Below are 72,089 nucleotides of genomic sequence, written 5' to 3' on the forward strand. Positions count from 1 at the left end.
TAGAGAATAGCAAGTAAATAACAATATGTACATTACTCATAGTGGGGTTTGAGCAGAGAGTTTGCTCGGAATGAAGTGCAGATGCCTCGTCGTTAAAGTCGTCGTGCATCCCGGAGCTGATGGAGGGTGCCCCTCTGATAGGCATCGGAACGAGTGCCTCCTCGCGGAGGTGTAGTACGTCGAGCTGGTCGGCGATGAAGTCTAGGCTTCCAAAGAGGAAGGCCTAGGATGGCTCAGAGACAGGTGAAACCCACATCCCAACAGGTGGGAGTGTGTGGCAAAACCTCCTAAATTATAGGACCCACATGCACCTGTCACTGTCCAACAACCTCTAATGACTATGCATATGTTCCTAGTAACTTAAGAAGACTGTCGGGTGTCCTCGTGGAACCCCGAATCATCCACGATTTCCGAGTAGGATCACGTTATAGAGTCATTGCAGTATTACAACATTTATTCAAATATATACATCAGAGTAAAATAGCGGAAGTCTTACGATAACTTAGTTTACAAACCAGTTGTTTCAAACCTTACAACTAAGTTCAATAATTATTACAAACCATAGTAGTAGTGGAGTGGCATAATTAACATATACTTAACACACAAAATAAATATCCTGCCCATGGATCACACATTTACTTCTCGTCATCAGAATGAACGATAGTCATGCAGCATGATCCAAAACAGATCTGCTCATGAGGCTCACCTACAACAAGAGGTCAACGAACCCTGAGTACAAAAGTACTCAACAAGACTTATCCGAGATATTAACTGATAAACTCAGTAATGCAGGCTCAGGGATTCAAGGTATAGCTTTAACAATGATCAAAGTTCTTTTGCGTAAAAGCTCTTTTAACAACATTCTTTATATAGAAAACTTCTCGAGAATTATATACAAAGCTGACATGATCCGCACGAAGATCATGAAACTTCATATCTAACACCTTCACAAGCCTTATTCAAGTTCCGGTTATTAATACTACGATGATGAACAGTGAGTTGAGTCTCCATAACCAAGGAGCAATGACGATTCGAACCGATTAAGCAACCTAGCTGGGGATTCCAGACCACACAACATATGTAGGTCCCCGACCTACATATACCAACCTACCCTTGGATCCTCTAAACAAGAATAGGTCCGCGCCACCCGAGAATATAGTACTCCACCATTCCAGCCCATGGCCACGTGGGTACACGCTATTCCCGCCATCTCTCCACTCCCAGTGCACGAGTAGCCATTCTCATAATAGAATAGCCGAGTAAAGGCTTACTGGAGTATGTGGTTAGTACTACAAATTCTCACCTCATGCAATTCAACAACGGACGTGCCTTAATCGACACAGGCGGAAAGACCCCGCTCACAAGACCTCCATGTCTTGTGGCTCACACTCACCGAGTCCGCCCGGTCTAGATTTATTACTCCACATTCCCATATCACATGCTAACAATATTGACCAATGTTTCATTTAAAACTTGCAGGTGGTAGGTAGTCATCCGACTTTCATCGTTCTACGCATAGCTAAACAAAACTAGGCATATACGAGTTTAAAACTAGTAATATGGTAAATATGGAATAACAAGGGTGGTAATGCACCAATTAGACTCTTACTTAACTCCTAATCACTTAATGCAGTAACGGAAAGCAAAAGCGAAATTAATTTATAAAACACAAGATAGAGTTGTATGCATCCGGGGCTTGCCTTCGTTGACGGAAAAGTTCGGTTCCTGCGACGTTACACAAGGATTCGATCCGACCTCAATAGACGGATTAACCTCCTCAATAGCATGATTAACTACCACGTTTTCACCTTCATTCACTACACGTAATAACAATGTCATGTTTAACATGATGTGGAATACGAAACATGATGCTCGATGATGGATGCAAAATTAACAATTTAAATACAACTTTCCTTCGTGGTATAGTTGCAAGTCAAACAACTAAATCTTTTTCATAACACATACATCAATTGCCAAGGATCATCATCAACTAATGACCCAAGGTCATCACTCAATCCAAAATTTCAAACAAAACCTAAATCATTAAAGGTTACTATTTGCTTTTATGAATTAATTATTTAATTCAAAATTATGAAATAAATCAATTTATTCTGATTGAGCTAAAATTTTTTGTAAATGTTCATTACATGATAACTAAGTGGCAAAACAATTTTCATAATTTTTGGATAATTAATTAAGCCTAGAAAAATCATGGAAAGTCATTTATTAATTAATTGAGCAATTTTTATCATACCCCAAAAATATTGAAAATCAATATTTCAAATTTTTTTATATACTATACATCATAGAGAATGCACACAAAAATTTTCATAATTTTTGGAGCTCTAAATAATTCTACACAAAAATAACAAATTACAGCACTATTCATTTAATTCTGAAAAATAGAAAATCCACTTAGAACGCTGAGTCACTGACACCCGGGTCCCACATGTCATCTTCAACCTCCGACGTTGACCACAGCAGCGACAGCTCTGACCGGCGAATTCTCGCCGCCGGTGAGACTAACGGTGATGGTGAAAGCACTACCACGTTCCCTACACCACTACGCTCCGATTGGTGGCACAAACGAGCCTTGACACTAACTGGACCAAGCACCACGGCGGCCATGGCGGACACGACGGCACGGCCATGCTACGCCAGTGACACTAGTGCGGTAGTGATTAAACAAAGGACACAGGAAGCATCAGGAGCTCACCCCGAACGCGTTGGAGCCAAAGACCGAGCCGGAGGAGCAACAGCAAGGGGGTTCGACGATCAGCGCGAGCACGGCGGAGCAAAAACGTCGTCGGCGATGGTGTACCAGCGATTGCAGTGGTCAAAATGAACAACCAACTATGGAGTAAGCACCACAGTATCGAGACGAAGCCATAGGTACATAGAGCAAGGACAGCAGCTCACCGGAGGGCGCTGGCCACGGAGATGCGCTTGTGACGGGAAGGTCGCCGGCCGCGAAGAAGAAAGACGTGGACAGCGAGTTTCTGGTGGAGATCATCTGAATTGGTGGGTCGGTTGGACGTGTAAGGTTAAGGCGGAGCTGGGACTAGCTTATCAGCGACGGTGGAGCACGACAACGACGGCACGGGCTCACCAGAGTGGAGCAGCGGCGACGGGAAAACAGAGCAAGGGAGAAGGGCAACGACGATGGCGGCTCAGGCTAAAAAGGATGGCCAAGAAACTCAAGGAAGCTGCATTGTGGCCTTCACCGCGCCAGCGCGACGCCTAGACGGCCACGCACGCGACTGGAAGCCAACCGAAGCTCGCCGGCAATGTAGCTTCGGCGGTGAACACTGTTCATCGAAATTACAGAATTGCCATTCGCCAAATTTCACAAATTACTCTCAAATTTTCATAACAACTCAAAAATCTTCAAAAATAAAAGTTGTTCAAAATCAAAAGTTCTACAACTTTGCTTTTATAACTATCTCCTAATTCAGTCTAGATTTTGAAATGATCTTTTAAATTCAAATAGGGGATATTTAACGAATTACGCCTTTTCAAATTACTCCTAGTTTTTCCAAAAAACTTGAAAAACTCCAAAGATAAACTTTGCTTAACTAGTCAAGCACTACACTTTTGCTTTAAGGCTCAACCCCAAAATATGCTTAGATTTTGAAATGGATTTTTAGGGTAGGGTTTACATGTTGAAAAGCGGGGTTTTCTCGAAAAATTCAAAACCCAGACAAACTTTGAACTTGAGTCAAACAATGCAATTCAACACTCATTACACAAATGTAAACTTGTTTTAGTAAATACATATCAAAGTTTTCACCAAATGCCAAATGCTTTGCAATGCATATGATGACATGTCAGATTTTAATATTTAAACACCCGAGGTGTTACAATCCTTCCCCCTAAAAGAAATCTCGCCCCAAGATTCAAAGCCATAGGGTAAGTAATGGAAAAGGAAATGTGTCGCGAGAACACATACAAAATCTGTCCATAAAACAGCTGAGATCCCTTTTACAAAACACAACTTGTATTACCGAGCTCAACTAACATTACTCTATTTTATATAGACACTAGAAACTCTAGAAACTTTTCTAACAAGTAATCTTCTGATTCCCAAGTAGCTTCCTCTTCTGAATGTTGATTCCATTGTAATTTATAGAACTTGATTGTTCATCTTCGAGTAACATGTTCTTTCTGATATAACACTCGGATAGGATATTCAGAATAAGTTAAATCCAGTTCTAGTTCCACTCCTTCAACTTCAACATTCTGTTCAGGCACTCGAAGACACTTCTTCAATTGAGAAACATAGAACACATCATGCACAGCTGCGAGATGTTCAGGTAATTTCAAGCGATATGCTACTTTTCCATACCTTTCCAAAATTTGATATGGTCCAATATATCGAGGCGCCAACTTTCCTTTAACACCAAAACGGGTAACTCCCTTCATTGGTGATACTTTCAGATATACAAAATCTCCTTTGTTAAATACCAATGGCCTCCGCCTTCTATCCGCATAACTCTTTTGGCGGGATTAGCTATCTTCAAATTATTCTGTATTTGCCTAACCTTGTCTTCTGTTTCTTTCACAAGGTCAACTCCAAAGAACCTTCTTTCTCCAGGCTCAGACCAACTTAATGATGTTCTGCACCTACGACCATAGAGTGCTTCAAATGGAGCCATTCTAATACTTTCCTGATAACTATTGTTGTATGAGAACTCAGCCAAAGGTAAGCATTCATCCCACTTATTAGAATAGTTAAGGACACAACACCTTAACATATCTTCAAGTACTTGATTAACTCTTTCAGTCTGTCCATCAGTCTACGGATGATAAGCTGTACTATACAGAAGTTTGGTACCCAATGAAGAATGCAATTATTTCCAAAAGTTGGAGACAAACTGTGTACCCCTATCTGACACAATAGTCTTGGGTACTCCATGGAGACTCATAATTCTTGCTAAATACATCTTGGCATATTGGATCGTAGGATATATTGTCTTGACTAGAAGAAAATGCGCTGACTTAGTGAGTCGATCTACAATAACCCATACTGAGTCAAATCCCTTTGATGTCTTGGGTAGACCAACAATAAAGTCCATACTTATGTCCTCCCACTTCCAAGATGGAATAGGTAATGGTTGTAATTCACCAGCAGACCTCAAATGTATAGCTTTCACCTTTTGACAAGTATCACACTTTGCTATGTATCTAGCAATCTCTATTTTCATTTTAGTCCACCAGAATCTTTGCTTCAAGTCATGGTACATCTTGTTACTTCCCGGATGGATTGATAACCTAGTAGCATGTGCCTCATCTAGAATTGACTGCCGCAACTCAGGAACTTTTGGTACCACCAGGTGATCCTTGAACCACAACACATCTTCATTGTCAATACTAAAGCATTCCACTTTTCCATTCTTGACTCTTTCCTTGATATGGGCTATACCCTTGTTTTCCTTCTAAGCAGCAATAACTTGATCTCGAATAGTGGCTTCAACAATTATGTTGGTCAAACTTCCTTGTTGAATTACTTCTACATTCAACTTTTCCATTTCTTGACATAAATTCAAACCCATTGTTCTCACAGTTAGACAATTGCAATAACTTTTGCGACTGAGGGCATCTGCAACTATATTTGCTTTACCAGGGTGATAATATACTTCCAAATCATAATCCTTAATCAGTTCTAACCATCTTCTTTGTCGCATGTTTAACTCTGACTGAGTGAAGATATACTTTAAGCTTTTGTGGTCTGTATACATATGACACGTATTACCAAGCAGGTAATGCCACCAAATCTTCAGAGCATGAACCACAGCTGCTAACTCCAAGTCATGAGTCGGATAGTGTTCTTCATGTTGCTTAAGTTGCCTGGATGCATAGGCAATGACTCGGCCTTCTTGCATCAACACACATCCAATACCAATACCTGAAGCATCACAATAAACATTAAACGGCTTCTCGATGTCAGGTTGGGCTAATACTGGTGCAGTGGTTAACAGTCTTTTCAAAGTCTGGAAAGCCTCCTCACAATCTAATGACCAGACAAACTTAACTTGGTTCTTCAATAATTCAGTTATGGACTTTGATATTTTTGAGAAATCTGGAATAAACCAACGGTAATACCTCGCTAGACCCAAAAAACTCCGAACTTGATGAACTGTGGCTGGCGGTTTCCAATCAAGCACATCTTTCACTTTGCTGGGATCAACTGCAACTCCTTCAGCTGACAAGACATGTCCAAGAAATTACACTTCCTTAAGCCAAAAATCACACTTGCTGAACTTGACATATAGTTGATGTTCTCTCAAGCGGGTCAGAACAATTCTGAGATGTTCTGCATGTTCTTTCTTAGTCTTGGAATATACTAAAATGTCATCAATAAACACCACTACAAACTTATCTAGCTCAGGCATGAATACTGAGTTCATTAGATACATGAAATGAGCTGGAGCATTTGTCAAACCAAAAGACATTACCAAGTATTCATATAATCCATATCTTGTGGTAAATGCCGTTTTGGGAATATCTTCAGGCTTTATCTTGATTTGGTGATATCCTGATCTCAAATCTATCTTGGAGAAAACTTTAGCTCTGGCCAATTGATCAAAAAGCAGATCTATCCGAGGTAATGGATACTTATTCTTGATGGTCACTTCATTCAATGGACGATAGTCGACACATAACCTCAAAGTCTCATCTTTCTTTTTCACAAAAATTGCCGGACATCCCCAAGGTGAAGAACTAGGTTGGATAAACCCTTTCTCAATCAATTCTTGTAACTGAGTTTTCAACTCGGCCAATTCTTTAGGTGGCATCCTATAAGCTCTCCGAGAAATCGAAGCTGTTCCAGGTTGTAACTCTATATTGAACTATACATCCCTATCGGGTGGTAGACCAGGTAAATCTTTAGGAAACACATCCGGAAATTCACACACTACCGGAATATCTCTAATCTCTTTGATAGCAGTTGCACAAATCTTGCCCACTGATCTTCTTAGGGTTGGAAGTTGGATAAGAAGTTGAGAATTACTATCAGGCAAACTCACTCTTAAGGTCCTATTCAAAACATCTATAATAGTCTTATGCTGATACATCCAATTCATTCCTAAGATTACATCTATATCCTGATCCTTAAGGATAATCATGGTAGTGGGAAAAATATGCCCACCCAGGTTTATGGGTACCTAGTATACCATTTCCTTAGTACACAGACGTCCCCCGGGCGACTGTATAAAGAAACTTTCCTTTGTTGCCCCAATTGAAATTTCATGCTTCACAACAAATGTTCTATTGATGAATGAATGCGATGCGCCAGAATCAAAAAGTATAACTGTAGGGTGATTGGCAACAGGAAACATACCCATCATCACTGGCTCCCCTTCCAGAATTTCTCCAGCTTGAATATAGAACACCCGTCCTGTCTTTCTCTCATCTTTGCCCTTCTGAGCATTCTGATTGTGGTTCTTGTTTGGTGCCTAACCCTGTTGTTGATTGGCAGGAGCCTTCTGATAATTTTGATTAGCCTGCCTAGGATATGGACATTCCCTGGAGAAATGACCAGTCCTTCCACAATTGTAGCACGGATAGTTGTGACCCTGGGATGTTGGAGCATTGCCACCAGGAGCATTGGTTGACTGTGAGTTCAGATAGGTTATAGCAGGACGGACATTTGACTGTTGCCCGGCTTGGAACTACGGCAGATGATAAGGAGGACGATTATGATGTACTAGATGATAAATCACCCTCTGCCTCTTTTGATTTCCCCCAAAAAATCCAGACGGCACACTCTTTTTCTTTTTGAGCTCCTTATGCTGTCGATACTTTGACTCTGAAGCAATTACAATATTTACTACCTCATGATAAGTAACATTGGTGCAAGTGGTCATCATAGTCTACAACTTGGTATTCAGGCCTCTCATAAACCACCTCTTCTTCTTGGCATCGGTATTGACATGTTCGGATACATATTGGGACAGATGATTAAATCTTCCCACATACTGCATCACGCTTTGATCTCCTTGTTTCAAAGCAAGGAATTCATCTAGCTTCATAGCCATCACTCCTTCGGGAATATAATGGGCTCTGAAGGCTGTATGAAACTCAGCCCAAGTTATTGGAATGCCAGCTGGTTGCATAGCCACTAAGTTTGCCCACCAAGGACTTGCTGCTCCTCTAAGTTGTTGGGCAGCAAACGTAGGTTTCTGATACTCCGTGCATGGGATAAGGTCAAATTTCTGTTCCATGGTTTGAAGCCAGTCATCAGCCTCCAGTGGTTCATCTGCCTTGGTGAACACCGAGGGTCTTGTGTTTGTAAAATCAACATATGTAGCCTCCTGTCGGTTATGGTGGCATCCACGGTTTCCATACATCTGATTCTGATTACTCTAAGCCATCTCATGAAGTAAACGAGAATTTTTAGCCATCACATTGACAAGTGCGGTTATAGCATCAACTAAATTTGTTGGAACTGGGGGCGGATCTGGAATACCGTCCTCATCTTGTGAAGTTCTCGGAATAAATGAACCCTGCGTACGACGCATCTGCTCATAACAAACCAAACTTTATTCACATGTCTTTATTGAATTGTACCAAAGCTTACTCCAGACATATAACATAGGGTTTACTACTATAAACAAACCCACGAGTACGAAAACAAAACTACATAACTTAACTAGAGCTACTATTATACAACTCTACTCTTTTCCTCAATTTCTTCAAACTTTAGGCTCGGTATCCATTCTGGAATTATTACCGCCTTCATCATCACTTTCATCGATCATTACTAATTCTTCACGATCTTCTTCTTCTTCCTCTCTCGATTCATCATCATCGGCAAGGATGACACCGGGATCCATGGCATCAGCTTGAGGCTCATGATTCGGATTTAGTAGATTGCTAAGCCTATGAACTTCCTCATGTAGATATGTATTACGTTCTTCTAAATCTTCTACATAGAATTCTAACTCATGAGTTCTAGCTCTAGCTACATTTTCCCTGTGCCAAGCTTCATTTCTTCCCTCCACCGTACAAACCAACATGCTTTCGCAGTTCCTATGTGCGGTAGTGAGATGCCTCAATTGACCCTATAATTCTCCTATTTGTATAACATCCAAAGCCCTATCTCTAGTAGATTGTGCTAACTCCATAGAAACCCTCAGTATCTCTGCCTAGGGATCAGGCCTAGTACTGCTACTGCTAGCACCATCATTTCTAGGGGCAAGTTGGTGACGAGGAACTCCTTTGGGTCCGGTGGACTTACGGGGCGTCATCTTGGCACGAGCCATACTGTAGGAAACCAATTTAATCCAAGTAAGACCATTTGATCAAAATCCAAAAAATAGCTAAGATGGATTACATTCCTCAAACCAGACTCACTACTTAACTCCAGACTAAGAGGTGAAGGAAGTAACGAGTGAATTATTCATGATGCATGAATCGTTCTTACAAACAAAAACATCAAAGTTTATAATGCACATAAACAACATTTATTTTTATATAGGGCATAGTAATATTACTACTCCACCACACAAAACCTTTTTAATCAAATATGGAATGGTAAGAGAGAAATAAGATAAGTCAGAAGCAATTTGGACCAAATTATCAAGTTAGATTTAGTCATCCCAAATCATTTTGAAGTTTTTGTAAAATAATACAACAAAAACCTTGTAACGATCGCTCTGATACCATTCTATGGTAGAACCTCCTAAATTATAGGACCCACATGCACCTGTCACTGTCCAACGACCTCTGACGACTATGCATATGTTCCTAGTAACTTAAAAAGACTATCGGGTGTCCCTGTGGAACCCTCAATCATCCATGATTTCCGAGCAGGATCACGTTACAGAGTCATTGCAGTATTACAACATTTATTCAAATATATACATCAGAGTAAAATAGCAGAAGTCTTACGATAACTTAGTTTACAAACCAGTTGTTTCAAACCTTACAACTAAGTTCGATAATTATTACAAACCATAGTAGTAGTGGAGTGGCATAATTAACATATACTTAACACACAAAATAAACATCCTGCCCAAGGATCACACATTTACTTCTCATCGTCAGAACGAATGATAGTCATGCAGCACGATCCAAAACAGATCTGCTCATGAGGCTCACCTGCAACGAGGGGTCAATGAACCCTGAGTACAAAAGTACTCAACAAGACTTATTCGAGATATTAACTGATAAACTCAGTAATGCAGGCTCAGGGATTCAAGGTATAACTTTAACAATGATCAAAGTTCTTTTGCGTAAAAGCTCTTTTAACAACATTCTTTATATAGAAAACTTCTCGAGAATTATATACAAAGCTGACATGATCCGCACGAAGATCATGAAACTTCATATCTAACACCTTCACAAGCCTTATTCAAGTTCTGGTTATTAATACTACGATGATAAACAATGAGTTGAGTCTCCATAACCAAGGAGCAACGACGATTCGAACCGATTAAGCAACCCAGCTGGGGATTCCAGACCACACGACATATGCAGGTCCCCGACCTACATATACCAACCTACCCTCAGATCCTCTAAACAAGAATGGGTCCGCGCCACCTGAGAATACAGTACTCCACCATTCCAGCCCATGGCCACGTGGGTACACGCTATTCCCGCCATCTCTCCACTCCCAGTGCACGAGTAGCCATTCTCATAATAGAATAGCCAAGTAAAGGCTTACCGGAGTATGTGGTTAGTACTACAAATTCTCACCTCATGCAATTCAACAACGGACGTGCCTTAATCGACACAGGCGGAAAGACCCCGCTCACAAGACCTCCATGTCTTGTGGCTCACACTCACCGAGTCCGCCCGGTCTAGATTTATTACTCCACATTCCCATATCACATGCTAACAATATTGACCAATATTCCATTTAAAACTTGCAGGTGGCAGGTAGTCACCCGACTTTCATCGTTCTACGCATAGCTAAGCAAAACTAGGCATATACGAGTTTAAAACTGGTAATATGGTAAATATGGAATAACAAGGGTGGTAATGCACCAATTAGACTCTTACTTAACTCCTAATCACTTAATGCAGTAACGGAAAGCAAAAGCGAAATTAATTTATAAAACACAAGGTAGGGTTGTATGCATCCGGGGCTTGCCTTCGTTGACAGAAAACTCCGGTTCCTACGACATTACACAAGGATTCGATCCGACCTCAACAGACAGATTAACCTCCTCAACAGCTTGATTAACTACCATGTTTTCACCTTCGTTCACTACACGTAATAACAATGCCATGTTTAACATGATGTGGAATACGAAACATGATACTCGATGATGGATGCAAAATTAACAATTTGAATACAACTTTCCTTCGTGGTACAGTTGCAAGTCAAACAACTAAATCTTTTTCATAACACATACATCAATTGCCAAGGATCATCATCAACTAATGACCCAAGGTCATCACTCAATCCAAAATTTCAAACAAAACCTAAATCATTAAAGGTTACTATTTGCTTTTATGAATTAATTATTTAATTCAAAATTATGAAATAAATCAACTTATTCTGATTGAGCTAAAATTTTTTGTAAATGTTCATTACATGATAACTAAGTGGCAAAATAATTTTCATAATTTTTGGATAATTAATTAAGCCTAGAAAAATCATGGAAAGTCATTTATTAATTAATTGAGCAATTTTTATCATACCCCAAAAATATTGAAAATCAATATTTCAAATTTTTTTTATATACTATACATCATAGAGAATGCACACAAAAATTTTCATAATTTTTGGAGCTCTAAATAATTCTACACAAAAATAACAAATTACAGCACTATTCATTTAATTCTGAAAAATAGAAAATCCACTTAGAACGCTGAGTCACTGACACCCGGGTCCCACATGTCATCTTCAACCTCCGACGTTGACCACGGCAGCGACAGCTCTGACCGGCGAATTCTCGCCGCCGGTGAGACTAACGGTGATGGTGAAAGCACTACCACGTTCCCTACACCACTACGCTCCGATTGGTGGCACAAACGAGCCTCGACACTAACTGGACCAAGCACCACGGCGGCCATGGCGGACACGACGGCACGGCCATGCTACGCCGGTGACACTAGTGTGGTAGTGATTAAACAAAGGACACAGGAAGCATCAGGAGCTCACCCCGAATGCGTTGGAGCCAAAGACCGAGCCGGAGGAGCAACAGCAAGGGGGTTCAACGATCAGCGCGAGCACGGCGGAGCAAAACATCATCGGCGATGGTGTACCAGTGACTGCAGTGGTCAAAATGAACAACCAACTATGGAGTAAGTACCACAGTATCGAGACGAAGCCATAGGTACATAGAGCAAGGACAGCAGCTCACCGGAGGGCGCTGGCCACGGAGATGCGCTTGCGACGGGAAGGTCACCGGCCGTGAAGAAGAAAGACGTGGACAGCGAGTTTCTGGTGGAGATCATCTGAATTGGTGGGTCGGTTGGACGCGTAAGGTTAAGGCAGAGCTGGGACTAGCTTATCAGCGACGGTGGAGCACGACAACGACGGCACGGGCTCACCGGAGTGGAGCATCGGCGACGGGAAAACAGAGCAAGGGAGAAGGGCAACGATGATGGCGGCTCAGGCTAAAAAGGATGGCCAGGAAACTCAAGGAAGCTGCGTTGTGGCCTTCACCGTGCCAGCGCAACGCCCAGACGGCCATGCACGCGACTGGAAGCCATCCGAAGCTCGCCGGCAATGTAGCTTCGACGGTGAACACTGTTCATCGAAATTACAGAATTGCCATTCGCCAAATTTCACAAATTACTCTCAAATTTTCATAATAACTCAAAAATCTCCAAAAATAAAAGTTGTTCAAAATCAAAAGTTCTACAACTTTACTTTTATAACCATCTCCTAATTCAGTCTAGATTTTGAAATGATCTTTTAAATTCAAATAGGGGATATTTAACGAATTACACCTTTTCAAATTACTCCTAGTTTTTCCAAATAACTTGAAAAACTCCAAAGATAAACTTTGCTTAACTAGTCAAGCTCTACACTTTTGCTTTAAGGCTTAACCCCAAAATATGCTTAGATTTTGAAATGGATTTTCAGGGTAGGGTTTACATGTTGAAAAGCGGGGTTTTCTCGAAAAATTCAAAACCCAGACAAACTTTGAACTTGAGTCAAACAATGCAATTCAATACTCATTACACAAATGTAAACTTGTTTTAGTAAATACATATCAAAGTTTTCACCAAATGCCAAATGCTTTGCAATGCATATGATGACATGTCAGATTTTAATATTTAAACACCCGAGGTGTTACAGAGTGCGGAAAACTCCAGTGAGCCGAAGCGAGTCGTATCGCCTGAGCCCGCCATAGTGAAGGTGGTGGAAAAGTGAGCGATCCGATGACCAAAAAGTGTTGAACGTACAATGTCTTCCCCACGGACGGCGCCAACTGTCGGTGCAGAAAGTGACCAACACATAAATATTTGTAGTTTTGTCGTACGTTGTGATCGGAGGTGGCCTAGCACTCAATGACACAAGGTTTATACTGGTTTAGGCAATGTGCCCTACGTCCAGTTTGAGTCGGTCGGTGACTTTATTCCTGAGCCCAGGTGCTCGAAGTTTGCAGTGGGGTTACAAACGAGAAGGAGAAAATGGGGGGTACAAGAGGTCCGAACGGACTCTGGTCGGAAGGGCCGAGAGTGACAGGAGCCTCGCTATGAGCTAAGTGTTCAAGCGTGTGCTTGTGGTTTGAAACCGATCGTTCTGTTGCTGTGTGCCGGTGAACTTGATCGACCTAATGAATCTGAATCAACTGAGTCATTTGGGAGAGAGTGCATCCCCTTTTATAGATGAAGGGGATAGCTTTACGAGTGAGAGGGAGAGAGTACGTATGCTACTAAGCCTTGTTGCCCACGGCGGTGGATATAGGATGATGGTAGGCGCCCATAATACTGTTGAATGTCAGATGCAAGTGGGAGGTTGTGTTGTCTTCTTCGGGTATGGCAGACGTCGGCGCCTGCCACACTGTTGATACCTGGAGGTCGCAAGGGGTTTTACCATGTTCATCTGGTACGGTAAATACCGGCGCCCATAACACTGTCGATGCCCAGAGACATGTAGGGGGAGCCTTACCGTATGGGAGTTAATGGCGTCTATAATACTGTAGGGAAAATGTCGGCGCCTACGATACTGCTCGAGTTCTGTCGTGCCAGGGAGGTCGCAGAGCATTGTTTCTGTAGGTGTACAGGGTACGGTCCCCGGTATTGCGGTTTGACTTGTGCGCCCTGCCTTACTTTCTCCGTTCGTTTCCTGGTCCTTACCGAGCGGACGTCTCCGGTCGGTTGGTCCTAGTCGGCTCTGATCGTGCCAGTTGGAGAAGAGCAGTGAGCAGGGGTTTGGCACATCCCCGGTCGGAGATGCGGGTCAAAATCGGAAGCGGTGTTTGGCCAGGCCTTTCGGTCAGAGAGGCCGTCCGGAGGCATGTTAGAGACCGAAGCGAGCGTTCCGGTCGGAGAGGTAGGCCGAAGTCGGAAACGGACACCGTTCCTCCTTGGCCAGGCCTTTCGGTCGGTGATTGGATTGCCCTTCTGGCCTGTCGTTTAGGTACTTTTGCCGACCCATGAGTTGCGCGTTGTTTGCAACGTTGCCTGCTGGGCCGAGTCTCTGTTGGGAAGCCGGTCTGCGAGGGACCCGGGTTTGTGAACCCGACGATAAGCTTATAGATAAGCTTCAATTATACAAAGGTCATGTTCGTTTATCTTATAATCCGTACTTTTCAGCTTATTTTTTCAGCCGAAACAGTGTTTTTCTCTCACAACAAATTAGTCAGAACAATATTTTTATTTTTTTTTCAGCGAAGCGAACGGGGCGAAGAGCTTACCTAAGTATGCCTGGTCCTGTTCCAATCTATGCATGGTACTACTTGGTGATCCGCATTCTTTTTTTTTTTTTTGCGAGCTGTGTTCTGTAAAACTTTTTACTACAGGCCTACAGCACGTCGCAGAATGACGGAAGCGAGCTTTTAGAATTTGGGTACAATTTTGTTGTGCCGATTAGATTCATGGTACGGGTGGAATCCTCTTGGGCTTTATCAAAAGCGATCCGGCGGCGGTCCCGTCCAGATTTCGCTTTTGCCACTTGCGAGTGAGAGTGCAAGAGTCCGGTAGAATTCGCTTTTGCCCTCTGTCACTTTTGCGTTGTGGAGTGGAGGGGACAAGTTGCATCGAGAGCAGCGTGTGGATTGGAACCGGCCACCGGGCAGCGCGATGCGAATATTCATCCAACTGATGGCGACGACTCGTACGTGTGTACCTGATCTGTCAGCCGAGACTGATACCAACGACTACTGGCATTTTCTTTGTTCTATTAATATTTTTATTATATGTGGGGACTTGTGTTTTGTTTTTGGGAACGAATTTGTTTTGTTACAAGAGTTAGGACACTTGTCCAGCTATATCTGCTGCTTATTTTGGTTGCACCTTTTTTTGTTTTTGTTTTGATTTGTTTCCTTGGGCTGGTCTCTTATCTCGCGGAGTACCAAATCAGAGGCGGACTTTACCCATGTCTGTTGACTGTTGGCTGCTTACACGAAAACACTGTTCTGGCTGAATGGTTGTAGGAGAAAAACATTGTTAAGTATGGGCTAGACGCGCACCAAGACGGAAACAAAGGCCCCGTTCGACTGGTAGAATTTTAGGTAAAACTGGCTAAAACTATTGTTTTGGCTAAATTGTTGTGAGAGAAAAATACTGTTTTAAATAAAAAAAAAGTCAAACAAACTAAATATAGGGTAAGCGGAACAGGCCAAATTCCCCTCTCGGGTCCCGGCACTCCGGCAGAGCCACCAGCCTGGCCGGCCGCGCCAATAATTCTGCCGGTGGTCGGTGGAGGGAGGTCATCTTCAGCAACCAACGGCGGCGCGCTAGTTGCTGAGTGGCTGCCTCGTCTGGCTTAGTAGCTAGCCTAATAATAATAGCATATAATAAGTGCCGTATGACGACATACATTGCCGTGACCGGAAAGCAGCTAGCTAGCGCGGCGTCTAGTGCTCCTCCAGTGCTGGCTGCCGCGGCGCCGGCTGAAAGAAAGAAAGGCCGCTGTGGCTTCTTGTGTTTTGGGACCCTTTTCGGGTTTTACATCAGGACCGCCTAAACCAATACTACGGTCACTGACGAACAGCAGCGAGGTCCTGAACTATTACTCGAGGCTCAAAATAAATGTTTAAAGACTAAAATGTATTTTGATGGTTTATGGGTGAAACTGAATTCAAAATACAAAGTTTAAGGACTGAAACGATCATCTTCATAGTTATAAGGTGAAATTGAGTCTAAAAGTAGAATTTAAGGATTAAAACGGCTGTTTTGAAAGTTTAGGGATGAAACTGAGCCTGGAGTAAGAACCAAAACGGCCATTTTACCTTATTTTAAATAGAGTTACATAAAACAACAAACTGCATGCGACAATACAACAGTTCTGAAGGCAATATATGCCGCGAATCGAAGCAGCTATATTGCCAAGTACCGTTAACCTTCTCTGCCGCTTCAGGATGACACAACACGGTGTTTCAGTGAATAGATTTCTCTCTTACAGTAATCTCCTCCCTCACAATAATCTTGCCGACCTGGAACAGGTCGGAGATGCCTAGCTGCGTTGAGAGACGCCTTCGGCAGTCCTCTGCAGCGGCAATGGCTGACGAATAAGCTCCATGCACCGATCCAGAGTGGTCAATGCAGGCGGCCTCACCAGCGAAAAACAGGTTGCCCACCGGAGCGCAAAATCTTTCATACAGGTCAGCTGGTTTCCCCACCAGGTCGCACGAGTAGGAGCCAAGTGAGTTTGGGTCACTGCCCCAACGTGAAACCAGATACTGAACCTGGAGAAGTGAACCCAAAAATGTCAGGAGCCACGAATCATCCATCATATAGAGTCTGTAATTGAAAGTATGTGTTTTTTTTAAGTAATTGAAAGTGTGTTTTTCTGTGCTTGATTTACCGGTTCAGTTGCCTGCGGTAGCATTTTCCTAAGCTGGGACATAACAAAGTTCACGGATTCTTCATCCGACAGCTTCTCCATCTCATATGCGAATCTTCCAGCTACCATGCATACCAGGACTGGGTTTCCTGTGGCTTTGTGAAGGTTGAGAAAGTAGCCACAGGCATTTGACGTTGGGGCGATCCTACCTAGCACTTCAACGTTGGGCCAAAATACAGTGTTGAACTTAAGAGCTATCTTGTTCTCGATGCCAACGCCAAGATCAGCGATTGCTGAAAGCTTCTCTCTTGGTAGCTCAGGTTCAAACTCGATGATATTTGCCTTGAGTACCCCGAGAGGGACGGTTATTATAGCAGCATCTGCAACAAAACTTGCCACATCTTCCACACAAATAATAACCTTATTATAACGCTGTATGATCTTTGTGATCCTGAGCAACAACAACAACAAAAAAAGTGGTAATGAGCAAACTGTTTGGTATACAATTTGACAACGGAAGGATCACATGCATGGTTCTTCTGCACACCTGTGGTTGAGGTGAATATCAAGACCTTGAGCGAGAGCTTTGATGACAGGATCATAGCCATTAACCCACTCGTTGCCGTATAGAGGACTGAGGAGTACGTACGTCGCTCGATCGCGTATAGTCGATCGCGTTAGAGGCTGCGGCGTCGATCAAATCGACGAGAGACCACCGCCATGGAATGCCGCCGCTCGAAGCCTGATGACGACGACTCGGTGGTGGACTGCTACACTTATCCTTCTCGCCGTCGTCTCAAGGTACGCGTACGATAAGATCGATCAATCAGAAATTTAAACTTAGTATTATGTACTCCCTTCATACCAATTATAAGTTATTCCAACTTTCTCGTATAATCAAAACATCTCAAATTTATATAATAAAATAATAACATTTACGATAACAAATAAATATCATTAGATTTTTTATTAATTATATTTTTATAGTAAACCTATTTGATGTCATAAAAATCTTTGTCAATTTTTTATCAAACTTAAAATGCTTTAACTCTCAAAAAAGTTAGAATACTTGTAATTTGGAACGGTAGTAGCTAGCGCATTCTGGACGGTCTTAGGAATTTCATTCGATTCTCTCAAATTGACTTGACGATGAAGGCGATCGACCGTCGTGTCTGTAGGCTACTGGTAATGTACCGGAGCACAGAAAATCGACGCCGTCAGTGGAGGAGCTCTCACTTTTTTTTTTATTTTCTTCGTGTAATATAAATCACGGTAAAACTTTTACCGTCCCTTTTAAAAAAATTGTTGCACGGCATTCTTCAATGGTGATAATTTCTGATAGACACTATTTTAATATGTTATTTGCTAGTGAACACTCTTGACCATGGTAATTTGCTCCTAGACATCATGTCTATTAAAATAATGATTTTGTAAACATATAGGAGAGAAAAAAAAACACAAGCTGAAAAGTACTATTTACTGATTTGTTATGAGAGAAAAATATTGTTTATTCACTGAAAAAGTACAGCTAAAAAGACAAACGAACGGGGCCAATGTAAATAGACAAAATACCCTTCCAAGACTTTACTAGGCATCAGACCACATGCTCACGGCGCAAAGGCTTATCCTCTCCATCCCTTTTATCTTCTCACTTTCTGAGAAATCAAATGTACTAAACCTTACTAAATATATATTTAAAAATATTAACTTTTATAATACATAATTTTTATCATTGATAGATCTTTGAATTTATTTTTATAATATAAATTTAATTGAAGATACAATTATTGCTAATATTTTTTATAATTCTACTTAAAGTTAAAAGGATTTGACCAACCCGCATCCCACGACAACACGTCGACACTTATGGATTGTTTGGGATAACTCCAAAGTCTCAAGAATAGAATTCAGATCTGCAGATCCATGGAGTAGCTCCGACTTGGATCTGGGATTCCACTGTGGCTGAAAAGGGTGTTTGGAAGAGCTCACACCGTTTCTGTGATTCCACGTCGCCTGAAAGGTTGGGAAAAAAATCAGACGCCTAAGTTATAGCAAGCCCATTTAATTATTTGTGTACGCTGGCTATTGATACTGTTAGTAGACTATCAGCTGCCACTAGGGCCCATTTTTTTGCAGAGTTGCTAGTGAAGCCGGCTAGTCTATCCTGCAGCATGGCGCTGTTCGACCAACGCAAGCGCAGCTGAAGGCCTCCTCGATTGGACACCGAATTTTTTAATTTTTACTCTTTTTTTTAAGTTTTTCATAAAAGATTTTAAAATTTAGATCCTTAGCTTAGCGCCAACGTTCCTAGCGCCGAGCTCTTAGGCTCGAGACCCACATGAAGGTGACATGGCAGGAAGCTCGGCGCCAGGGGACCAACGCAAGCGCAGCTCAAAGCCTCCTCGATTGGACACCGAATTTTTTATTTTTTAGTCTTTTTTTAAAGTTTTTCATAAAAGATTTTAAAATTTGGATCCTTAGCTCAGCGCCAACGTTCCTGGCGCCGAGCTCTTAGGCTGGAGACCCACGTGGAGGTGACATGGCAGGGAGCTCGGCGTCAGTCACCCTGGCGCCGAGCTTGGCGCCGTAGATCTTGGCGCCGAGCTGGCGCCGAGCCTTTATTACGTATGGGCCCCAATCCTTTCTCCACCCCCCTCTCTCTCGCATCTCCCTCGCCCGAGCCGAGCAGAGCACCACCGCCGCCGCGTCCGGAGCCCGCCACCGGTCGCCCGAGCCCGCGTGCCCTTGCCCTCGCCGGAGCCCTCCACCGGCCGCCCACGCTGCGCCGCCATCGAGGCCGCGCCGCGCCTGGAGCCCGCGCCGGTCGCCGTCTCCGCCCCGTGCCCGCGTCGGCCGCCCTTCCCTACTTCCTCAGCCGCGGCCGCGGCAGCCACCGCGCTGGGCCTGCGCCCCACGCCTCGCCGGACCACGCGTCCGCGCCTCGCCGGCGCGCGTGCCCACCGTGCAGTGACCGTGCCGTGGCCACGTCGTGCCCGCGCCGTGCCGCTTGGCGCCCGCTGTGCCGTGCCGCGCCGCCCATGCCCGGCCTCGCCTATTTGGCTGCTCGTGCCAGGCCTCACCTAATTGGCTGCTCGTGCCGACGTCCGCGGATCAGTCGTTGCAAAGGTAAAAATTATAAATATGGAATGTACCTACTTAGTTGGTATTTGTTATTTACTAGTTAATGTGATGACTTAGGTAGTTGATGTAGTTAGTGATCTAGTGAAATATATATGTAGATAGATAGAAACATAGATACATAGGTACATAGATATAGTTAGATAGCTACTTAGATAGATAGTTACATATTTAGTTAACTAAATAGGACATAGCTATTTAGTTAGTACACTGTATTTATGTATGTAGTTGTTATCTTATTTACTTAGTTTATAGTTAGAAGGTACTATCTACCATCTAATTTGGACTAAAGGACATGTGTTTCGTTATGTGTTTGAACTAGATAGACAACCTAGTGATCATATATCATGGAAGCACCGTTGAATACGATCGCTATGGATATGTTGAGTTTGTTGACATGCAAAGCGTGCCTACGCTATTCAATGATAGGCCTTCATTTAGTGAGATGGTTGCAAGGGCTCGGGAGGAGCTGCATTGCCTTAGAGATGATGGCATTGCAGTTGAGGGTGTACTGCACCAAGGTTCTTCTCCCAACATCCTCAGACGAATGATCCCAATTGGTTGTGTGGATCAATGGGAGAACTATGTAAGATCGGCTATGAAAAGACAGCTGTAATGTTTGGACGTGGTTGTGCGTCGGGTGTTAGTCGATCCTATCCTCATGGTTTTCCCCACCAATGGGTCAGCAGGCATACATCGACCCTCCCATCCCGGAACCTGATATGGATGTAGAGGTTGCACCTACGGTTCTCGATGCTCAATCTACCCCCAATGCGGTAGTTGGCGATGCTTGTTAGACTCATGTTGTTGTGGCAGATCCTCCTCATGAGATCCCTTTGACACAAAATCATCCGAGTAAGTGTCTTAACCGCATGGTTATTGGGAGCTTATCCTCTTCCTTATATCCATTTCTTTTATTCTTTCCTCATTTCTCTACTTGTGTTGTAGAAGACATTCCTGAGAATGTGGATGTGGCCCCTGTTGCTGCGCAAGTGCACTTTGGAGATAGATTCCGTGGCTCCAATAGTGTTGAAATTATGCATGATTCGGAGCCATATGAGATGGCAAGGGTTCTTGATTCTGATGATGATCGCCCTGTTGGAGAGCTGACAGAGAGTGATGTTGAGATGCTGAGACGTATCTTTCTCGACCGCCATGATCCAAGATTTCATGAATTTAGCGATCTTGCTCATTCCGATCAGGCGTGTGCAGAAGGACATGATGATTAGCTCCTAGAAGCTCCTGAGGCCGGCCTTAACATGGTAATTGAGAATGAGAGGGTGTTCAATGACCTCCCTGCATTGAAGAGGTGGTTGCAGGCGTGTGTAGTTAAACGAAAGAGACCTTACAAGGTCTTGCATTCATATGCGGACTGCCGTTACATAGTTGTGTGTGATAAAGAACGCTGTCCATGGAGGGTTTGTGCAAGGAAGCAAACGGTCAGCGAAAAGTGGAAGATCACAATAGTTGTTGGGCCACATAATTGTGCTGACCATGAGCTAACACTGAGGCATCGGCAATTGACATCTACCCTCATTGCCAAGCGGTTGATGGAAATATTGCAGGAAGAACCCAACATGAAGGTGAGGACAATTATCAGGACCGTTGAGGCATTGTATGGAGGTTATGTGATAACTTATAGTAAAGCTTGGAGGGCTAAGCAGCGAGCATGGAAGATGATATATGGGGACTGGGAGGATGGGTACGAGCAGCTGCCAGTACTTTTCAATGCAATCAAAGCGGTGAATTCAGGCATGCATTTTGAGTACATCCCAAAACCAAATGCATGGAAGGATGGGAAGCAGATATTCTTCCATGCTTTCTGGTGCTTCCCTCAGTGTGTCAAGGCCTTTAGGCACTACCGTCCTATCTTCTCTATTGATGGTACGCTCTTGATTGGCAAATATCAGGTCACACTTCTTATAGCCATATCCTGTGACGCGAACAACAAGTTGGTTCCTTTGGCATTTGCTTTGGTTGAGAAGAAGAACAATGACAGTTGGGGATGGTTCTTGAGGCTAGTCCGGATACACATTGTTGGGCCTGGTAGGGAGGTTGGCATCATATCTGATAGGCACTAGGGCATACTTAATGTCGTGCGAGAGCAGATAGAGGGGTATGCACCTTTGCACCATCGTTGGTGTACTCGACACCTTGCCGAGAATCTACTTTAGAAGGATGGTGTGAAGGGTAACTTTGATCTGTTTGAGGAGGCTGCTCGATAGCTTGAGGACAAGCACTTTTAGAAAAAAGTTGGAGCAGGTCAGAACCGCATCAAATGCAGAAGGTAGACAATGGCTCACTGGTTTGATGAGGGATTTGGAGAAATGGACAAGAGCTCATGACGCCGGTGGATGGAGGTACGAGTTTCAGTGCAGCAACATGGCAGAGTCATTCAATAAGTTGCTATTGGGATATGTGGTATGCCCATGAATGCAATCGTTCAATTCACCTTCTATAAGCTTGTTGTCTGGTTTAACGATAGACACGCTCATGCATTGAATTTATAGAGTGATGGAGAGATATGGGCTCTGAAACCGAAGGCACGCCTAGAGAAGGTAAATGAAAGGGCTGGCACACATGGGGTTACATGTTTTGATCATGCCACATGGACTTATCAGGTTGAGCATAGGGGCGATACAATGTTCAACGACGAACCATGAGTTTAGGCGGTACCAAGCTTGGTACCAGCGTGCGACACATTGTAGGCTAAGGGTACAGTGGACAGAAGATGACTACACCGACATCGAGTCCTCCGATGATGAAGACACGACATACGACCAATCTACTCATGCAGGAAGACAGGTGGAGGTAGGACCGATCTTGGACAGAGTGGTAAGTCAATTGCCTTATTTTCTATATTAAGTTGCATACCAATACATTAGGCGTTCTTGAACCGACATTAGGAGTTATCTATTTTAGTTAGTGCCACCTTTGAGCCATATCACCCTTATAATACGTTAGATTCTTGTACAAAAGAAAACAAAGCCTATTGCTGTCTGTTCAGAAGTATTATTACTAAGAACTTTGTTGCAGGGCAATACACTCAAATGCTCCGTTGAAGAGATTGAGCGCATTCAGCAGAGAGTCATGGACGACTACATGCTTAGCTTCATGGATGTAAGATTCAATATATTCTTTCAAACATATTATTAATATATTAGATTCTTTTAGTTAACATAATTTTGTACAACAGATGCTGTCACGTCGGCTATGCCGTGTGGCTGCTCATTGTGGTTGCAGGACAGACACGACATAAGACATGTATGTTCCTTCCACAGGTAGAGGAGGCTTGGGTTCCTCTAGCCAAGCAGCTACAGGGGACGAGGACGACGACGACGACGATGACGTGGACCAGAGGCACGAGGAGCTTGGCCCCTCTTAGCTCCATGATGCTCCATCGACTCAGCCTACACCACCTCTAGGCACTAGGCAACGCCATCATGTGACCCTTACACTCTTGGTATGAGCGCTCTCGGTCACAAGGGTAAGGGCAAGAGTAGGAGGCAGTGAGGGATGTGGTAGATGTTAGTATACACTATTATGGATTTTGTATTTACTTACCTGTAACTATTTGGGACTGTATGGACATTGTGGACTATTTGGACTGTATAGGACATGTTATGTTGGTTGTGATGTTTATTGTGGTTGTATTTTGCTCCTTGGATGATTAAATGTTTGGAATATATAATGATGTCTCTGTTTGTAACTGTGGATGCTCCTAAAACAAGAGAAACTCTTGTGAATTTTTTTCGTGAATCATTAATTATACTACACTGCCAAAAAGGCACAAATATAGTACACATATTAAATGTAAATTTATTAGAATATGTATAGTACAATCATATCGTACAGACGCTTTGCGGATGAATCTAGGGTTATCAAGCAATAGTGAACAAATCTAGGCTTTTTAGATAATAAAAATAGACTTTTTAGATACAAGGACAGCAGCGATTTATCACTTCACTGGCATAGTACTGGCATGCAAGGAAGCACAAGTCCACTCCATCTCCACCATCTATCTTATGACTGTTTGATCCAAGGGCTAAGGTGAAGAGGCACACAGATCGCTAACATGGCACATTGAGAGGCCTCCATTCCTCCTCTCAACCTATAAATAACCCCTCACTCTCTCATTCACACACAAAATAAGGAAGAAGAGCACTCCTCGGCATTTTTTTCGTTGCAGTACCAATGTCTGGAGGGTCGTCCAGAGGGAGAGGAAAGGGAACAACCATTAGGTGGGAGGGTCCTCTTGGTCTCGATTTCTTTGAGGAAGCTCTTTATGAGAGGTTCCCAGTTGAGAGCAAAAGCGATTTCACCAAAGAGGCACCACTAAGAGGATACGATGAACGAAAAGAAGAGTGGCCAAAATACATGCATGGTGAGGACTGCCTAGTGCAGATGTTCACCGAGGGAATAGATGGAGGTCATCGTTTCTTCAAATGCCCACGAGCATGGGTACTTGCTATTAGTATTTGTTTCTTTAATATGTTCCTCGTCTATACAACTTAGATGACATACTTATTGTAGTATTACTTGGCCGAAGAAAATTGTGGGTTCACTAGGTGGGTCGATCTTTGACCTATTTATCCACATGTGGAGTACATATACTACCTGTAGGACCGTATCTTCGATCTAGAAAGGGAAGTTAGCAGCGGTTACAAGGACGACGGACAGGACGACAACAACAATGGTGTCGATTCACAGGAGGCACTCTGCAATGATCCATATTGCACCTGCCCTAATCACAGGAACAAGGGGCCTCCCCACCACCTCTACCGCCACCACCACCAACAATGGGAGGCTACTTTGGAGAAGGTGCAACATAATTTGCTATGTGGCCACACTACTAGGACCACTTTATCTTATTCACATAGCACATCTATGTGTTTGTTGTTTGGTTTAATTACCTAAGGCATGTTAGGTTTAGTCAAAGGAAATTTGTACCCTAGTTCGGTACATGATCTCACATGCCATTTCATGTGTTTTATGTGTTGAAAAGGCTCAAATGTAAATTTATTAGAACGTGTATAGTCCAATCATATCATACAGACTTGGGTCAGAACTCCCAACTTGGGTTGGGACTTTTGACTGTCGAAAGTTTCGACTCACGTCAGGACTTACGATGGCCACAATCACTGCGCATGTAAGTGACTGGGCGTCAGGACTTCCAGCATGAGTCGTGACTTCTGACTGTCGGGAGTTCCGGCTTACGTCGGGACTTCCGACACCAACAGTCACTGAAAAATATTCTACGTACTCATGGAGTGCTAGAGTGTCTCTCTTTTGATTTTATTTTTATGCTTGAGCACTATATCTTCCTCAGACCAACTAAGTTTGCATCCCTCTTTATAGTGCGGCGGATCCTAAACTCAAAAACAAAAATAAAACCATTAGAGAGCACATAATGAGTAATAGCTGCGACATATCTCATTAACACATTAGTCCTAATTTTGATGTCATCAATACACCAAAACCCATATAGGTGGCAAATGCACTTTCAAATCCTCAGTCTGAAACATACTGAGTAAGTAACTCATCATCCGAGTATCAGTCCTCTACCACAACCCTGTTGCTATTGCTAGGCTCACCTGCGTTGCTCTGACATGCCTATCGCCTGTAGTAAGTGACCTCCGCCTCATCTACGACTGCTACAGCATGAGTGAAGAATGTGTCGTCATCCTTCTCTGCCTGCAAGCCTGCCTCTGCTAGAGCAAAGAGCTCACTCAGTCTACCAGTGTCGTCCTTAGCCTCCTCCACCTGTAAGCCTGTCTCTACTAGAGCGATGAGCTCGCTTAGTCTGCCAGTATCATCCTCAGCCTCCTATGCCTACAAGCCCACCTCTGCTAGAGCAATGAGCTCACTCAGTCTGCCAGTGTCGTCCTCATCCTCGTCTCCCTCATTAGACAACATAATCGGTGATTAAACAGTGCGACCAGCTCATGATCTATGCTCATCTAACTTCTTCTCCTCATACCTTGCATAAGCCACCTCTGTGGCATATTCCTCGCTGCAACCAATCCTTTCATGTATAAAATGCAATCAGTTAGCAACACGATTATATTACATTTAAAATCAGGCAACGAAAAAGGCTTTCAAGCACTCACTGGCACATAATACAACAATATGCTCGTTCAAGACCTACATATGTACTCTTGTCTCCTCCCTTGCCTCCTTCCTTGTCCTCTTCTCCTCTAACGTCATCCGCCTCTCCAATCCCTATTTATTAAGCCCAACATCGATCGGGTTACAAATACCACGCTGTCTAGCAAACTCACGCATCTTTTCTTTGTGATGTTTAACGAATAGGTTGACATAGTTAGGTCTATATCCCCTCTTTCGTGTAATTACTTGCCTCCCCTTCAGTTCATCCAAGAACTTATCTTGACCATCATAATATTCCCACCTGCATTTCCTAGTGCTTTGTTCAAAAGAAATATTATATCATATATGTATTAGCAAAAGAAACAAAATACGATTTCATGTTTACCACAAAAATAACCAACCTCATCATACTCAATCATATGGCCGCAATAATGGCCTATTCCAAGCTTCGAAGGGACTAGGCCATAGTTGGATTTAACACCACATTCGCATATGATAGGAGATGCCTTGTAAATTACCCTTTCTTTCTTGTTTTCCTTAACCTTTCACGGTTCTTCTGGCCATTGGTTCTTAGGACCATACAACCACTCCTTAAAATGACACTTCGCCATTGAAAACACCTAAATAAGGTGACATTAGTACATGAACACATATAGCTCAACATTCCAACACATACACTTTGCACTTATTTCATGCTTGTTTGGACACACAAAGTCCAACGTATTCTCAGGGTTTATCACAGCTCGATCTCCGCAATCACATAGAGAAGGTTCCTTTTTAAGTCATCTAACCGCGGCTAGGTGCTTCTCCTTAGTCATCATTGGCGAAGGGTTAGGGGGGGTGGAACCCACCGCTTGAAGTGCTCACGTGGATATCTCCCTCTAAACCAATCGTTGAAAAGGAGGTACCTAGGATCAAACTTGTCTGCACCATCGATCCACTAAAAGAAAAAGCACCTCTCATGTTCCTACACAACGAGATTCCAACAAAATATTAGTAGCATACTTACACAAATAAAAAAAAGATAGTGGAAACAATTTCTTACATTAAAATGACTGCATGTGTAGAAGCACCGCGCCACTGTGTCCGGATGTTTCGATTGAAAAACATGGGCTAGAAAACCACAGTCATAGTTAGGGACAGGGAGATCAGGAGGGACGGGGGCATCTTTGCTAGACGCGTCGGGGTATAATTCTCGAGGACGACCCCGTTTTCGCCAAAACTCCTCCCAAAAAATTTCTTGCATCTAACAAAACGGATGTAATTTAACAAATATAAATCAAAACATCACAAATAAATATCAATGAGAACCGTAACTACAATACAACCAATTTTGTTCTAAGAACCGAAAGCAATTAACATTAAACCCTAAACCTAGGGTTTCCCATTTGATGCACAATAATGAACCCATAACATAACTACATGCGCCTAGGTTTGCTAGCTTTTCCACGCCTTGGCATCATCCTACAGTTGTATAATACAAATATTGAGGGATAGAATGAAACCCTAAGTAATGATGATTCTTAGGTTGAAAAATCCGACTACTTTGAGGGCGTGTCCCTCTTCTTCTCGCTCTACCACCAGGGCAGCGCTGACCACTTGCGTGGTGGCCGCAATGTAGAGTAGAATCGGTTCCTCATCGGTCAGGGGACCAGGATTGGGGCCTTCATCGAGAGCTGCTTGACCTTGTCAAGTGACTCCTAGGCCTGAGGCATCTATTTGAAATGGTCGGCCTTCTTCCGAAGCCGATAGAGGGGGAGACCTTGTTCAGCGAGGCACGAGATAAGGTGGCTGAGCATGGCGAGGCACCCTATAACTTGTTGTACCTCCTTTATGTTCTAAATCAGGCCTATCCTCATGATGGAAGAGATCTTCTCTGGGTTGGTTTTGATGCCACGCTCAAAGACGATAAAACCCAGAAGCATGCCCCTTGGGACCCTAAAAATGCACTTCTTGGGGTTGAGTTTGATGTCATTTGCTCGGTGTTTAGTGAACGTCTGCTCTAGGTCAGCTACGACCTGGTTAGCCCATTTGGACTTGACCACGATGTCATCCACGTAGGCCTTAATGATCTGCCCGATGAGATCCCCAAAACACTTAAGCATGCAGCGTTGGTACAGAGCCCCCACGTTCTTTAGACCGAACAACATTGTGACATAGCAAAACGATTCGAATGGGGTGATGAAAGATGTCGCAAGCTGGTCGAACTCTTTCATCGTGATTTGATGATACCCATAGTACGTATCAAGGAAGCAAAGGGTTTCGCACCCTGAGGTCGAGTCGACTACTTGGTCTATGCATGGCAAAGGAAATGGATCATTTGGACACGCTTTGTTGAGACCCATGTAGTCAACACACATTCTCCATTTTTCACTCTTTTTTCATACAAGAACGGGATTGGCTAACCACTCGGGGTGGAATACTTCCTTGGTGAACCCGGCCGCCAAAAGCTTCGCAACCTCCTTGTCGATGGCCCTTTGTTTCTCCTCGTCTGCTTCACCGGCTTGGAGCCTAGCCTAATCTTCAAGGCGTGCTCGGTGACTTCTCCCAGAATGCCTGGAAAGCCCAAGGGTCTCCACGCAAAGATGTCTCTATTGGCGTGGAGAAAGTCGGTGAGCGCGCTTTCCTATTCGGAGGAAAGTGTGGTGCCGATGTGCACCACTTTGCCCTCGGAGCCGCTAGGTGGGGTCTATGAGGACCTCCTTGGCGTCCTCTATAGGATCAAAAGACCCGGCCAACCTCTTGGGTCGGGCACTTCATCGACGATCTCCTCCCTGATGGCCGCAAGCTCTTTGGAGGTGACAATTGCTGCAACATGTTCATTGCACTCGACCTCACACTCGTAGGTGCGCTGAAAGGAGGTGTCGAGGGTGATGATCCCGCATGGACCTGACATCTTCAACTTTAGACAGGTGTAGTTGGGGATGGCCATGAACTTCGTGCAGCATGGACGTCCCAAGATGGTGTGGTAGGTCCCATGGAACCTGATCACCTCGAAGGTAAGGGTCTCCATCCTATAATTGGTCAGATTCCCGAAGGTGATGGGTAGATTGATCTGCCCAAGTGGCACGACCTGCTTTCTAGGCATGATGCTATGGAAAGGCACCCCCGGTTGGCCGGATTCATGATCGGTCGATGCCCATGGCGTTGAGCGTTTTAGCATACATGATGTTGAGGCCGTTGCCTCCATCCATTAGCACCTTGGTGAGCCGCTTCATGCCGATGATCAGGTCAACCACGAGCAGGTATCTTCTCATCTGTGGGACATTTTTTGGGTGGTCGGTCCGATCAAACGTTATGACAGGCTTTGACTATCAGAGGAAGAAAGGTGTGGCTAGCTCGGCCGCATAGACCTCATGGCGAGCAAGCTTCTGGCAGCACTTGGAGTCGTAGGCCGCTGACCCTCCAAAAATCATGAGACAACCATCCAGCGTCGGAAATCTGCCGTCCTTCCCCTTGGCGTCGTATACGGCTAGCTTGGGCTCCTTCCTATGCTCCCCCTTTTTGGAGCCTCTAGACAAGAACCGCTTCATGAGGACGTAGTCTTTGTATAGGTGCTTGATGAGGAAAGCATGGTTTGAGCATGGCCTTTCGAGCAGCTTCTCAAAGTGGTCTGAGGTACCCTCAGTGGACTTTCAACCCCCTTGTGATCGGTAGTGGCTAGGAGCGAGCCCTCGCACCGCTGCTTGTTCTTCTTCTTGTTGGGGCGGTTGGAGATGCCTTCGCCAATGTCCTCATCCCGCTTTGCCTTACCCTTAGGGCGATAAAAAATCGCCCTGACCGCCTCCTCGCCTGAGGCATGGCTAGTGGCAATGTTGAGGCGCTCATTGGTGGTTCGTGGGCCCTTACGTCCTAGCTTGTGAACCAGGGACTCGCAGGTGGTCCTGGACAGGAAAGCTCCTATGACGTCATCATCGGCGACGTAGGGCAGCTCGTTGCACTGCTGGGAGAAGCACCAGATATACCCACAAAGAGTTTCCCTAGACTTCTATCGATAGTTTTTGAGATCCCATAGGTTTCTAAGATACGCGTATGTGCCCTAGAAGTTTCCATGAAAATCTCTTTTAGGTCCGCCCAACTCTGGATTCGGTTGGGCGGAAGGTGTTCCAACCATGTTCGTGCTGAATCGGCTAGGAACAATGGACGGTTGTTGATAATGAAATTATCACTATCCACTCCACCGGCTTGGCAAGCAAGCCGATAATCCTCAAGCCACAGTCCGAGGTTTGTTTCCGTAGAGTATTTTGGGATGCTGGTCGGCGGTCGATACCGCAATGGGAAGATGGCGTTGAGGATGTGTCAACCAAAGGCCTGAGGTCCTAGCAAGTCTGGGCTCAGGCTTCGGTCCTCGCCATTGTCGTAGCGTCCGCCACGACGAGGGTGAAAGGTCCTAATGGCTAGAGGGGGGGTGAATAGCCTAATAAAATTTCTACAACAACACTTAACAAAATGGTTAGACAATTATGAGGCAAAGCAAGTGTTGCGCTAGCCTACTCAAAATGCAAGCCACCTACCACAATTCTAGTTTAGATAGTATTTATTCACTCAATAGCTATGACACTACCCTATGTTAGTGTGCTCTCAAAGGCTAACTAAAGAGCCACACTAACCAAGCAAGCAAGCTCTCATAACTAGCTACACTAAAAAGCTTGACAACTAGTTTGCGGTAATGTAAAGAGAGTGATCAAGAAGATTATACCGCTGTGTAGATGAGTGAACCAATCAATCACAAGAATCAATATCAATGAAGACCAATCACCTTGGAATCAAATGATGAACACAATGATTTTTTACCGAGGTTCACTTGCTTACCGGCAAGCTAGTCCTCGTTGTGGCAATTCACTCATTTGGAGGTTCATGTGCTAATTGGCTTCACACACCAAACCCTCAGTAGGGTGCCACACAATCAACATAAGATGAGGATCACACAAGCCACGAGCAATCCACTAGAGTACCTTTTGGCGCTCCACCGGGGAAAGGTCAAGAACCCCTTCACAATCACCATGATCAGAGCCGAAGACAATCACCACCCTCCTCTCAATGATCCTTGCTACTCCAAGCCATCTAGGTGACGGCAACCACCAAGAGTAACAAGCGAAACCCGCAGCGAAACAAGAACACCAAGTGCCTCTAGATGCAAACACTCAAGCAATGCACTTGGATTCACTCCCAATCTCACAAAGATGATGAATCAATGATGGAGATGAGTGGGAGGGCTTTGGCTAAGCTCATAAGGTTGCTATATCAATGAAAATGGCCAAAGGTTATGAGCTACAGCCGGCCATGGGGCTTAAATAGAAGCCCCCATGAGATAGAGCCGTTATACCCCTTCACTGGGCATAACGCGGGCTGACCGGACGCTCCGATCAGTTGACCGGACGTTGAGCCCCCAGCATCCGGTCGCTCGTAGTCAGCCACATGTCCCAACTTCAACGGTCATCAACCTTGACCGGACACTGCGCCTGAGTTGACCGAACGCTGAACACCCAGCGTCCGGTCGTTTACAGTAAGGTTCCAAAACCGATTTTTGCCGACCAGACGCGTCTGGTCATGCTTGACCAGACCCTACCAGCGTCCGGTCACACTGTGACTTCTTACTATGCTGACCAACAACATGACCGGACGCAGCCCTTCAGCGTCCGGTCGCAGAGCGACCCAGCGTCTGGTCGTTTGACCGACGCCAGCATCTTCGCTGCTACACCTGACCGGACGCACCGGTCCAACCGAGGTCAGTGTCCAGTCACTTCCAATGACCTCTGTCTTTTCTGTCTAGGGCGCCGGTGGCACCATCGGACTTTTCGCACTCTACGGGCGGACACTCCGCCGGTGGAGTTTCTTACCCTTGCTCCCAAACTTCACCACCCTTGATCAAATGTGCCAACCACCAAGTGTATCACCTTGTGCACATGTGTTAGCATATTTTCACAAATATTTTCAAGGGTGTTAGCACTCCACTAGATCCTAAATACATATGCAATGAGTTAGAGCATCTAGTGGCACTTTGATAACCGTATTCCGATACGAGTTTCACCCCTCTTAATAGTACGGCTATCAATCCTAAATGTGATCACACTCTCTACGTGTCTTGATCACTAAAACAAAATAGCTCCTATGGTTTATACCTTTGCCTTGAGCTTTTTGTTTTTCTCTTTCTTCTTTCCAAGTCCAAGCACTTGATCATCACCATGGCATCATCTTCATCATGCTATGATCTTTGTTTGCATCGCAACTTGGAGTGTGCTACCTATATCATAATCACTTGATAAACTAGGTTAGCACTTAGGGTTTCATCAATTCACTAAAACCAAACTAGAGCTTTCAGAGGGTGGTAGCCGCGGCTAGCCTCCTCCTTCTCATTGCCGTGGGCACGCCTATGGGCATCCAGGGTGTCGCACGTGTCATGGTGGAGGTCAAGACACTCGTGCACCAGGACCGCAATGCATGGCCTGCTGCCTCGCTGCACCTGGTGGACTAGCACGTCCCTGTCGGGTCACTCTAAGGGCGCGCACTGGCTGGCACTGAGCTCTCAGCCTGCTGCATCACCGTACGCTCAAGTAGCGTGCGAATCTCATGATGGGCTCGACGATCCTCGAGTGTCGTGGGCCTCGGAAGCCCCCCGAGCAAGGCCGCCATGGCAGCGATGTTCTGGCTTGCCCGGGTGAAGTGAGGGAGGGCTTCGTCGTTTTCGATGATCCTCCGGTTCACATCACGAGCCACGGCACGCGCACGCCCACCATTTTCATGGTGCTCGATCTCTCACTCGAGCTCTGCACGTTCCTGGTCGAGCTGGAGTCATGCTTCTTCGAGCTCTTGGTGCCGCGCCCTCAGCTGCTCTACCCGCAGGCGAGGTGGGGCCCCTGCATCCCCCTCGACCTCGTCATCGAGGTCGTCTGTTGGGTAGCCCCTCCCTCGTGGATCCTTTCGACGTATCCCTCGAGGGTACCTGCCATAAAACATTTTCACCAGGGGTGATGGCTCCACGCCTCCACCTGTTTGAGTCCGAGTCGGAGGGTGACTTCGATTCTCCCACGAGAAGGTCATGGAAAGATTCTGTGACATATTCGGTCATCCCCATGAACTCGTCGTTTGTAGGGGATATGGGCATGCACCGCGCCACAAGATGGACAATGGTATCTGCGGCGTTGCGCAGACCGAACAGGAGCATTGTCGGGTGCTCTAGATGAGGTATTCCGGGGAGAGCGGCTCTCCTTTGACAAGCTGCGTCATGACATTGGCGAATGAGAAGGTGAGGCGGCACAGGTCCTCTCGGGATGGATGGGTCCCAGGAAGGCACTGAGCTGATGCTCTAGCCTCCCATAATCGAAGCCGCGGAGCTGGTCGCTCCCGGGGGCACAGGCCTCCGGTGCGTGCAACTGCAGCTCCTCAAGCGCCTTAGCGATCGCGTCGAGGTCGACGAAGTGGAGAGGTTGGACAGTGGCGGGAACCTGCACCAACTCTCGCTCCATCATAATGATGAAGTCTAGGTTCCCAAAGCGCACGTGCGTGCCTAAGACCGAGCTGACATCATGACTAGCCATCCGAGGCTTGATGTGGACGTCGAGACGCGCAAAAAGCCCCTACTAGACGCGCCAACTGTCGGTGTTTTTGGACCACCAACGAGTAAATTTGTATTTGTGCGTCTGGCTCGGATGGTGTGCTCAGAGGACACAAGGGTTTATACTAGTTCGAAAAGAACGTCTCTATGTCCAGTTTGCTGCTGCTCGTGTTACCGGCACTTGGTTTGCAGTAGGGGTTACAAACAGGAAAGAGAGGAAAAAGATCCCAAGTCTCTAGTGGAAGGAGTGGACGGGTGCTGAGAACTCGCTTGTCGCTCAGCCGTGTGCTCATGTCGTGCTCTTGTGTTCCGATCTCGTATTTTTTTTCACCCCCGTACATGAGGCGCCCTGCTTCGTCTTTTATAGACGAAGGGAAAGCGCGGGTTACAGAGGAGGAAAAGTAAAAGAACGAGAGAGAAGGCTTCCAGTGTCGCTGGGTCCTTCTTCTCCTTCACGCGGACCCCGCTAATCATGTAGATGTCAACAGGGACGGCTCCATGTCGCGGCCCTATTCGTCACTGGCGCCATGCGCAAGCGTCTTCTACCGGTCATGGCGTTCCACTCCGTCTCGGTGGACGTCGTGGTGAATTGACACGTCTGTCAGCGTTCGTACGAGGGTTAGGTAGAACAGCACCGGCACGTCCAACACTGTTCTTGATTAGAATCCGCAGGTATGGCCCGTCATGGCCACGGAGTTACATCGAGGCGTGTTAGCCTCTTCCCTGCCGTCAGAGTTTTGATCCAGACCCATACGCTTGGATCTGGAGTGGTTGATCGTATGGGTCTCCATCGGACGAGACGAAAACCACGTCCAAGGGGTCGGGCGAGACGGAGCCCGCACCCAAGGTGTCGGGTGAGACGGAGCCCGCAGCCTTGAGGTCGGGCGAGACGGAAACCGTGTCCAAGGGGTCGGGCGAGACGGAGCCCGCACCTAAGGGGTCTGTCGAGACGGAGCCCGCGGCCTTGAAGTTGGGCGAGACGAAGCCCGCGTCCAAGGGATCGGGCGAGACGGAGCCCGCGGCCTTTGGGTCGGACGAGACCTTTTAATACGTCTCGAGCCATCCGGGAAAGTCAACGTGAGCGCTAACTTTCTTACTTTGGCTATCCTGATATCGATACCCGACACATAGATCTTCATCTTTAGGACTTTCTTAGTGTGTAGATTTTTGCATCTAGGACCTTCTCCTTGCATAGATCTTCGTATCATGAACTCTGCTTCTTAACCTTGCTTCCTAACCTTGTGCTTGACGCAAGAAAAACGTCAGAGCCCTCGGCCATTTTTTATCTATTCATTCCACCTCAGCCGCTGTTTATTCGCTCAACAGCAAGTCAGCAACCGGCGCGGCGTCAGCGCGCCTACCAGTATATATATACATGGTGGCTCAAGCCAACAAGTTGTTTTGTTGGCCTGCATTGTTGTAGCCTTATTGATGAAGACACCGCTCCTAGTTGCATTTGCAATTATACATTTTCCATAAAACCATGATCGTCGTAAGATCCTCAAGCCCAAATCGTCTCGCCATGCAAGTACAAGCACCCTCGCAGCCACACTCACCAGACGTGTCTATAACTTAGTTCCAGCCAACGCGTAAAATATGAGAAATTTACATTTTTATCATAATAATGATCGTCACTCATCCGATTCTCATCTTTAGAATGAAAATTACATATTTACTAGAGGAGAGAGGAGATGAAGCTGACGAGTGAGGCCCACATGGCGGTGAGAGGAGCTGGAGGGCCCAGCTGTCAGGGAGGGGGAGGGAGAGGGAGAAGCAGGGTAGGGGCAGCTTCATCTTTTCTTATTGTGCCGCCATGCTGGCAGCTTGACCTGGCACGCCACGTACACAAAAACGCTTGTTTTTGGCAAACTTGTAATATTTCATCTCTCTACTTTGATAAATATGTAATTTTCATTCTAAAAATGAGAATCGGATAAGTGACGATCATTATAATAATAAAAAATATAAATTTCCCGCGACATGGTGACTAGAATGGCCACGCCGGGCCAAGGCCACAACACACAATGATAGCAGATGCCTGCGATGGGGACGGATACCGGGCCGGGGCTGTCGATGAATGTGAAACTGGATCATTACACGGAATCGTCTCCATAAAAATGATGTCGTTTATGACCGGAATTTCTAATTTGTTTCTAACACTGTTTTAACATCATCGCTGAGTTATTAAATTGAAAGCACTTAAGCTTCCGATCTACCGAGGGTAGTTGAAAATCTAAACCATACCGCGTTTTCATCCCATCATCAGGTCAGGTGCTCCAGCAGAGCAACTCCCTCCACCATGGACACGCTCGGAGGTCCAAGCAGGCAAGCCGCCGGGGGCGGTGGAGCGCCTGCCTGTCGTGCCAAACCTAGGCAGCTCCTATCAGACACGGACACGTCACGTCCAAAGATCAGATCTTCCTCAAAGTGATAAATTGCTCCTGACGCCTTGACCAGAAATAAACAAGTCCACATCGCTGTTCGTTTACCAAGTACCCGAACTGACGCTGATGGATCTATTTTAGTTCATTGGAGAGTCAGACAAAAATCCAGCAACTCGAAGTATAGTGTATCAGATTAATAACAGATAGCAGTATACAAGCCTTTATTGTTTGAATCCCAAAAGGAAGACAAAAAAAAAAAAAACCAAGAAGAAGAAGAAACAACATCCACGTTACAGTTACACAGCGCTGACAAAAAAAGGGTAAGCCTGAAACTTGCTGCCCATGGATCGTGGACGAGTGTGTGTTCTCTCCTGTCTGTAGATCCAAAGCTCTATCCTATCATGCCCCCAGGTTCAACCGGAGCTCTTTCAACCTCTCAGTTGGGACTTCAGAAGGAAACCTTGATGCCAAGCAACGCCATGAGCTGGGACACGAACTCCGGGTGCCCGGGCCAGGCTGCGCCGGTCACGAGGTTCCCGTCGGTGAAGCAGCGGTGGATCGGGTCAGGCTCCAGCCAGGTTCCACCCCCAAGTACAACGTTGAGCTTCACGGCTGGGTATGCAGTGCATTTCTTCCCCTGCATATCAACCAACCAACAAAGGAAGCATCAGTGCACACGTCAGTCAATCCAAGTTGTCAAATGCTCCGAGAAAACCAGACACATTTAGATATTATAACCTAAGGACTAAGGAGAATCCGTGGTCGACAAAAGGAGCTATCATTAATCTGCGTTGACTACCATCCTTTCTGGACCCATAAAACCAGCAAGATTTGTTATGTTCAGAGCAAAATTTGCTAGGCCACACAGCACAAACACATGAGGGTGGAGCTATCATTAATCTGCGTTGACTACCATCCTTTCTGGAGGAAAGAAAACTAGTACGATTTGTTATGTTCAGAGCAAAATTTGCTAGGCCACACAGTAAGAACACATGAACCAAAAGAAACACTAAACGATACAGATTATAGGGCATATCAAATTATGAACGGAAACAAGATTCTGCACAGCAATGATAGAGATGTACCTTAAGGACTCCAGCAGCTGACAATATCTGTTGGCCATGGCAGATCGATGCGATTGGCTTTTCGTTATCCGCGAAGCCCTTCACCAAGCTGATGACTTTATCATTCAGAGCCAGATACTCCGGAGCCCGCCCACCAGGAATCACAAGCGCATCATAGCTTGAAGCATCCACACTTTCAAATGATGCTGTTAAAGTAAAATCATGGCCAGGCTTCTCACTGTAAGTCTGATCGCCTTCGAAATCATGAATGGCTGTCGGGCACTTCTCTCCAGCTCCCTTGTCAGGGCAAACAGCATCGACATGGCAGCCAAGAGCTTGAAGAGACTGGAATGGGACCATAACTCCATGTAGTCCTATTAATCATGCAATTAAGAAAAAGATTTCAGCAGAGTAGTAACTACTTGTGACACTGACACATATAAGATATATAAAGATCAATAATATGAATTAGATTGTTTGAGCAAGCCTGTTGGACTTCATCCCAATCGTGCAGTGTGTGAAATATAAAAATAAAGTTTAAAAGGTGTATACAAATGTGGAAATACTTAAGAACATGTATTTTTCTCAATACATACCCCACAGAGGAACAGTATTTTCTTGTCTGAGCCTGCCACTGAACCTCCAAGTGCTTTGACAAATAGGCTGATAAATTCAGGATGAGAATCATAAGTTGCTGCAGTGATGAGATTGCCATCAACAGTGCATTTTGCCATTGTGTCAGGTTCTTCCCACTTAGCACCAGCAGCAACCAAAACTGGTCTAACAGCTGGATACGCTGTGCAGGTACGGTTCTCAACTACTCTTGCTGCCGCTAAAATCAACTGCCCATGACAAACTGATGCAATAGGCTTCTTAGCATCAGAGAAATTTCTGACTAGGTTAAGCACCTTTCTATCCATTGCAAGATATTCTGGTGCACGTCCTCCAGGAATTACCAACCCATCATATTCACTAGCAGTAATCTCATCAAATGAAGCATTTAGTGTGAAATTATGACCTTTTGTCTCGGAGTATGTCTGCATGAAATATACAAATGAGAGAATGAGTGTCGGCTTGTCAGAGCAACAATAAAGAGTAAGGTAACATGAAACAAACAAAAAGAGTAACACTACTGTTTATTATTGCAGCTGTTAATCTAAGCCATATCAGTGTAGATACCACAGGAAGTAAGCAAGAGAAGCGACAGAGCAGTGTTATTGATTTAGTATGATACTAGTACTACCAGGGCCTCAAGGAAAATTATACTATACAAAGCAACACCTTTTGGGAACAGATTCTGCAGACAGGGATATAAGCCAGATAACTATCTCCTAGACAAGTATCCAAATATGTGATCATACATGAACTCCAACAACTACAATTCAAATACCTGGACAAATCTTCGTTATGGTCGCTAAGTACGTGGAATCTTACATGACAATGGTATATGGAAATCAGCAATACGCACGCAAGTTTGGAATCCTTTTACAATTTACAACACACTCACAGTTCTCCCAATGTTTAAAATGCGATTAAATTGAGAGACCCTGTATCATCTACATTTCAAGTGCAGGTCTCCAGCAGCTGCGTGTCGTCAAACTAGTTCATCCTGAAAACGACCTCCAGAAGCAGCTACTTCTAAACAAGCAAAAGGTTACAAATATTTTCACCTACCCTGGCTAAAGAAACACGAATTGCCTATACAGTTCAGTCACAGCAGTAACTACACTTCCCTGGGATCTGAAATATTATGGAGCAGTGAACAAATCACATGCAGTGTCTTTGCTTTTAAAAAAACAGATGCAGTGTCCAATCTAGTTTATGCAAGCCTCCACTCTTCACTGCCAATCTAATAACCTCCTAACAAGTTTTCCACACAGCTTCATTTGGTCCAACTCATCATCTCACTAGAAGCAAGACGATATGACTAGCCCTAACAAACGGAACGCGACCACGCAAAAAGAAAAAGTAGAACACAGGGAGATCAATCCAAGGTACCTGGTGGCCGATCCCCTGATGGACGGCGGTGCGGCAGATGTTGCCGGCCTTCTTGCTAGGGCAGACGGCATCCACGGACACCCCATACGCTTGCAGCGCTTGGAACGGGACCATGACCTAACCCAGCATCAATTCAAGAACCGATTTTGTTTCAGGATACACCAATCCAGGGCTGATTTTCGATCCAACCACAAGTAATTCAGCAGGAGGCAAAGCGAAAAAGAGGGGAAGAAAGAAAAGAGACCTCGTAGTCCTCCATGTAGTCGCCGCAGAGCATGAGCACCTTCTTCGCCGCCATCCCTAATCCCCCCTCGCACGCGAGACGCTTCGGCTTGTTTCGTCGAGCTCGGAGTCTAGGAGCCTCTCCTTCGTCTCTACTGCCTCTAGTCTTTGGGAGTACTAGTAGTAGTGTTTTATATATGCCACTGGAGAGTCATCCGGAGAACACCTGGCTCTCATTTGTCTTCTACGCCTGTTTTCTTTTCTTTTCTTTTTTTTTTTTTGCTAACTTTATTTTTCTGAGAATAATTTCATAGGTATCTGAATGATGATTTTGTAGCAAAAGTGTTCAATGCAACAGTTTCACTTATCAGCGATCAAGATTGTAATTTTGTTCACGCGATGCAGTCAGAGTATTAGGCTCTCTTTGAAATGTAGGAAAATTATCTAAAATTACAATGTCACATTTTCTCTATAAAACTAAACTGATTCTTATAAAATTCATATACGGTTCTCGGCCCTGTTAGGCTGCTTGGAAAAACGGCTGATGATGCTGATGCTGATTTGTTGTGAGAGAAAAACATTGTTATTTCGCTGAAACGGTACGGCTGATAAGTTCAAGCGAATATGGCCCTCGTGAAAATCCAGCATCCAAAAAAAACTATCACCGATCGACTTTACAGTTTCTAGGGTTTTTTAATTTATACCATTATAATTTTTGAACTTTAAAGAAATACCATTATTATTTATCTATTTTAAAGCGTACCATTATAATTTTTTATTTTTTACAAACATGCTACAGAATACGTATGGAGACGACTTAGAACCAAATGCAGGTGCACACGAAATACGTATACTTGGTTGCAGCCCCTCCCATCACTGACGCGCGGGCCTCACTTGTCACCTTCTCCTTCTCTCCTCATTTTTCATTGCTGAGCCACATCCACCGCCGACCATGGCGAGCAGCAGCACGTGGCCGAGCAGCAGCAGTAGCACGCCGGCTGGGAGCTCCATGCCCGCTGGGAATCACGAGCTCGCCATCGACGGGGCCAAGGGTAGCAGCAGCAGCTCGCCATTGACGGGGCCACGAGCTCCACGCCGGCTGGGAGCTCCGCGCGCCGCCCGGGCTGCGAGGTCCCGCCCGGGTCGCGAGCTCCGCGCCAGCCGCGTGCCCGCGTGCTCCGCGCGCCGGCCGCACACCACCATGTGATTCCGAGAACTACGTGATATAATAATGCTCCCGTGCGTAGCGAGGCGAACCTTTTGCACCTACAGGATCCCAAAGTGGTGCTAGCCCCTATCCATTATGTATTTCAGTAAGTTCAACTGTACTGTACCTCACAAGTGCACGGGAATGGGAGGCATATATCTATTATAAAAAACCCATCATACACACACAGTCAACTGCTAACAGCAAAAGATCCAGATCTTGTTGCACTTGGGAAGTTGGGAGCTCAGATGCCGATGCTAAAGGAACCTTGCGCATTGGCATCTCTTCAGCTCTTGTTGCATTCAACTGTGTCCAACTCCAGCACATAATTTCATTTTCAAGAAGTAACATAAACACATCTCACTGCATTTTTGCTGTTAAAACTTGTGTTTACTTGCCAGAAAGAAGCAAACTATCAAGATTCATGACTCTGCAGCGATTGAAACCAACAAGAGAACCACCATGGTATCTGAAAGCATAATGCCAAAATATATACATACAGAACTCATGCATAAATGCATCATACAGCGATTGTAAGCAAAATGCCCCTTTGGGGGGTCGATTATATTTCATTCCGGCACAAATTGATCAAGGAATATCCTGCTGTTAGTAAGGAAACTAATACAATACAAAGTCTGAGGATAGGTCAGATATGCTGAACATCACAGCTGTTTACATGTAAACCTCAAATCGATTATGAACGCTACCTCACTTCTTATCTGACCTATAATTATCAGTAATCAGCCTCACAAAATAATAGGCTTTGGCACTATCAAAATAAAAGGAAACACAAAGCGCCAGATGGAGTCACCCAAGAGATGCACTAAGCAAAGCAGGCATTTAAGCTTTGCCTCAAGCAACAGAACCGATGACAAAACCTAGAGCTCTTTGCCTCAAGCAACAGAACCAATGACAAATTCTAGAGCTCTTTGCCTCAAGCAACAGAAGCAATGACACCATAGCGCTCAAGAGATTACAACCCCTACTTTCCGAGCGAAGTCATCATCATCATCAAAATCTTCGTCGTCTTGGTATGCATTTTCATCTTCAGATCTGTAGTCATGACCTTCAATTGTCTCGTAGTCGTCAGACTCACCCTCTCTCTGGTCATAGTTGTCCGCCTCTTGATTTCCTTCTGCATCCACTTCAGCAGCATACTCAACCTCAAACTTATCACCATGAGATGAAGACTGCATGTGTGCATCCACAGGGATATGATCTTCCTCTTTATACTCTTCGTCACCTGAACCACTCTTGCAATCTGCAGAGCTGGTAATGTTGTCACAGCCTTTCTTAGTTTCAACCAGAGAACCTGTCTGCATGACTGCAACCTCAGCAGATTTCTCATAGTTGGAAGATGAGTTATTGCCCTGTGCTGCCTCTCTTTTTCTCTGTAAGATGACACTGAGGGGTTTGGGACCCTCAAAATCAAGAGATGCTTCGGACTCCACAATTCCATTTGCCTTCCTTGGCTCTCCCAAGTTTCTGCGAGCAGCAAAATGAGCTGAATCCACTGCATCTCTTCTAGCAGAGAGGCCATCTGCATGCCTGACAGTAGAGACAATCTCACTTGACCTCCAGTGGCTCCTTTCTTGACTCTGTCCAGCCTCCCGATGCCTACCACTATGAAAATCCATACGCCTAACTGGAGAAAATCTTTCCCGGAGTCTCCTCCTGTCTCGTTCATCCTTGAAGCGAATATCAACTCTATCAGGTGATCTTCGAGGAAGCTTTATTCTGGCCTGCAGACGGGAACTCAGAGTGCTTCCTCGTGGGCCCTGATAGCGATCTCTATGTGTGTGGTGACCACCATGTGGCCTTTCACTGTAGCGTTCATCCCTCCAGTGCCGGTCCCCATTAGCCCGTTCTGGGCTAATGGCTGTCGAAGGCCCATTTATTCTTCTCCTGCGGAGCTGATGACGTAGATCTGATCCATCTATGTCGTTGCGATCAAGTTCTCTGTGGAGAAACCTTCTATCTGGATGGTAAGGTCTGTCTAAGCTCCTCTCAGATGAGGATCTACGACGTTTCCTCTCATAGCCATCATACTGTCCAATCCGTCCGTTCTCACCCATTCCATTGTTGAACTGCTCACTTTCATGATGAGCCCGAATATCAAAATCAGCTGGAGCATATTCATAATCTTCTACCGGGTACATATCCCTTCCAAAATCTTCCTCGTCATGTAAATAAGCAGCACCATCTCCATCATTGTCTACAAGAACATCAAAACCAGGAGAAGACTCTCCCAAAAAATCATCAGCCTCCCTGCTATTCTGTGGCAGGTCATCAGTAGGAGGCATTTCAAAATTTTGGTTCCAGTCTTGGACAGGATCACCCTCCACAGGAACCTGGTTCTGATAGTGCATAGGATGATCCTCAGTTGTGAAACTTTTCTTTGCTGCAAGTGTATTACTGGGTGCCAGCTCTGAGTTGGGCCCAGACTTCACTGCATTGGAAGCTACATCAGCGGGAATTACACCCGCACCACTCTTGGAAACATGAGCCGTAGTCCTATTATCAGTTATTCGAGCCTCCTGCGTTGAATTATTTGGAGCTGCAGCATCTTCATTCTTTTGAGACTGGGACAGTTCCAAAGGGAAGGAAGAAACCTTCGCCACCTGCTCTGCAGGATTATTACCAGCTGTTTGTGGTCCATGATAAAAAGGGCATCTATCACCCTTCAAGCAGTTCCCTTTCTGGAAGTAATAGCATGGGACCATCTGCTTGCCCGGGTTATAGGCACCATAGTGCGCAGAAACTGGAGGTAGTCCGGAAGTTGGGGCACCAAAGAGACCATCAATTGGCTGGAGAAGGAAAAGGAAGAAAAAAACAAAGTTTAGAAAATAATGTAAACAGATAAAATGGGCAAGTAGTTATAAATCTGATAGTAGATATTGAGGAAATGGAAATAGACATACCAGATGGCGGAATGCACACTTAGGATTCAAACAACTGCCATTCAACCAGTACCAACAGTCTCTAGGGTTCATCCGGGCACCCTCGCTGTGACGAAAATCGCATTCATTACCCTAATGGAAGGAATAGAGAGAAATATTATTTTAAGATTTGATTGGAAGGTCATAAGAAACAATAGCAGGTAAACATGCATGATAATTTGAAATTCAACAGTCGGATAGTATTACAAAAGGACTAACATTATATTGTCTAATCAAGCGAAGCCATGAATGAATATAATGTGACACGTTGAATGGGCTAACAATATGTGAACCAATACACACAAGAAGCAGAGGACAGCCAGGCATGAAAGTCTACTGACACATATCAGGCGTTTGCATTGATATGGAGCAAATGTCTATTTGCCTTTTTCACATATACAGAGCACTGATAGTGTATACAATAAGTTGTTAGATTGATATTGTATTGCACAACATGTTTTGTCAGATTATGATAGCGAAACTGTTCCATAATAAAATCACCAGCATGTACCAATCCAGAAAGTCCAGTGAGATTCTAGGCACCAGAAAAAATTCTCTCGAGGCCTTCTCCAACATCTAAAAGATTGCATCACTAATTCCAAGGGTGATGTGGTGCCAGTAAGCCTACCCGATGCCCAGATGACACAACTTTACAGAACACATTAGCCTGGCTCTAGGTAGCATCACAGACATGGAAAATGCACATGCTTGGAACCAGGGGTTATCAATTTATCAAATTCCCGAACGCTGCTCAAATCGTGATTCCAAATATCGCCCCTAAACAGCACATGCGTCCAAAACCAGAACAGATTTTGATGTTTTTTTTCACCGCGAAATTCACAGGTACCTAGCAAAGAAACCCTACCGAGACCCTATTCCCAAACCAAACCGGCCGCCTCGAAGGGAGGAAAATCACACACCTCAATCGCCTAAAGCAGCACCCAGAAGGCCGGAACCCTAAGAAACTCGCGCGGCGTACCTTCTTGCAGGTGAGCGGCGAGGCGAGGAAGTAGACGCAGTCGGTGCTGCGCCGAAGCGCCTCCTCCTCCGGCGTCAGCGGCTTCGCGGCGGCGGCGGCAGCCGCCCCCGCGGCGCCGTCCACCTCCATGGCCCCCGTTCCGAAGGTGGCGGTGGGCCGAGGGATCCTCGTCCACTGCCCCGGCCCGCGCTCCGATCGCAGCTGGCGGAGATAGGGCTCCTGGCGGCGGCGGGCGGGCGGGGGGTAGATCTACGGCCGCCTCCGCTCCGCGGGAGGAGGCTAGGCTAGGGTTGGCGAAGGCGACGGGAGGGAGGGAGGGAGGGGATGGGCTCGTCTCGTGTGGACTGGATTGGATTGGAGCCGCCTCTGCGACCTCTGCCTGCGGGTATATGACGGGCAGGGGACAGACAGGCAACGAAACGAGGCTTTTACAAGTGTCATTAAAAAAAGTTTGAAATTATACATAGGTCATTAAAAAAGTTAACAGCATATATATATATATATATATATATGTTATTGTTACTTCTTTGTTCCCCAAGCCATTCCGTCCGCTTTTCTACTTAACGACGTCAAATAGACCGGTGAAAAAACCATTTTACCCTACGGTGGGGTCCGTTTGTCAGCCACGCGCTCGGGCGAGGTGCTGGCGCGCCTCCCGCGTCGCCGCGGCCAAGAAGAAGGAGATGGCGGGGAGCTGCAGCGGCGGCACGAGCCCCGATAGCCGCCGCGGGCGCAGGTGAGCTTGGCCCCGGACAGCCGCCGCGAGCGCGGGCGGGCGCAGGCGAGCTCCTCCCCGGCCAGTCGCCGCGGGCGCAGACAAGGGCGAGCTCCGCCCAGGCCGCCTCGGGCGAGCTTGGCCCAGACAGCCGCCGCAGGCGTAGGCGCGCGCGGGCGAGCTCCGCCCCGGACAGCCGCCGCGGGCGCGCGCGGGCGAGCTCCGCCCCGGCCAGCCGCCGCGGGCGCGGGCGCAGGGGAGCTCCGACCCGGCCGCCGCGCTCGCGCGCGAGAGAGAAAGGACAGGGGCGGGCGCGGGCGAGCTCCAAGAGAGAGAGAGAGGACAGGCGCAGGCGAGCTCCGAGAGAGAGAGGATAGGGCGGGCGCGGGCAAGCTCCGAGAGAGAGAGGACAGGGGCGGGCGCGTGCAAGAGAGAGGATAAGGATGAGAGGGGTATTACGGACGTTTTGACTGACCGGACTCACTTATCAGGACTCCCAAACGGTGAAAAACGAACAGAACACCGACGGAATGGTTTGGAGAGCAAAGAAGTTTAGAACGGTGGCATATGTGTGCGACCAACTTTTTTAATGGTCTATGTGTAATTACAAACTTTTTTAATGGCATACATGTAAAAGCCTCACGAACCAAACCAACGGGCTCCCTCTCTCTCTGGCCGCTAGACCGCTAGAGAGGCGGCAGGCAGGTAGACACGGCCGCAGCGTTGCGTTGCGTGTGTGCACGCCTGCTCCGATTCGGTCCGCGGCTCTTTCCTTGGGTCTTTCCTTTCCGGCTCTAGTTTGAAGTTTCCGCATTGACCATCAACTCTCAGGCTCGGATCGTAGATTTTTTTTCTAGTTATTAATGTATTGTATACAAAAACTCTATTACGCGACCCGTTGCAACGTGGCGCGATGGCACAACTCCCTAGCGTCCGTGGGGGGGACGGTGGTCGGTGGCGGGGGCGAGGAGGAGCAAGAACGGCAGTGGGGTCGGGGTCGAGGACGAGGAGGAGGGCTGGCTGCGAAGGAGGAGGCGTGCGGGGAGGGAACAAGGGGCGGGGGAAAAAGGGACGGGAGAGGAGGAAGAAGGGGTGTTAGCGGCCTCCAATTGTTTATGTAAAATTTAACTTATTCCAATAAATTTTTTACGCAAGTCATGATATTTCTACAATTCAAACGGGCCAGTAGAAAAGAGTAGGAAAAAGCTACTGCGACTGCTTACCTAGATATCAGGATATGGTTGCATTTTTCTTCCCAACCAAAGAACCAAAAGGTGGACCAGAGATCGAATTGCTCTCGCAACCATGGTCATTTATTTGTAAATATATGTATATGATAACAATTATTGTTTTTATGAGTTGTATCAAAAAAAAATATACCATATTTATTTGTGTACTTTCTATAGTACTATCAATGGTAGAAGAATATCTAGGACCATTAGGGTGACGGCCCTAGGCATTGGCCCATATATTCTACTAGTATATTGCGCGCGCCCTTGCGCGCGTCGACTGGGTGTGAAACATAGATGCTGAGGGGAAAGAAAAAATCCATGTTACAGGGCATATAGCAATCAATATTAGCTTAGTGGTAGTCTAAAAAAATAGAGACATAATTTTGGATGGTGCTACAATAGAATCTGGTGAGGCGATCTACCACATGTGTTTTCATGAATCACAATAAAAACTACCAATTATTAAAACAAACTATAAAGGAGGTAAGGGCTCAACTAATTCTTTTTTTGACTGTATCCATGATCAACCAATAAGTTTCTCCTCCTGCAAGATGCACACAGAAAATTGCTGAGGGGAAAGAAAAATTCCATGTTACAGGACATAGCTGAACACTTCAAAGTCACAGTAATAAATCACAGCTATTGCTTCATGGTGTCTAACCTTTATGAACAATAATCAAGTAATCTGACATGATTGCTGTAAAAATTTGCATACCTGCGTGGGGGCTGGAGGGGTCAAGCTCATTTTCGCTGCAACACCAAACTTATTTTTGGCAGTCATAATAGGTCTTGAGCCTTGGAACCAGCAAATGAACTTAGCTTTCAGATAAGTGCAGTCAAGCTAATATTCGGAACACATTGAACAAAAACCAGAATATCGGTACCTGAAATGTCGAAGAAGAAAAAAGAGTGAACTAAGTCTTTTTTTGATAGCATCCATGATCAACAAATAAGCTTCACCTTCTGCAAGCTACACGCAGAGAAAAGTTGTTTAGGGGAAAGAAAAATTCCATGTTATACTGAATAGCCAAAAAAAACAATGACAAAAGGCAGAGCTGATTTGATTCTCAAAATCCTATGTGTACCATCGTAAATAATCAAATAGCATTACCTCAAAAAGACTAATCTGAGCATCAACATCAACTGTTAGATTTTCTGCAAGCCGGAGAAGTCGTCTCCTAAATTATGGGAGGTTACCTAAGACAATTAGATTGAATGAGGCAAACAGAGAGGTATGACATACCACTGCTATGAATAGAAGTGTCGTAAAGAAGATACGAAAGTTTACACTCTGAACAACAAAAGACAATATAAACGTCAGCGCAGCGAAAGACTGGAAACAGTATACCTTCACAAAGTGTACCTTGATAATGACTCAACCTCTATTAACGCACAATCACTGCAAACCATAGGAACCTATATAGCAAGGACTCTCACCATGGATCTTTATTGATTCCAACATCTATTTTTCGTTGCATTTAATGTTGGCCAGCCAGATTAGACGTACAAAGAAGCACTTTTTCTCCTGTAAAATACAGGCAAGAAGACGCAGGCCTAAGTTGATAAGGTGATCGCTTTGCTAAAAGGCACCATAGGCAGTAAGGTAGAAGGCTACATCGGTAAGCTGATCGCTCTTTAGAAGCTATTATTAGAAAGCAAAAGACAACATGAGCCATGCATCGTTGCTGCCACTTATATACAGGCAAACGCAACAACAACTGATATTAGCTTAGTGGTACTCCAAAATACATTGCTAAGCTGACCGCTTTTTAGAAGCTATTATTAGAAAGCAATAGATATCATGAGGCGCTGCACTGTTGCTGCAACCTATATACAGGCTAACCGCACAGCAACTGATATTAGCTTAGTGGTACTCCAAAAAAATATAGAGATGATTTTTTATGGTGCTATAATGGAATCTGGTGAGGTGATGTACCATTTGTCTTTTAGTAGATTACTTTGAAAAGTACCAATCAGTAAAAAAGAACTATAAAGGAGGTAAGTGCTGAAGCAATAGCTATCAGGTGTAAGCAAAATACATCATCCAATAATAACTTCTTTGCTAAGAAGGGACCCAACTGGAAGGAAATATCGCAATGTAGCTTGAAAATTTAAAAAGAGAAATAAGGTTACCAAAAGAAATAAGCCATTCAGGTGACTTATTGTTCTAACCATTATTTTATATTTTAGTACTGTTTAGGTAACTGTGCACATATAATATGAAATTAGCACAAGAGGTACAGTGAAGGAAGGTACGAAGCCTACTAATCATGATATATGATATATTTGTTTGGGAACGGTAACATTTTTTTAATACTGGTGATAAGAAACCGTGCTTTGACCTTTTTTCAAGCTACAAAATCATGCAATGGTTACAATATCTTTTAAGTTGGCTACAAAATAAAAATTATTGCATGCTTAGAGATATTTTTTACCTGAATTTGTGGCAGCAACAATTTTGATTTAGTACAACGCTGTCAGTCATGTGGATTGAACAAATAGCAGTCTAAGCATGAAACTATACAGATGAAGCATAGCATAAAATAAAAGATAGGGATAATGAAATTACAACCAGCACGAAGGAGAGAAGAGGCACAAAAAGGTATAGGACTAATGCCAAGGTGTACCAGGAGCAACAGCATTAGAAGCCATAATGGGTACTACGAAGGTCTCAATTGCCTAACAATTCACAAACTTGCTATGTTAGTGACAGAAGTATGAGGAAACAATTAAAACAGTGCAAATGTTTAGCTGAGGTATATCTAAACCAAAGTATTGACTGAACTAAAACAGCCACACATAATTAATTAGTTTTTTACACTTAAAGCTAGGTAAGTATACTTTTAGAATCCACAATGATGTTGGCAAATAACTGTGAAGGTGGCAACAGAACAAAAGGCGAAAAGTATGGATAGGAGATATGATAAAAACACTTTACCTTCTTGAAATGCAGAGGTGGTAGGCAACCTCTGTGCAACCAGAAGAGCATGGTATCCACGTTACTGCTAGCTGGGAGGCAAGTTTCTTGCCTGGCATTGCTGTACAACCAGAATGCATGTGAACCTAAATGAAGCCAAGAAAGGAAGCAAACTAAACACCTGGCTCCAATCCCTCATCCACCTCTGGTTTAGTATCTCAGAACAACAACCTGACACATGATTTGAGGGATGTACCTGAAAGTAGTGCAAAGAAAATCTTCATATGACTATGAGTTTCCGTAGGATTGTACTCCCAATTAGGTGGGATCAATAGTTTTATTGCATAATACTATTATTGGTGTGTGGTAGAATACATAAATATTTTCCTGTTATTACATAAACGCGGGTGACAAATAATTAACTGTTTCATCCTATGACTCCAGACTAATCTGAAAAAAAATTAGAATCAAATAGTAGTAGTTTATACTTTCCCAATTTCATATATAAGGACACCATGTACAGCTATCTCTGTTTTCATTTTATCGAAAAGGTAAAGCGTGCCCAAAAACATAGCTTGTAGATCCGCGTCCTTAGGAAGCACGGTATATGAGGCTCTATGTAGGCGGCCTCTCTGAACACGAGCAACAGGGACTGGAACACAATTATCAATCGTCAAAGGAGAGCCGTTAAATACGCAAATTGTTAGCATTTGCACCATAAAATAACGTCGACCATGGGCTCATATGGATTCAAAAATTATCCGTGCCTTTCCCTTGTTCGTAACCTTAGAGTGCAACACACCTTATCTAAGTTGCCTTTACAGTAAACCACAAACTAAAAGCATAAAGGCCAGAGTACGACACTGTACTCCAACAAACACTAAGGGATGTTGCTAATTAAGCACAACCATATCCAAATGGTCAACTCTAAATGGATACTTCATTGTATTGAACTAAAACTGGACATATATATTTGATAAAAAGTAAGATTGTTGCAGGTCCAGCATTGCAGTTTCATCTATTCTAGGAAAGCGAGATGCATATAGAATTTTAGCAAAATTGTTCGTTTAAAGGGAGGCTGTTTAGTACAACCAAACTGCAGCACTGAAGGCAAATGAAATTATATATCTATGTTCTAATGAAACCAAGCCATCCCAATGTGTATACCAGATCTATTCAGAAACCCTGTTAGGCCAAATAGGCAGTATCATCGGTACTGACTTGATATGAAACAACAGAGGTACAACATGGTACCTCTGTTTTCTTGGTTGCAGTAGTCCAACTGTAACTTAATTTGCGATGCGTAGAACAACCGAGCAAAAAACCTAAAATAGACTAAACAGGTGGCATCACATGTATTCAGGTAGAATGCATACCGGAAAATCAAAATGGCTCCATATTGTTCAGTTCATCAAGTTTTTTGTGCTGGAGTACAGTAGGCTGGAGTGACTGCTGCGTATCTACTGTGCTTGGCGGGGCGGGGGGGGGGATATATCTTAACAGCTTGGTTTTTCAACCTATCTGATGACAAAGCAAGAACACAGGTTTTTTTTGTATGTGCCATTATGCATCTGAGAGGCGGAGTTTGAATTCAAGGCCTACTATAAAAAGGCTGTGAGTCTTCAATATTTGGATTGAAGAACTAAGGGGAAATATGTTTAACAAAATGCTGAAAAGAATCTCAGAACTTCTAAAACTCATTTACTTTGAAAGCTGAGGCAGGCCAACACAGACAAGAACCTCCATGCTAGGTTATAAAAAGAAAATTAGACAATTGGCAAAGCTTCGTTTAAAATGCAGGTGCTCTCTACACATTAAACCGCTTCCTGTTTCTTCCATGGTACTGCCTATAGATTTGAAGGTCTAGGTGTCCTATGAGTCATTTGCAAATGAATCAAAATTATGAAAAATGCTTTAAAAAATGCTGAAATGAATTTCAGAACTCTTTAATACTCATTCACCTCTAAACTGAGGAAGAGCAACACTGAAAAAATGCAGTCCATGTTAGGTTTAGGATAGCACCTGAAGTCTGGAATGTCAAGTAAAATTGTTGGCGGGACCTTGTTAGATAATTTGTGCAAAGTCTCCTTTCATTTTCATGGCGGTGCTTTCACTGCCAATGCATAATAGAGGATGTTAGTAGCATTTTCCTGCTGAAAAAAATACGCGGGTGATGTATCCAGTCCACAAAGCATTCAAATGCATTAAGAAACCTTAATATGCACGTTTTTTTTTGGAATCCAATATGCATGTGTTGGAAATGTGTATAGTCGTTTAGGCCTGACCATACCACAATTCCAAGGAATACTATAATATGAAACAAAATATGGAAAGAAACAATGTGCTATAATCATTTTCTATTAACATAAAGCAATTTGGCAGCTATAGGTAAGACATGGAGCAGAATCAAAAGGTCAGATAAATTTCCAACTCTCAGTAACCTTGAACTACTATCATGTGTCAGTAGGAATAACCAACATTATTGGCCACCTAGGATTGGTAAGATTGCCGGACCTGTTGTATGCGACTGTGTCATTAAGAACCGTTGCGAAGATATGAGGACAGGCAGGTAGATAGGGTTTCCTATAGCACAGGACGGGCATTAGCTCGTGCTAAACAGAGCCAAACTCCCAGAACTTTTTTCCCTGGGCCAGTTTGGAGGCATATTTGGGCAAACAAGGTCTATGCTGCGAGATGTGAGCTTCATCAAGATAGAGAAAGTGAGGGCAAGAGAGAGGAGAGCTGGGAGCTTACCTCGTCGTCCACGCAGCCGTCGCTGCTGTCGTTGGCGAGCGTCTCCACGCGGAAGCAGGGCACCACCGCCAGGGGTGGGGTCGGCGCTAGGCGCTCGCGACCTCCAGCACGGACAGCTAGGGTTTCCTGTAGCAGTCGAGCACACACAGAGCAGAGGGAGGAGGCATCACCGAGGGGCAGCGATGCCTGCGGCCACCGGCTCGTCCGCTTGCGCCGCGCCGTGGCCGGGGACGGGCACCGTAGGCCCGCGCCCTGGCAGCGCCTCGCTCCGTGAGCGGGCGGTGCGGGCACGGCCGGCACGGCGCGAGGCCAGGGGAAGAGGAGGAGAGGGACAGGAGGAGGAGGCCGGCCACAGCCGCCGTGCCTACCCGCGTCGTTGCCGCCCCTGTCCGCGTGGAGTTTGAGAGGGAGAGGGAGAGGGAGAGACCGACGGGTGAGGGAGAGAGGAAGGCCATGGAGATCGAGAGGGAGAGGGAGAGACCGACGGGTGAGGGAGAGAGGAAGCTGGGAGAAGAACCTGGAACGAGAAGCGGAAGCCCAAGTATATATTTGCTAGGCCGGATTCTGATGAGAAGCTAGGGAAGCCGAGACGAAGCAGCTAAGAAGCCGGATAAAGCAGGAGAAGCTGCCTCCGACGGAATCTGCTTCTTTTTTTTGGACCGTTGATCGGTAGATCGGACGGCTGTAGGAATTTCGGGCGACGTGGATGGTGGTTCCTTCGGGAAACCACCTCCGGCTTGTATAGGTAAAAACTCCGTATATTGTAGCACACTATATTAAGGAGGTCCAATCCATCCCGCAAATCAAATATATGGAGTGTTCCTAAGCGTTAGGCTAGACTAGCTTTACTATTGTGAAAATCTTGTAATGTATCATAGATTTTTTTTCTTGTAAAATTTCTCATATTTACAGCAACACTTTCCAATTCTAATTGTTGAATGCCAGGTAAAGATTTTAGGTCCGCCAGAGCATTCGATGAGCTAATGACAGGAAGCCGTGCTCAAAGATTACCATAGTGTTTCAAATGGAAGAAGTTAACTTTTAGCCATCCAACTATTGGTTAAATTTGTTTTTGATCATGTAGCTCTAAAGTCAAAAATATTTGACTAATGAACTATCAATACTAGAGAAATTCAGCCATCTAGCTGTTTTCAAGATGGTTTTGCATTTATTGAAAAGAATAAAAACGAATTGTTTTCTAAAAATTCATAACATTCATTTTTAATCAAAGAAATATGATTCTAGAACCATTTTTTCTAAAAATATAATGTGTCTATTGGTGTTAGATTTGGAGTTATTTCAATCTTATTTTCAGTTGTTCCCAGTGTTTTATTACCTAGGGGCGTTCACATCATTTAGTTAAATCATCATTTGTGCTAAACTAAACTTAGAGATCGGTATGTGGGGGAGCATGGCATATACGTGGTTAGTTTCATATTTATCTTTTGTCGGTGCAGAAAGTGACCAACAAGTAAATATTTGTAGTTTTATCGTACGTTGTGATCGGAGGTGGCCTAGCACTCAATGAAACATGGTTTATACTGGTTCAGGCAATGTGCCCTACGTCCAGTTTAAATCGGTCGGTGACTTTATTCCTGAGCCTAGGTGCTCGAAGTTTGCAGTGAGATTACAAACGAGAAGAAGAAAGATGTGGGTACAAGAGGTCCGGTCGGACTCCGGTCAGAAGGGCCGAGAGTGACAAGAGCTCCGGTATGAGCTAAGTGTTCGAGCGTGTGCTCGTGGTTTGAACCTAGTGGTTCTGCTATTGTGTGTTAGTGAACTTGATCGGTCTAATGAATCTAGAATGACTTACCATGTTAAGAGAGAGTGTATCCCCTTTTATAGATGAAGGGGATGACCTTATAGGTGAGAGGGAGAGAGTACGTATGCTACTGAGCCTTGTTGCCCACGCCGACGGGTACAGGATGATGGTAGGCACCCACAATACTGTTGAATGTCCGATGCATGTGGGAGGTGGTGTTGTCTTCTTCGGGTATGGCAGACGTCGGCGCCTGCCACACTGTTGATACCTGAAGGCATGCAAGGGGTTTTACCATGTTTATCCGGTACAGTAAAAGTCGGCGCCCACAACACTGTCGATGCCTAGAGGCATGTGGGGGGCTCATCGTATGGGAGTTATTGGCGCCCACAATACTGTAGGGGAAAATATCGACGCCTACAACACTATCTAGGCTCTGTTGTGCCAGAGATGTTGTATAGTACTGTTTCTGCAGGTGTACAGAGTATTGTCCCCAGTATTGAGGTTTGATTTGTGCGCCCTACCTTACTTTCTTCATCCGTTTCCTGGTCCTTACCGAGTAGGTGTCCCCGATCAGATGGTCCTAGCCGGCTCTGATTGAGCTAGTCGGAGAAGAGCAGTGAGCAGGATTTTGGCGTACCCTGGTCGAGGACATGGGGTCGGAGTTGGAAGTAGTGCTTTGGCTAGGCCTTCCGATCAGATAGGCCATCCAAAGGCGGGCTGGAGACCGAAGTGAGCGCTCCGGTCGGAGAGGTGGTCCGAAGTCAAAAAACGGGCGCCGCTCCTCCTCGGCCCGACCTTCCGGTCGGTGATTGGATCGCCCTTCTAGCCTGTTGTTTAGATACTTAGGTCGGCCCATGAGTTGTGCGTTGTCTGCTTGGGCCGAGCCTTTGTTGGGAAGTCGGTCCGCGATGGACCCTAGGCTTATGAACCCGACAGGAGCCCCCGAGCCCCGGGCGATTCGGGCAGAATTGTCTAGGGGATTTTTGTCTTGACCATGGGTGCGCGCACCCATGGGTGTAACCCCCGGGCGATTCAGGCAGAATCGTCTAGGCGGTTTTCGTGTTGCCGGTGAGGAAGGTTTTTGTTTTGTCAGCCGGTGCGTGCGAGCGCACCCACGGGTGTAGCCCCCGAGCTCACGGGCGATTCGGGCAGAATCGTCTGGGGGTGTTTGTTAGCGGGCGTGTGTGTATGTTTTTAGTCAAGACGGAGTCATCGACCAAGGCGTCGTTGCGCAGCCGAGGCATTTTAGTTTTGGGATCAGGTGAGGTAGAGCTCGTGGATCCTTGCATCGATGCGCATCGTGGGATCGGGCGAGATAATTAGTTTTAGGATTCGGTCAAGATGGAGCTCGTGGGTCCTGACATCGGTGCGCATCAAGGGATCGGGCGAGTCAGAGTCGTGGATCCTGGCCTCGGTGCAGCCCACACAGCCGAGGTAGTTAGTTAGTTAGTTTAGGGATCAGGCAAGCCGGAGCTCATGGATCTTGATGGGGCGAGTTTGGGGTCGCAGACCTAGGTGTTTGGTGTGCAGTCGAAGCATAGCCGAGGGATGGGGCGAGTTCGGGGTCGCAGACCCAAACGTTTGGTGTGCAGTCAAAGTGTAGTCGATGGATGGGGTGAGTTGGGGTCATAGACCCAGGTGTTTGGTGTGTAGTCGAAGCGTAGCCGATGGATGGGGCAAGTTTGGGGTCGTAGACCTAGGTGTTTGGTGTGCAGTCAAAGCGTAGCCGATGGATGGGGTGAGTTCGAGGTCACAGACCTAGGTTTTTGGGTGTCTTGAGCCCCCGAGCCCCATTGGGCTTTTGGTAGGGGTCAGTTTGAGTTGTGTGCATTACCCCATCCTCGGTTTCTCACAATTGGAGGGGCTAAGTTTTGTCCCTTGTCCCGATCACTCGGGCTCGAGTGACGTGCTCGATGAGTTCACTAACGGGTATGATTGAGTGGAATCTGGGTCCGTCGTTCATGACGGGGTCGGCATAGCCCTCTTGTGACATTCCACTGCTCCTTTACCTACAACCCGGCAGATGCCTGGGTCGTTCCGGAGACCGACCCGGGTGGCTGAAAGGTCCTAATAGCTAGAGGGGGGGTGAATAGCCTAATAAAAATTTCTACAACAACACTTAACAAAATGGTTAGACAATTATGAGGTGAAGCGAGTGTTGTGCTAGCCTACTCAAAATGCAAGCCACCTACCATAATTCTATTTTAGATAGTATCTATTCACACAATAGCTATGACACTACCCTATGTTAGTATGCTCTCAAAGGCTAACTAAAGAGCCACACCAACCAACCAACCAAGCTCTCACAACTAGCTACACTAAAGATCTTGACAACTAGTTTGCGGTAATGTAAAGAGAGTGATCAAGAAGGTTATACCACCGTGTAGATGAAGGAACCAATCAATCACAAGGATGAATAACAATGAAGACCAATCACCTCAGAATCAATGATGAACACAATGATTTTTTATCGAGGTTCACTTGCTTGCCGATAAGATAGTCCTCGTTGTGGCGATTCACTCACTTGGAGGTTCACATGCTAATTGGCTTCATACGCCAAACCCTCAATAGGGTGCTGCACAACCAATACAAGATGAGGATCATACAAGCCACGAGCAATCCACTAGAATATCTTTTGGCTCTCCACCGGGGAAAGGTCAAGAACCCCTCACAATCACCACGATCAGAGCCAGAGACAATCACCAACCTCCACTCGACGATCCTTGCTGCTCCAAGTCATCTAGGTGGCGACAACCACCAAGAGTAACAAGCGAATACCATAGCGAAACACAAACACCAAGTGTCTCTAGATGCAATCACTCAAGCAATGCACTTGGATTCTCTCCCAATCTCACAAAGATGATGAATCAATGATGGAGATGAGTGGGAGGGCTTTGGCTGAGCTCACAAGGTTGATATGTCAATGTAAATGGCCAACAGAGTGAGCTTGAGCCAGCCATGAGGCTTAAATAGAAGCCCCCACGAAATAGAGCCGTTATACCCCTTCACTGGGCACAACATGGGCTGACCGGACGCTCCGGTCATGTTGACCGAATGCTAGACCTCAGTGTCCGGTCACGTGATGCGTGCCACGTGTCCCTCTCTTCAAATACTGTGCGCCCAATCTCAATAGTCAGAAGATGACCGGACGCAGCAGCTAACAATGACCGGACGCTGAACCCCCAGCGCTCGGTCATTTCTAGTAAGCATCCAGAAACGATTTTTCTTGACCAGACGCGTCCGGTCATGCTTGACTGGACACAGCCAGCGTCTGATCACATGGTGTCTTCCTCTATGCTACCACATCAGCATGACCGGACGTAGCCTTCCAGCGTCTGGTCGCTGAGCGACCCAGCGTCCGGTCATGAGACCGAAACACACGCCCTCTGCTGCCACTGATCGGATGCGCCGGTTCAACCGAGACCAGCGTCCAATCACTTACAGTGACCTCCATCTTTTCTATCTAGGGCGTCGGTGGCACCATCGGACTGTCCATACTCTACGAGCGGACACTCCGCCGATGAAGTTCCTAACCCTTGCTCAAATATGCCAACCACCAAGTGTATCACCTTGTGCACATGTGTTAGCATATTTTCACAGACATTTTCAAGGGTGTTAGCATTCCACTATATCCTAAATGCATATGCAATGAGTTAGAGCATCTAGTGGCACTTTGATTACCACATTCCGATACAAGATTCACCCCTCTTAATAGTATGGCTATCAAACCTAAATGTGATCACACTCTCTAAGTGTCTTGATCACCAAAAATAGAAAAGCTCATATGGTTTATACCTTTGCCTTGAGCTTTTTGTTTTTCTCTTTCTTCTTTCTAAGTCCAAGCACTAGATTATCGTCATGGCATCATCATCATCGTGCTATGATCTTCATTTGCTTCACCACTTAGAATGTGCTACCTATTTCATGATCACTTGATAAACTAGGTTAGCACTTAGGGTTTCATCAATTCACCAAAACCAAACTAGAGCTTTCAGTGGCCTGATGGCCTCCCCTCAATGGAGATTCTGTGGGCTTGGTAGAGGTTTAGGATCAAACGAGAAGGTTGAGATGACCCTGTCTGCTTTGGGGCAGACTAGGCGAGGGCTGCACGGGGCTCATCTGCGTTTTCTCCCCTGGCTCTATTTGACATGGGGTGGCCTCAAGCCCTTCATGGGCTGGCCTTCGAACCTTGGTCGGTCGTTGCTCATATCGAATGAGGCAACTGCCGCTTCGTGATGCAACACGGAGCGTTATGATGCATTTCGCTGCATGTGCGATGCTTAGTTCCTGAGCCCTCAGGCGGTTTAGGACCCAAATCGTCTGAGGGGCATGGGCATATGGAATGAATACGTGTATGGATGTATGAAATGATTATAAAGATATAGCGGAGGTCGGTAGTGTTATCTTGATAACTCGAGTGACAGGGTTTGAAGAGCTCCAATCGGAAATGTCCGACCGGGACCCATGCTTGTCATTCATGATGGAGTTGGCATGGCCTATATGGGGCGTCCCTTTGCTCCTTACCTATCTCTCAGTGTTTTTCCTGAGTCATTCGATCGACTTAGGTAGCCTAATGGTTTCTCCTGGTGGAGATCCCGTCGTTTGGGTTTTTCCAAGTCCCGCCTAGGGAGGTAGAGAGCCGCCTACAAGTGGTAACGCTTTGGTTTTTGCACCCAGCGTGTGGTAGTGGTGGGCCATACCTAGGCCACCTCTCATCTTACTAGGCAGCGTTCCGTCTGACCAGGCGGCATTCCGTCGGTCACTGTTCTTCCTATCATTTCCCATCCACATTGAATGGGGGAAGGGAGAGAGTTTTCCGCTATGATCTTTTGCCCCTCTTCAGCTATCGCATTTTCTCCTTAAATAGGGGGAGGGAGAGGGCTCTCCATCGTAGTCCTTTGCCTGTTCTCCAACTATTGTCTCTCCTTCTTCCTCCTCACTGAGAGTGCCTATATGCCATGTTGGTTCCTAAGTGAGATAGAGGGTAAGCGAGGGGGAGGACTTACAGATCCTTTCATGAATCCAGAGCACGATGTCAAGCTAGAGGCTGCCTAGGGTGGTGCTAGCCATCTTTGCTTGAGAAGGGGTGGCTTCTGCCGAAGGGGGTGGCGTGCTGGATTCATCTGCGGTGCTTTTTTTGGGATGGAGTCGTGTGTGGATTTTCTTCGGTGGATCTCCACCATGCGAGCCTTATCGAAGGGGAACTTGCCCAGGATTGTGTCGGTGGAGGGTTTCACGCCTATAGCTACTTAAGTTGGCTAGTTCATAAAGTTTGATGAGATCACTTCCATCCATAGCGGCCATACCTCGATAGCAGCGTCCTTGCCCAGGAGCTTCCTTGACTACATGAGAAGGTCAGGAGCTCCATGCTCTTCTGCTAAGCATCTATGGGTGCGATGCCCTTGAGGTACCCATTGTGCTCATTGAAGTCGAGGGGATGGAACTGAGCGGGTCCCTTGAGGTACCCATTGTGCTCGCCGAAGTCAAGGGAACAGAACCGAGCGAGGCCCCTATAGTGGTGGTTAGGTCTAGCGGTGTGTGCTGTGGTCTCTCCTTTGGCGTCAAGCGATGTCATCGAGGGGCCACAGTAGTATTTGGATTAGAAGTAGTTAGAAAATGTAATAGTTGTGGGTGAGCCCCTGTGTGAATAGTTTTTGCATCAATGAATCCATCAGTTCTGTTCTTGTGATAGAACCACTATCCGTTCCTTGTTTCTCATCCTGGCATAACTTTTGTTTTTATCCTTTTTTTCGCACCTGCCGTTAGTTCCGTAGGCTACAACTATTAAGAACCTAGGCATGGCCCGTAGGGCTCGGCTATTCGTAATCGTAGGTCATGGCGGTGTGCGTTTGGTTGGGAGTAAGAACAGAGTCACGTAGGGCAATCAAAGGAATGGAATGCGCTTCCGTTCAGGGACAAAGTTGTTTCCATGTTGTCAATGGGGAACCCTACAGCCCCCCCATGGACCATACTGCAGGGAGGTAGACCTTGGTAATAAGGCTTATAGCCCAATCGCCAAGAAGAACGCGGAGCAAAGCAACATGCAAAACCAAAACTCTAACGCAAACTATACAAGGAAAGGCGCCCGAAGCGTAGCTTAGGACTCTGACCTTGTATCTGAATAGGACACAAACAACGCCTCTCAGTGCCTGGACTATAAAGGGCTAGTGAGGGTACCCATTGTAAGGGGAGAACGTATACCCGATACTCAAAGCAATACAACGCAAATAGGCTAACACCAAAACTGGACGTAAGGTTATTACTCGACCAAGTCGAGGGCCTGAACTAGTATAAATCACGAGTCTCTTTGCGTAACCGCCGAATTCCGCTATTCGCCGAAGCTCGAACAACTATCCCGGGTACCCCTGTGGTAGCTTATCGGTGGTAAAACATCGACAGCTGGCACGCCAGGTAGGGGCTTTTGACGAATTTTTTCTCGAGAGTTCAGCGGACCTCAACCTCAAGATGACCTTTTCGGTGGGAACAACCTTTGTCTTCAGATCCTAGATCTACAAGGCTGACGGCGACGGCAAGCTTCGTACCCGTCTCCGAGAAGAAAAAGAATTTGATGACGAAGTTCAATACAAACTCGCCGAGAAGATGATGAAACTCTCAACTTCGGATACAACTCAGAATAAGGAAGAAAGCGAATATGAAACCGACTCTAAAAAAGAGATACAATCTGATTCTAAGACAATCTTCATGGCACAAGAGCCAAGCCTAATTGGACTTGGAGACACAACAACGACCACGAAGGGATACGACCCGTACAACTCAAAGAAGAACTTGGGAACTTACGGACTGCGCAACGCGGCATCAGTCTATCAACACTTTACCCAAAACAAGATGAACTCAACAAGAAGAATACTCCTAGAGGGAGCATAAGAAGGGATGATCATGACAGTGACCCCGCAAGATTGTGTGGTGCATTGGCCAGGTTCTTTCACCTCAAGCAAAGTCCAGACTGGCACGCGCATTGAAGAACTACCTTATCAAGAGGGAAAAGAACTCGGATCCAGTTCAGAAGCTACAGATAGCTCAACCAAATGAAGGATGGAATACCGTACAAGAAGAGCTCGGAAGAGGTATACTGTATACATGGTGGAGCAGTTAGAACAACCTTTGGAACCACCATAGATACTAGAATAAAATCTTCAGACGAATCAGAAGGCAATATCTCGCCAGATGAGAAAAGCGACAGCAACGAAAATGATGAGCAAAGACTAGCAAGGCTAAAGAAGAACAAATTGAAAGCTGGAAGGAGGAACCAAGCTAAACAAAGGAAGCAAGTCTGGATTAAATGCAAAGTGGAGCTAACGGAATACAACAGAAAAAGGCAAAAAAAGAAGCCACAAAAAATACAAAAAGGGAAAGAATTGAAGAATTAACAAAGGAGTTGTACACCCTCACGAATAATGGGAAAGCAAAGGAAGACCAGAAGAAAGAAGTCGGGGGATCAGAAAAACAACTCGGCGAAGAAATTCCACAGGAGCCACAAAGGGAGCAGCCACCCAAAAAATCGAATTTTCAAATGATAGGACCAGTAGAAAGTGCTGATATCAATGGAAGGAAGGAACACTACTCAAAGCAACAAGAAAGAGACAAACTAGAATTGAGCCAACTCTACCAAGAAATATCAAGAAGATTTGACAAAGAAGATGACTACAGAGAGTCTGAGTTAAAAGAAGATAGGTCTTATTACAGAAGGGCAAGATCGCCAGATTACGAAAGAACGAAACCATACGATAGATTCCCTTGTTTCGCAGGAAGACTACAAACTTTAAAGCTACCGCACAAGTTTAAACCAGCAAATCATTCCAAGTATGATGGCAAAGTCGAACCAAGACAATGGCTAAGGGTTTACTCCCAATCTATTGAATTAGCTGGAGGAGACGACGACATCAAGGCTCTATTCTTCCCAATGGCCCTCGAAGCAATGCCGCTACAATGGTTTGACAAATTGAGGCCAAGATCAATCAGGTATTGGGAAGACTTGCAAGAAGCTTTCTGTAACAACTTCGTAGGCATTATTACCCATCCAATGACTGTAGCCGAATTGAAAGGAGTAATGCAAAGGAGAGAAGAAAGTCTAAGGGAATACTATAGAAGATTTGGAGAATTCAGGGCTCAAGTCCACGACATTACTGATAGGAAGGTGATAGAGGCCTTTGCAGAAGGAATCTGGGCAAACTGGCAATACAAGGACTATTTCAATGAGAACCCAAGAACAAATGAAGACTTCAAGAGGGTTGTTGAGAAGCTAATTTCGTCAGAAGAAATAACTCGACACAGATTTGCTAGGGACAACCTAGAGAATAGAATACCCGATTACAGACAGCAAGACAAAAGACCAAGGCAGGACAATATGGTGGCAACCACAGACAACAAAAGAAGATACAATGGCAACGGCAATGATAGCAATGGTAGCAATCACAATGGCAACTACAACAATAGCAACAACCATAACAACAGCGGTTACAACAGTAATAGCAACTATTAGAGTAACAACTACCAAGGAAGAGCGTCGAAAAACATAGAAAACATGCCGTGTCACATACACCCAGGGGCCAGACACAAGTTAGTTGAATGCAGCACTTTTCAGCGGCAATTCATGAAGAGAGAAAACATGAATCAAAACAACTTGGAGCCAAAGCAAGAAGAATCCAAGAAGGAGGAAAAGAGAGCTGAAGGAGATTATCAAGAACCCCAACACCAATTAGCAGTGATATTTTCAGGTGTTCCTAACACACGAAGCAAAAGATAAGAGAAACTAGCTCATAGAGCCATCATGGCAGCTGAACCAGCCATCCCAAGATATCTAGATTGGTCAGAGTACCCCATCCACTTCACAAGAGAAGACCAATGGACCAGTGTAGTAAATGCAGGATGCTACCCACTGGTACTAGGTCCAACTATCATAGGAGTAGCAGTAACTAAAGTACTCATCGATGGAGGAGCCGGACTTAACATAATTTTTGTGGATACTCTCAAAAGGATGAATCTGGATTGTGAAGGTCTAATGACACCCACAAGCACACCATTCTATGGAATAGTACCCGGCAGAGTAGCTATGCCCCTCGAACAAATAACCCTACCCATCACCTTTGGCACACCAGACAAATACCGGACGGAATTCATCAAATTTGAAGTTGCAGACTTTGAATCATGCTACCACGCAATACTTGGGAGACCAGCATTAACAAAATACATGGCAGTACCACATTATCCATACCTACTGCTCAAAATGCCAACAACAAAGGGCGTATTATCATTGAAAGGAGATCTAAAGAAAGCACATGATTGCGACGTACAAGTAGTACAAATATCCAAAAGATTACAAGATATAAAGGAAGGAAATGAGATTGCAATGCTGGCCAACGAAATGAACCCAGATGAGATTAAGATACCAGCTAAGAAGCCAAGCAACTTCGCTCCACCAAAAGAAGCCACTACCAAGACTATTGACCTACTGACTGGTGATCCGGAGAAGACGGCAATCATCAGTGCAAATCTCGACCCCAAATAGGAACTCGCGCTCACCAACTTTCTTTGGGACAATAAAGATATTTTCGCTTAGAAGCCAGCAGACATGCAGGGGTCCCAAGGGAGTTGGCTGAGCTCATAATTGATGTGAACAAAGGGTCCAAACCTGTTAAGCAGAAGTTACAAAGATTTGCTCCAGACAGAAAAGCAGCAATCAAAAAAGAGACCACCAAGCTCATGGCAGCAGGATTCATTAGAGAAATAATCAACCTGGATTGGCTTGCCAACCCGGTCCTAGTAGAGAAGAAGAATTCAAAAGAATGGCGCATGTGCATCGACTACACAGACCTCAATAAACATTGCTCAAAAGATCCATATGTCCCACCAAGGATTGATCAAATCATCGACTCGACAGCAGGATCAGCTCTATTATCCTTTCTAGATTGCTATTCAGGCTATCATCAAATATCCTTAAGAGAAGAAGACCAAAGCAAGACTTTGTTCATTACACCCTTTGGGGCATATTGCTATAAATCAATGCCTTTTGGGCTAAAAAATGCAGGGGCAACATATCAAAAAGCAATTCAAACTTGCTTGGGGAGTCAAGTCAGAAGAAATGTAGAAGCATACAATGATGATGTAGTAATCAAGACAAAAGAACCCGGATAATTGATAGAAGACCTCGAGGAGACTTTCAAGAATCTAAAAGCATGGCAGTGGAAGCTAAACCCCACAAAGTGTGTTTTTGGGGTACCATCAGGACAACTACTTGGGTTTCTAGTCAGTAACCGAGGAATTGAAGCAAGTACAAAGCAGGTTAAAGCCATCATGGATATGAAACCTTCAAACAAAGTTAAAGACATACAGAAGCTTACAGGATGCATGGCAGCACTCAACAGATTCATCTCCTGACTAGGAGAAAAAGGGCTACCTTTCTTTAAATTATTGAAAAAGGTAGGAAATTTTGAATGGACAGAAGAGATAGAAGAAGCATTCCAAAAGTTAAAAGAATACTTGGCATCATCACCAGTAATGACACCACCAAAAGACAAATAGGACATGATGCTATAGATTACAGCAACCAAGAACATTGTCAGCACAACAATTGTGGTTGAGAGAGAAGAACCCGGACATGCATACAAAATGCAAAGACCAGTCTATTACATAAGCGAAGTACTAACAGAATCAAAAGTGAGATACCCACACGTGCAAAAACTACTTTATGCAGTGTTGATATCATCAAGAAAGCTGAGACGTTATTTCCATGAACACAAGATTACACTGGTAACCAATTTTCCACTTCAAGACATTCTACGCAACAAAGATGCAACAGGTCGAATATCAAAATGGGCAGTAGAACTTGGTGCTCTCAACCTAGACTTCAAACCAAGAACAGCAATCAAATCTCAAGCATTATCCGACTTCATTGCTGAATGGACAAAAATCAGTCAAAAAGAACCCGAACCAATACTTGATCATTGGAAAATGTATTTTGACAGTTCCCTAAAGTTAGGAGGAGCTAGAGCAGGAGTACTATTCATATCACCAGAAGGGAGACAGTTAAAATATGTGCTACAAATACTTTGGCAGGCAACTAACAATGAGGCAGAATACGAAGCATTAATACACGGTCTAAGAGTTGCAAGCTCACTTAGGATCAAAAGACTACTTGTCTATGGTGATTCAGCTGTAGTGATCAATCAAGTCAACAAGGATTGAGATTATACAAAAGATAATATGGATGCGTACTGTGCAGAAGTCAGAAAATTGGAGAAAATTTTCCAAGGGCTCGAAATCCATCATGTACTAAGAGATTCCAATGTTGCAGCAGATGTGCTAGCCAAATTAGGATCAAATAGAGCAAAAGTACCACCTGGTATATTTGTGGAAGAACTCATAGCCATCCATCAAACAACTCGGAAACACAAAAAAAGGAGACAACAGATCCAATGGAAATAGATCAAGTAGAAGAACCAGACCAGTCAAGACAAATCATGGTCATACAAAGTGATTGAAGACAAACATACATTGATTTTATCAAAGAGAAGAAACTACCCGAAGACAAAGCAGAAGCAACTCGGGTTGTACGAAGAAGCAAAAACTACGTTCTGGTGGGGGATAAACTATACAAAAGAGCAGCATCATCAGGAGTACTGCTTAAATGTGTTTCGACAGATAAAGGAAAGGAAATCTTGGATGAAATCCACTCAGGATGCTGTGGAAATCATGTAGCCTCTAGGACACTAGTCGACAAAGCATTCAGAACCGGTTTCTATTGGCCAACAGCACCCAAAGATGTAGAAGAGCTCATCAGAACATGCAAGAATTGCCAAATGTTTGCTAGGCAATCACATGTGTCGGCTCACAACTTAATATGCATACCGCCGGCTTGGCCGTTCTCATGCCGGGGGCTAGATCAAGTCGGACCACTCAAAAAAGCAAAAGGAGGCTTTGAATACATATTTGTGGCAAGCGACAAATTTATAAAGTGGATTGAATACAAACCTTTGGTCAAATACAGTGCAGAAAAGGCAGTGGAATTCATACAAGACATCATGCATAGGTTCGGCATGCCCAACAGAATAATCACAGATCTTGGTTCACCATTTACAGCAAGAGAATTCCAATACTGGGCAAGAGATTGTGGGATAGAAATTGACTTTGCATCAGTAGCACACCCACAGGCCAATAGACAAGTCGAAAGAGCAAATGGACTCATATTACAAGGTTTAAAACCAAGATTATATGAAGATTTGAAAGATTATGGTGGAAAATGGATCGATGAATTACCGAAAGTAGTATGGGGTCTAAGAACCCAGATCAGTAGAGCCACTAGATACTCACCGTTCTTTCTGGTCTACGGATCAAAGGTAGTACTACCAGCCGACTTAATATGGCTATCTCCAAGAATAGAACAATATGAAGAAGGCGAAGCAGAAGAAACAAGGCGGTTAGAAATTGATTCAATAGAAGAAATAAGAGACAGTGCAATCATACAAAATGCAAGATATCAGCAAGGGTTACGAAGACATTATAACAAAAGTACTCAACCCCGATCACTAAAGCCAGGGGACTCAGTACTACGACTAATCCAGAAGAAAGATGGACGACACAAATTACTCAGTCCATGGGAAGGACCCTTCATCGTGAAGACAACAACAGGACCTGGCATATACGAGTTGATGACTCTAGATGAAATACCTATAAAGAACACTTGGCATATCAGCCAGCTCAAAAGATTCTACAATTAAGTACAACAGATTGCACTCAAGTTTCAAGAGAAATAAAATAGAGATTCTTCAAGAAGAACAGCTTCAAATATGAGCCTTCTCCAACGGATAGAACCAACCCGTAATCAGGTTGGGGGAAAAAGGGGCTTTCGTGTTAACAGCCAACCCAGAAATGGTTGCGCTACATGGGCAATCTTGTCACTCAACCATATAGAGATGGTCTGACTGACGGCCAATGGCCAAATAGCTTCTTGGGTAAGGAGACCCAAGCTAGCATTTGTCACTCTACCATAAAGAGATGGTACGACTGACAGCCCTGTCCAACAGATAGAACCAACCCGTAATCAGGTTATGGAAAAAGGGGCAGCCCTGCAAACAGCTCAACCCAGAAATGGTTGTTGCTATACGGGCGCAATCGCTTACCCCAAGAGCTAGTACGATTGCTTACTTACCCTGCAAATAGCCAACCCAAAAATGGTTGTGCTATACAGATCCGGTCGCCTACCCCAAGAGTGGTACGATCGACTACTTCGCCCAAGAAGCGGCACAAACACTCCAACAACTCGGTCGCCTACCCCAAGAGTGGTACGATCGACTACTTCGCCCAAGAAGCGGCACAAGCACTCCAACAGCTCGGTCGCCTACCCCAAGAGTGGTACGATCGACTACTTCACCCAAGAAGTGGCAAAAGCACTCCAACAACCCGGTCGCCTACCCCAAGAGTGGTACGATCGACTACTTCACCCAAGAAGCGGCACAAACACTCCAACAACTCGGTCGCCTACCTGAAGAGTGGTACGATCGACTACTTCACCCAAGAAGCGGCACAAGCACTCCAACAGCTCGGTCGCCTACCCCAAGAGTGGTATGATCGACTACTTCGCCCAAGAAGCAGCACAAGCACTCCAACAACTCAGTCGCCTACCCCAAGAGTGGTACGATCGACTACTTCGCCCAAGAAGTGGCACAAGCACTACAACTGCTCGGTCGCCTACCCCAAGAGTGGTATGATCGGCTACTTCACCCAAGAAGTGGCACAAGCACTCCAACAACTCAGTCGCCTACCCCAAGAGTGGTACGATCGACTACTTCGCCCAAGAAGCGGCACAAGCACTCCAACAGCTCGGTTGCCTACCCCAAGAGTGGTACGATCAACTACTTTGCCTAGAAAGGGACACAAGCACTCCAACAACTCGGTCACCTACCCCAAGAGCGGCATGATCGACTACGTTGCCCAAGGAGGGGCACAAACACTCCAACAACTCGATCGTCTACCCCAAGAGTGGTACAATTGACTACTTCGACCAAAGAGCGGTACAAACACTCCAAACAACTCGGTCGCTGACCCAAAGAGCGAAACAAGCTATGGCAAAGCAGAAAAAGCCACAAGAAAAGACAGGGCGAAACTTGTACATATTATTCAAAGACATCTAAGAAGAAAAGAAAGACAGGACGAAGCCTACTTACATCTTAAAAATTCAGAGACAAAGTATATTACAAGGACATCAAAAGAAGTGTCTTGAAAACTTAGCCATTACAGAAGCTTCAGTAATCTGCTCAAAAGGAGCATTAGAGGCAACAACCTGGACATATGAAACCACATTGTTGATGCACCGGTAAAAGCCACCCTTCACAAAATCATAAAATCAGGAAAAAGCACCGGTAATCCCTGCTCAGCAAAGACCTAAAGGAGCAAGAAGAAATTCCCAGAACTCCACCATGAAGTACTCAAAGCCTTATCAATCTTAAGATCACCGATCCTAAGTCTTTTTAGTACTAGCAAGAACATGAAGTCTGACAAAACAACAATTTATATCAAGTTGTTTGCATGAGAGCCAGACAAAGCACTCGAAAACAATTTGTCAGGACAACGATCTACAAATATTGAGTTGTTTGCACAAGAGCCAGACAAAGCACTCGAAGATAGTCTCTCAAGATGATGTTCTACACATACCGAGTTGTTTACATGGCGCAAATGAAAGCCAGACAAAGCACTCCACCTATCAAAGAGTCATTTCACAACAAATGGAAACAACTTGTCTACTCAAAGCTACGGATATGTAGCACGAAGCAACTGCTCGGAAGAAATCTTGATCACTCACACAATTCGTCTGATGAATAAGTAAAGCAGAGACATCCACACAGAGAAATAAAAGAAGCCACATCAAAAGAAAAGGAAAAAGAGAAATTGGGGAAACAAAGTTTATGATGATCATAGAAGAACACGACTACTACATAAATCAAATCACCAAGATAAATCTACGACCGGACAATCTGCCCTTCGATATCCTTTACGCCAACATCAAAGCGAGGGCTAATGACAACGCATCTAGCCATCATCAGTTCCTCGCCAGAGATCCACTACCCACATATTCGACATCATCGTCATCTTCTACAGCAAGGGCACCCCAGTCGACTTCGTCTTTGGTGGCGAGCGCCTCCCAATCAGCCTCATCTTCACTGTCACTACTAAGGACGATCAAATCCACCCTTGTCGAAGTAGCGTCAGTAGCAGAGAGGGGGACAAGAGTGACCACAGGAGCAGCTGAGGGATCCTCCTTCTTCTACAGAGGGACAACCGATGCTGATGTCCCAATAAGGGGAGCCTTCCCCACCACCGAAGGGGCTGGCAATGAAGGCAACGACGAAGACCTTCTGCTCAACGACTCCGCCACGACCATCCTCGGAGAGCGAACAAGCGAAGAATGCGACACCTTACAGACACTCTACCTATGGATGAACTTCTTCTTCGTCATTATGGCTATGGCAAAACAATTGCGGAGTGGTCGGTTAAATAGAGACCAAATCGCCATCCCAGGCAGTTCAACAGCCTCCTCGAGATAAGGATGGAGTTAAAACTTTCTTCATAAAAGGTTAAGTGCGGAGTTAATTCCTTCATCAAAACCAATATGGCGATTTGGCTTCTACCATCAACCACGTGATGATCCATTTACTGACACGGCTAAAATGATAGAAGACACAAATCTACACAATGGTACAATCCAATAGGTAGATTTTAGACTTATCCATCTAGCACCATGATAGAGTTTTCAGATTACTACAAGAACAACCCGTCAACCATGAAGAAATGAAGGGCCACCTTGCAAGGAACAAAAGAACCTGGTTATTAAAGAAAGAACTCAGGAGCCTCATGAATAACCAGGATTACAATAGAAAAATGAATGACAACACTGAAGACAAGATTCCTTCCATTACAAATGGCTTCAAAAATAGAAGATTACACATCTTACAAGACCCAATGAACTCGGCACTACGACAAGCAAGGTAGCAAAAAGGAGCTCGGACACAACTAGGCTCTGGAATGACTATATGCTCCAATTTGCTACTCGGTAGAACAAACCGTGCTCGGCTACACAGTTTTCTTCAAAGGATGGACGTAGTGCATCTAAGGCGGAAATCAGCAGCATGGTGGGACAACATAGACCAGGGGAAGTCGGCAGGCATCTGTCTACCCAAGCATGACGTGATGCAAGATTAGGTGTTGATCTACACCAGATAGTCTCAAGACAGACGACGAAGATCAACCCAGAACTACCGGATGAAGGAACGAAGCCCACATCATAAGACTTCCTCCAACTACCACCACGTACTTCCAAGTACAATGCCGCTGCGGGATTAGTATACCTCTAATCCCTATCACAAGACTTCCTCTAGCTACAATAAAATGTACAAGAACTACAAAATACGTCTGAGGGCTACTCTACTTCACACACTATCATATTTATAACTATAAAGACTTTAGAACAGGCAACAAAAGGCTCGATGAATCAAAACAGTACTCCGGAAGGGCATTTATAGGCAAAAGAAGCGGTGCACATGGACTAGGAGCACCAACAGAAGAAATCTAACAAAGGACACAATAAAAAGATAGAATTCAATGAAAGAGGACTCTGACGTGAAAGAACGGCACTCAAGGACAAGCATATCTAAGAGAATATTCCACAAGCAACAATACAACCCGTGAAGACATGCATTGAATTCTCCAACAACCAGAATGACAACAACAATAAGTAACCAAACAAACAACTCAGAGACGTATGAAGGATCACATACAAAATTACAATGTCAAAGGATTACAGTTAAAAAAGAACTCGGACAGAGAAAAATTATACATCTCATTGATCGAAGACAAATACAAAGGTTACAGATGGCCAAATAGGACCGGATAAACTCAGACATAAGATAGAGGCAAGATTCTTAAATATTGCAACAAGGAACCTAGTGGCGGCAGCAGTGGCAGCCCGGATGTAGAAGAACAGATAGAGCAGCATGTTCATTACCAAGCAAGCATAAGCTCGGGGGCTGCTCAACCTCACACACCAGCATATCTACGAATGAAGAAAGAATTGAAGAAGAAATTTCCTACTCAAGGAAGAACCACAACCAACAAAGAAGGTATTTATAGCAAACCAGAGGTAAACAAGGCTAAAGATCACAAGAAAGAAAGAGGAAAAGAACAAATGAGCAAAGCAACAAAGGCGAATAGTACCCAAAAGCAAGATTCCTGACAAAAAGTAAAAGAAGACGCTCACTCATGGCTATACAAGACCCATCCATGACCAGCAAAAGACAAAGATCAAAGGAGTACAAATTGAGACCCTTCTTCTGGCTTCTTTTCAATAGAAAAGAACCCAGAGAAGGCTCGGGGGCTGCAAGTACCTACCACAGAAAAACATATTTTCAATTTTTTTGACCCTCCAACTTTTTGTACCAAAAAACAGAAGGCTCAGGGGCTACACTCAATGAGTGCAATTTTTGCAAAATTGCATCTTGCTGCACTCTATTGATGCAAAAGTGGATCTGCAAACACAAAGGGCTAATACCCGAATCGATATCCAAAGCGTGCCAGTCGATTTGACCTGTTAATCGACAAGGATGAAGATACGAGCACTTTGGTCCTGACAACAGCGATACGCCTGGAAGTCACGGCCAAGAGGTACTCACGCGGAACTTGAGAATCACCGAAGGTTGCACTGCGATGCAACTCGCCGAATCAATGAGAACTCGTAAAAATAAAAAATGTGCAAATTGACGAAGTCGTCGAAAAGTAAGTAGATGCAAATAGGAGTAAAAATTGATTTTGATATTGATTGATATATCTTTTACATTGCCCTTCAATCCATATTTATACCCTGATCTAAAGAGACATAACCAAACATAACTAGGACACCAAATCCATACCTAAGGAAATACGTGACTCTTACATGAATCATATTCTAATAAATACAGAAAAGGAAATCAACTCCTATCTATTTCCCTGTCCGCCTCAATTACGATGGAAATCTCACCGACCTCCTTTCCATTGGCATACTTCCTGTTTCATCGGCAGTAGTCTTCAAGCCTTCCTTCATCGGCATCGACAATAACACCTCCAACCTCATCGGCAACGCCTGAGTCTAAATCAACCTTTCCATCGACCACCACCAGTCATCGACAACCATCTTTACAAGCTGACTTTCATTGGCTGTC

At 45.0% G+C, this 72,089-nt stretch overlaps 3 protein-coding genes across 3 annotated transcripts; all 3 read right to left on the bottom strand.

Annotated features, from left to right (window-relative positions):
- Nucleotides 1-16,505: 16,505 nt before the first annotated feature.
- Nucleotides 16,506-29,090, bottom strand: LOC136492492 (polyamine oxidase 5-like). Its single transcript, XM_066488491.1, has 5 exons — nucleotides 28,898-29,090; nucleotides 18,904-18,925; nucleotides 17,460-17,546; nucleotides 16,934-17,363; nucleotides 16,506-16,814 (listed from the first exon to the last, which is right to left on the bottom strand). Exons 1-5 carry the CDS (start codon nucleotides 29,088-29,090, stop codon nucleotides 16,506-16,508), a joined length of 1,041 nt encoding a protein of 346 aa, XP_066344588.1.
- A 7,187-nt stretch (nucleotides 29,091-36,277) lies between these two features.
- On the bottom strand, nucleotides 36,278-39,554 carry LOC136494031 (protein DJ-1 homolog D-like). The gene is made up of 5 exons (XM_066490169.1): nucleotides 39,404-39,554; nucleotides 39,160-39,276; nucleotides 37,736-38,198; nucleotides 37,183-37,523; nucleotides 36,278-36,734 (listed from the first exon to the last, which is right to left on the bottom strand). Exons 1-5 carry the CDS (start codon nucleotides 39,455-39,457, stop codon nucleotides 36,546-36,548), a joined length of 1,164 nt encoding a protein of 387 aa, XP_066346266.1. The 5' UTR covers nucleotides 39,458-39,554; the 3' UTR covers nucleotides 36,278-36,545.
- A 1,571-nt stretch (nucleotides 39,555-41,125) lies between these two features.
- On the bottom strand, nucleotides 41,126-44,815 carry LOC136494034 (zinc finger CCCH domain-containing protein 32-like). The gene is made up of 3 exons (XM_066490170.1): nucleotides 44,507-44,815; nucleotides 43,510-43,620; nucleotides 41,126-43,395 (listed from the first exon to the last, which is right to left on the bottom strand). The coding sequence occupies exons 1-3, from the start codon at nucleotides 44,633-44,635 to the stop codon at nucleotides 41,554-41,556; spliced, it is 2,082 nt and encodes a 693-aa protein (XP_066346267.1). The 5' UTR covers nucleotides 44,636-44,815; the 3' UTR covers nucleotides 41,126-41,553.
- Nucleotides 44,816-72,089: the final 27,274 nt, after the last annotated feature.

This window comes from Miscanthus floridulus, chromosome 11 (assembly GCF_019320115.1).
Source record: "Miscanthus floridulus cultivar M001 chromosome 11, ASM1932011v1, whole genome shotgun sequence".
NCBI classification, from domain to species: domain Eukaryota; kingdom Viridiplantae; phylum Streptophyta; class Magnoliopsida; order Poales; family Poaceae; genus Miscanthus; species Miscanthus floridulus.

Bases quoted from the DNA above. Each gene is read 5' to 3' on its own strand.
- LOC136492492 (XM_066488491.1), bottom strand. From the start codon at position 29,090: ATGGCCATCCCCAACTACACCTGTCTAAAGTTGAAGATGTCAGGTCCA. The intron at 17,547-18,903 runs GTGTGAGCTCTT...CGTACTCCTCAG, and splicing joins GACGTGGAATCACAGAAACG to TCCTCTATACGGCAACGAGT. The intron at 16,815-16,933 runs GTAAATCAAGCA...TCACTTCTCCAG, and splicing joins TACCGCAGGCAACTGAACCG to GTTCAGTATCTGGTTTCACG.
- LOC136494034 (XM_066490170.1), bottom strand. From the start codon at position 44,635: ATGGAGGTGGACGGCGCCGCGGGGGCGGCTGCCGCCGCCGCCGCGAAG. The intron at 43,621-44,506 runs GTACGCCGCGCG...TCCTTCCATTAG, and splicing joins CGCCGCTCACCTGCAAGAAG to GGTAATGAATGCGATTTTCG. The intron at 43,396-43,509 runs GTATGTCTATTT...TTCCTTCTCCAG, and splicing joins AGTGTGCATTCCGCCATCTG to CCAATTGATGGTCTCTTTGG.
- LOC136494031 (XM_066490169.1), bottom strand. From the start codon at position 39,457: ATGGCGGCGAAGAAGGTGCTCATGCTCTGCGGCGACTACATGGAGGAC. The intron at 39,277-39,403 runs GTCTCTTTTCTT...ATGCTGGGTTAG, and splicing joins ACTACATGGAGGACTACGAG to GTCATGGTCCCGTTCCAAGC. The intron at 37,524-37,735 runs GTTCTTAAGTAT...GACTACATGGAG, and splicing joins ATGTATTGAGAAAAATACAT to TTATGGTCCCATTCCAGTCT.